This window comes from Dipteris shenzhenensis, chromosome 19 (assembly GCF_047967505.1).
Source record: "Dipteris shenzhenensis isolate YYH24624 ecotype China chromosome 19, Dip_SZ_1.0, whole genome shotgun sequence".
Classification (NCBI taxonomy): Eukaryota; Viridiplantae; Streptophyta; class Polypodiopsida; order Gleicheniales; family Dipteridaceae; genus Dipteris; species Dipteris shenzhenensis.
The window spans coordinates 27,345,376-27,417,464 of NC_141614.1; the positions used below are offsets into that span (position 1 = coordinate 27,345,376).

Sequence of the window (72,089 nt, forward strand, 5' to 3'; positions counted from 1 at the left end):
AACCCCTTATGTATGTATATTTTTTGTAACTCCATACAGGTATAAAACCCCCTCGGGCCTTCATTGATCGCATGCGCTATCTTACATATTTCTTATTAGTGACCCCCCGAGAGGCAAATTCCATATTGTTGTGCTTGAGAGAAGCTTTGAAAAAGTGATTCTGGACAAAGAGCCTGACATAGCAATAAATCCAAATCATCTGCCTCCAAAATTGGTTCTTCACACAGCCGTCAAAGCAAATCCCATTGCAAGGATGAAGTAGAAGAGCCGGCGAGATCAATCTTAATTGCTTTGTAAGGCTGAGTGGATTTCATGGAGAAGGAAACCCGTTTCTTTCTTATAGAGGTAGAGAAAGGAATAGGAGTAGCATGATGCGATTGAAATATAAAAAAATTGTGAAGACTCGATGAAATAGAGGTAACTTTTGATGATACGTGGGAAACGACACAATTGTTTGGTGAACCATGAGAAGCCGAACCATCTGATGCCTGTTGCAACATGAAACGTGCATGAAACAGAGGTAGGCTGGCATGGAAATGGAGATGGCCAAAGTTGACATGGGCAATGAAGGAGCTAAAGCATCAACATTTGGACCTTATCACACCCACACACACACACACACACACACACACACACAGAGTACTTTCTACTTTCAAATAATGAAATAATAATACTTGGAGACATTAACATCTAGACATGATGATAGAAACACTGACATTTGGGATTACGTTCACGTTTTCACATTTGCATTAATGGGTTATTAGCATTCATTAATTACGATTTAAAGTAGTGTGAAAACAACGTTATCATGTTGCATACCAAAAAAAATCACTGGGAAACTAGGTAAAACTACCGCCCTTAGTATTCACATAACTGGCGGTAATATGTGTATATTATCGACTGTAATATAACTACTATTGGTGGTTACTAATATTGCTGGTATTATAATCGATGATAATACTATATTATCGATGGTGTTTTTCATATTACCATTGGTAGTAGCTTAAGTACCAATGGTATTGTGGGTTGCAGATTCACAATTTTGTGCATAGACTGGCACTATATATTGGTGGAAAGGGCAATAGATACTCGCCATTCAATTCGGATGTGGTTCATATCCTGATAAACCCTTTGGTAAGTTGGGAAACAAAGTGAACCACAATTTGGATCTGAATAGTGGTAAGGCTGATTGGGGGAGGGTGAGTCATCATTCATTATACTTGTGGGTGTGGTTTGCTACTCCGATTCCTTGCATTTTGGGGAAATTGTAGAACACGAACACGAACACGAACACGAACACGAACACGAACACGAACACGAACACGAACACGAACACGAACATGAACACGACGGCTAGTGGATGCAAGTGTTTGTTGTGTGTTATTGAGGATGGTATATACTTCGACTCCTTGCGTTTTGGGGAACTTATGGACCACAATCATGAGTGGTAATGAATGCAATTTTTAGTGAGGAGTCTCAAGCTAAGGCATGGAGAGAAGGGGGAGACAAGATGGCGATGATTTGAGCAAAAATACAGCACGTGTTGTGACTATGAATGCACAATCAAAAATGCCTAAAACTAGAAATGCTCATCCATAATCTTCAAGATGAGTTGTGACTAGGCAAATTGTGGAGGCATTGAGTCATGCCCATGCTAGAATTCATATGCTTGATAATGTTCTTGAGGTTGAATAAGGAGTTGCAAAAGAGGATCTCAATGCCAAAATGGGCACTACCCCAATGTTTGATCCACACTCTGAGGTTGTTAACCAAGAGGGAGAGGATTTATGCGAGTGTCACAATCCTCTCAAAGAGGTATTCCACGTGCATAGGGGGGAAAACGTAAGTCAATGGTCTAGAATGGGACTTTGTCATTAATTTTTGTGACTACAATGAGTGGAAACTCAAGTATTGTGGAATACAAAAATCAGGGGGAGCACCTCCATAAGGGGTCACTTGCTTGGTGACTCAAGAAAGAGCATTCAGTGTTGTGTGCCCCAAGGAGTTGCTGCAGGCAGCCCACACATTGACAATCTTCTGGAAAAATTCAAAGAAGATCAATTTGGGAAAGTCAATGTGTAAGTGGAGTAGTGTTTGTAAGCACAAAGGTGACGGAAGTACAAGTGTTGCAGGCTCCCATGCCAGAACTCATTGTGTGGACACTAACATACAAGATATCTCCACCTATGTTCATGAAACTAGATCGACAACTGTGCGACTCCTAATTTCAGGAAACCTAGGATAGTTGAGAGCATCCGGATTCAAGATTTGGAGATTTCATTGTATGTACTTGGTAAATTAATCTTGCGGTTAGGATATCCATTGAGTATGGTTGATAACAATGATATAATAGCTGCACGGAATTGCATTGCTAACTATGGAATGGGATTCAAGCCCCCTTCATACCACATATTGTGTACAACATTGTTAGATAAGGCATATGCAGAAGAGAAAGATCACATAAATCATAGCATTTTCGAGCAGCTGCATAAAATTGGATGCACAATTGTCTCAAATGGGTGGACAAGCATAAAACACAATGTTTTATTGAATGTGATGGTTGTATCACCGCATGGGGAGGCCTTCCACACTTCAATTGATGTCTTACATGTAAAGAAGTTGGGGACATATATAGCTACTGTATTATCAAAGCTTATAAGAGAGTTAGGCCTTGAAAAGGTTGTGCAAGTTGTCATGGAATGTCAAGAGTTGTAAAAAGGTGGATAGAATATTGAAAAGGGAGTACACCAATCTATATGCATCTACGTGTTGTACACATACTTTTAATCTTGCATTGAAAGATTGGTATAAATAAGTGCCATGGTTCAAAGTAATTGTTTGTGAGGCTCGAGACATCGTGAAGCTAATACGCTCGAAGCACTCAAAGCAATCTTTATGTCTCGTGATGGTTCTACCATGTTGCAATTTCCAGCCAACCACGAGATTCGCCACGTACTTCTACATTTTGCAATCCTTGGTGAAGAATAGGAGTAGTTTATTTATAAAATTGAGTCAAAATTCCTCTGTTAATATGGTAAAGACCTTTGCTAGTTTCGCCTTTTGTGAGACATTTCATTGTGATGCATTTGAGCGATGTATGTTAGAGTTGACCGATAGGGCAACAAAGGAGAAAATGCATGACTTGAAAGAAACATTGGAATTTAGTATCCCCTACATTATTGAAATGGTTTGAGGATGCTGCTAATGTTATGCAACCTGTATTATATGTGCTTAGGGATTTGGACTCAAAGGCTCCAACAATCAAAAAAGCATGGATGGACTTTTGGAGTATTGAGCAAGCTCTTATTGCAAGGAATCCCCTTACTCGTGCAGGCCAAGAGAATGAGAGAAGACCATTTAATGCTTGAAAACACAAGGAATTGTGGCAATTGTTTAGGCCTTGATGGGAGCAAGCTCATAATCCCTTGCATAGTGTTGGGTACCTTTTAGACCTCGAGTGGTGGAATATGAAGCCCAAAGAGATCCCAATTGTTATGCATGACTTTCATAAGGTTTTGCAACAATATTATCCCCAAAACCATGAGTTTGCAACGTGTTGTAATGAGTTAGCCAAGTATCGATGCAAGGAAGGGTCATTTTCATTGAGCGATGTTGCATTGGCAGAAACAACATCTGCTTGGAAATGGTGGATGATGAATGGTGGCACGTGTGAGCTTCTATGCCCAATTGCAATGAGTGTTATTTCTCATACACGTCAAAACTTAGGCTAAAAAAGAAACTGAAGTCATTATAAGTACTTTCATAGTACTTTACCAAATAGGCTTCTAGAGGATTCGGCTGAGAAGCTATTGTACATCTATGCCAATCATAAAGTTTTGGAAACATTAGGAGATGTGGGATATGAGGAGAAAGTTCTAAAATGGACCTATGATATCCCACCTGATGCTATTCAACCTGAAGCAATCCCATCATTGCAGATCCCAGAACCCCAAGAAGACGATGAGAAAGGGACTGATGGTGTGACATGTGAGGAGGATAGTGATGGGATGAATCGGATGAAGATGAAGGAAATAATATTCATCTTCCACATGGGTCTGAAGATGAGGACATTGATGACAAACATGATGAGGATAGTGACTCGTTAATTGTGGCAATGATGACAATAGTGGGCTTTGAATGTCTCATTGTATTCTAACTATGTTCTTATTTTTTGATTGTAGGCCATAGGTTCAAGGTGGGATACAAATTTTTCACTGTATGGTATTGTCTCGTCAATGGGTGGCCATATGGTATTGTCTCATCGTGCATTGTAAAATGTCTTGTGTTTAGGGTTTGGGCTTTGAAGATTTGATTCTTCTATGTCATCATCGCATAGGCCTCTGGGTGCTAATGCCAATTGTAGTGCTCTTGTCCAGGTTCATTTGATCAAGAGTACGCCAACTTGCATACCACTCACCATCATATGCAATAGAAGCCTATGAGATGACGTGTGAAAGAAGCATATGCAAAGTGATATTTCTTGCCTTTGGTAACATTGCTTTTAGCTGACTTTCGAGATAATTTTTAATTGAGAGAGAGAGAGAGAGAGAGAGAGAGAGAGAGAGAGAGAGCTTGTTATGAAAGTGCATATAATTATCCATGACTGGGTCAAATCTTTAATTTTTATGGAAACTTTTATGAAAAATACTTTATTCTTTACTCTTAAATTCATATTTCAATGGCAAATAGAAACTTTTCATTTAGGTTTGAGCATTTTCATGTGAAATAGACACCTACATATTGTTTTAGGATTGCTAACTTTTGCCAATACGGATGGAATGCACATGTATGGATTTCACTTGTTTAATAAACTTTAATTGTAAATGCTAAATGATTTTCCATTTAGTTGTGCATTTTGATTTATAATTGCAACCTAATTTATTCTATAAATTTTAATTACTTTATTCATTTATAATTGCAACCATATAAACTTGAAAGAGCATATAACTTGAAACAAAGTCATATATTTCCATCATAGAGAATGTATACATTGTAAAGAGGTGAAAATCATGGTCATGGATATAGCTGTTCTAAGCCCAACACCATGTATAATGCCATTGATAGTTGGGCTTTGCAAAGTGGACAAATAGGTCTAGTCGGCAAGTAATCTACTAGACAATAAATATGAAATTTATGGCCACAAGGCAAAGCATAATAGCCAGTTGAGTTTATCAAACAAAAACTGGCATATTGGGCTCAAATAGTTCTCTGGGCTATTAAAGGGAAGTGGCTGCATGGCAATGGTTGAGAAGATGGATACTGACACGCTCGCATCTCCAATCAGTGTTGCACATGCATTGTGGGCCTCTTGTCGCAGTCGTGTGTTGAGGTCCTCCAAGCTCTTTAGCTGGGCACGTAGATCTATAATCTCATTCTATATCTCCGGCTGGGTTTGTGGTCTTTCAGTTTCTAGGCATTGGACTTGCTCGAACCGGGCTACGTTCTTGTAAAAGTGAGTGGGATAGAATAGATGCATCATGGCACAAAGAGAGAGAGCTCAAGTGAGGCAAAATCCATTGTATTAGAATGAAGGAACATCCTCCATTATATAGAGTGAGAGGTAGGTGTAGGCACCTCCCCTATATCAGTGGCAATGAGCCCCTACATCAGTGGGACTGGCTAAATCAAAGGAACCTCCCATGTGGGGGCCTTTGTGCTTACATCATCACTTAGGTCACACACTAGATACCCCATAGCACTAGGTGTGCTTCTAACACACACACACACACACACACACACACACACACACACACACACACACACACACATGTGACTCCCCTAGATGCACACATGCACCTTAGAGCAAACCCTTGATCACACTTATCCCAACATACCCCCCCTCAAGGGTTTGCGTCTTGCTATGTCAAGGATACATCTAGTCACATAGTTTCTCATGCCATCTCATGGTGGTCAAGGATAAATCTATGGCTAGGATCTCATCCTAGCAAAGGTGCCCAAGGGTCAAGGTTTACAAAAATGGGATAGACCAAACACACATATCACATGGCCTATATCATATGGTGACCAGAGGTGATTTACAAAAGACAAGACACATAGTATTCTTTTTGGAGTACTATTCCAGGTAGAGAACCTCAAATTTGACCAAGTGAAGATTAAAAAAATTCAAAGACAAATTGCTCAAAAGGCAAAGTCCTTGTCTTATACCACAAAGTTTGATACTTCATTTGTTGATGGAGTTCTTTCTTCAACCAGATTTGTCATGCTCCTCTTTTTCTCATTGCAAAACTTCTCTGAGTGATTGTTCTTGCCACAATAAGAGCAAGGGTTGATTTTATAACAATCCTTCTCAAGATGATTGTTTTTCCCACAATGTTTGCATGCCTTGTACCTGCTCTTTGAAAACTTTATTGCAAGTGCTTCTGTGTGCATTTTGCCCATTCTTGAAGTGTTCTTTCTTTCCTCTTCTTGTAAGGCACTGATGATGCCCTCTAGTGTGGGTTGAGGAAGATTCTTCAAAGTAGTAACCACATAGTCAAAGTCTTGAGGCATACTCTTCAAGAGCATAGCCATAGCATCATCCTGAGTGACAAGAGAGTTAATTGAGGCTAGTTGTGTCATAAGACTCCTCATAGTATTGACATGAGCACCAACATTGTCTCCCTCCATTTTAAGTTCAAAGAACTTAATTTTCAAATTTAATTTGGAAGTATGAGAGCTAGCACCAAATAATATGTCTAACTTATGCCATGCTTCAAAAGGGGATTCCAAATATGAAATGTACATAATCATCTCCCAAACCTAATGCAATTATTGCATAGGCTTTCTCTATCCTTTTTGCATCTACAGGTGTAGAAGTAGAGTCAGTGGCCTTCCCTTTACTTTTGGTTGTAGTTGATTCACCTTCTTGAGAGATTGAGTTCCTGCCTTAACTAAGTCCCATAATTTTTCTTTCATAAGCATAAACTTTATCTTCATTTGCCAAGTATGAAAGCCTTGGCCATTGAACTTGTCAATTTTATAGGTAGCCATGAGAGAGTCTTACCTTTTTCAGGTAGCGTCTACTCTCTTACAAAACATGACTAATCTTGTTGAACAAAGAAATCTCCCTCACCATACAAATGTAGATTGCTAGAGATAAACTTAGAAAATCCTAGTTGTTTAGCATAATCATACAACACACCATTAAAAACTTTTGGACTTTCTCTCCTGGTTTGGACTTTTTTTGGAGCATATCCTCTCCACTCAACTTCACTTAGTGAGCTCAAAAATTGAGTTTTTTAGAGCACTAAATGGGTCACTTATATACAAATATGGCCTTATTAAGCTAAAAAATCAAGTGGTGACCTCTAATTAAAAAAAAAAAGGCTCAATGAAGCTATAATTCCCAAACTTGTGCATGGTGCCCCCATCCAATAACTATAATAATAATAATAGTAGTCTCCTAACTCTAGTTCAATTTTAACACTATGAAGTGAAAATATGACACCATATGAAAAGAGTTTGTTGAATTCAATATATAAGTGGTGTATAGATACACCATTTTTTTGAAAAAAAAGAGTTTGTTGGATTCAATATATATTAAGTGGTGTATAGATACACCCTTTTTTTGAAAAATAAACCATACAATACATTATCTTATTGGTGGTGTATAGATACACCATTTGTATGGAAAAAAGCATACAAAACATTATCTTATGCATTTGAATCTCGTTCAGAGTCATCAGATTCATGTAATGTATTTGCGCTTGATGGGTCAAGTCTTGCCAAATGATGTTTAATATGGACACGACTTGGATCAGGGATTGTGATACATTTTTCAACATTGTATCCATGCTTCTTTTTAAAACTTTGTGTCCTCGATTTCCAGCAATGAATAATGCTACTGACTTCCACCTCTATTAATTCCTCATTATTTAGAACCCATTCACATTTCTTTTGCAAGCATCCCTCATAGAGTTGTTTTATTGTATATCTTCTCGGGAGATTTTTCAATGGCTTTGGTTCATACCATAAAGCTGTGAATGTTATAGGAGTTCCCTTGTCATCCCTTTCTATCTTAGCAACCTTTGCAACCCAAATTGGGCCACCTTGGTCATCCAACTCTGAACCTGGATGAGATGCCCAAACTGCAACAAATAGACTCTCACTCATCATACGAGAAGGAGGCCCGCGGCAGCAAGAAGTAGTAGTACAGCACGTCATAGGAAAAGGTAAGGCTAAAGAGGTGGAAGCACTTCCCTTACACAAGTCCAAAAATTTTGAATAGTGTGTTATACCCAATTGGCTTCTCCCAAAGTTTCTTGGCCTTTTCTTTACTTTGAACTTTGTCCTTCTTGTAGTCTTCTTCAAGTGCTTAACATTGGAAGAACCTTCAGAGCTTGGCATCTTCACAAGAGATTAGTCCCAACTGAACTTCAATATGAAATTTCATTCTCTGATGTGTACCTTAGCATCACTTCATTTCTCAAACATTTACTCTAGCATCAAATTTCCAAAAACTATAAAAAATGCTTGCAAGGAAACAGAGTATCTTGGAGACTTGAATTCTCACTCCAGATATCTTCAGATTTGGGGCTTTGTAGGCTGAAATGAAACCTTTATACCAGAGAGAGTAAGCACAGCAGAGAAGAGGCGAAATGGTGCGCCACATGGCCTGGGAGAGCTTCACCAAAGTCGATTGTCTTTTTGTTGATTTCTCTGCAACCAGTGGACTATCTGAGCATAGATTTCACCAGCAGCAAGCTCTAGGCATAGCCTAACTTGTGCTTGAAGGAATCTAGCAATGGGTGAGCACAGATGTAGAATTGCACAATCAATCGTTGTCAGCCTGTGTTTGGATCAGCGTGGGTGATAGAGACTATCTCTAGAGGAATGCTCTGAGCCAGAGGTGCGCCCCATAGGGTAGAATCGTCAACTAAGAGGGCGTGGCAAAAGATGCAAGGGATGGAGAGAACAGAGCTTAGCCATTTTTGAGGAGGAAGGAAGAAGAAAGCTTCAAAAAGGAGGTGATGGAGAAGAAGATGAGGTGGCACTACCAAAGTGAGTTCTCTAAAGCCTACCAGCTCTGATACCAAATGTAGAAGTGAGTGGGATAGAATAGATGCATCATGGCACAAAGAGAGAGAGAGCTCAAGTGAGGCAAAATCCATTGTATTAGAATGAAGGAACATCCTCCATTATATAGAGTGAGAGGTAGGTGTAGGCACCTCCCCTATATCAGTGGAAATCAACCCCTACATCAGTGGAACTGGCTAAATCAAAGGAACCTCCCATGTGGGGGGCTTTATGCTTACATCAGCACTTAGGTCACACACTAGACACCTTATAGCACTAGGTGTGCTTCTACAACACACACACACACACACACACACACATGTGTCTCCCCTAGATGCACACATGCACCTTAGAGCAAGCCCTTGATCACACTTATCCTAATAGTTCTCTTCATGGAACTTTGCCACTTATTTCTCCAGTGGTCCACATGCACCCTCCAATGTCCCTCCAATTGTCACTTTAGTATGACCACGTGTATGCTTGTCCTTATAAGATGAGAAGTCCACCTGGATATCCTTTATGAAGTGCGTGTACATGAATTTTGTAAATTACATCGCCACTAAATTATGGTGTGGCGTGTTCCCATATACCTCGATATATATCTACTTGGCATTTCGCCTAATCTGTTCATCTTGGAAATTTGTTATATTCATCTCCAGTGCTGGTCCAAAGCTTAGGTTGGGGGCTGCTTCCACCTCCCTCTGTTGTTCTTCTACGTCTCCTCGCTTGGCTTCCTGAGGCCATTGCATGCCTACAAAACCAACGCCCATGGTGTTGTTTGCTAGTCCGTATGTGATAATTATTGAAAAAGTCCTAAGAAATGATACATCTGATATTAAAAGTGTGCAAAAATTGAAATAGTAAACATACAGACCTCCAAGTTGAGCATAAACAGATGTACATGCAATAGTGTTTGGCACATCCTCGGGCGCTGTGCTGGAAACCCTGCATAGCCACTCAAACTGCAAGCATTGATGCTCGACATGTCAAGCCTAATATTCAGCCTCCTCTTGCATCAATGGGCGCTTGCCTACTCTTTTGGAACATTCTGGTTCCTTGGGCAGAGGAGGAGTATCCTCTCCTTGTGAATTCTCATAGGTAAGTATTTCTTATTACAGAGACTGAATGCAGATGAATGCTCGGTGTGCAATAGTATGTAAGGTCTGCATGCATCAAATTCAACATTTGTGAGGCACCGATTTGTGACATAGGATGCAAGAAGCAAATGTCACATGCAATATGCTCGATGCAAGATGAAGATGTTACATTTACCATTCAAGATGCAAACTGTACAACATATGCTATGCAAAATAAGTTATAACAAAATTACATTAATTTAACAAAATGTACATGTTGCAATCTTTATTTACTTCGAATGGTACAAATTAAATTTTATTTTTGAACAACGATTTCATTACAATAAGTTTGGCACATGGGGTCCCAAAAGTATTACAAGACAAAAAAGGTGGCTTATGTTGCAAGCCTAAGTACAAGGCTCATCTCTTCCATTAGACTCAAGCCAATTCTCCTTCACATTCTACTCTCTTTAAGATATAATTGGTCTCTCGAGCTGGCTTTCTCTGATCGGCCATGCAATGCATCATTTATTCTTTTGCATGATGCTTAATGGCATTAATGACATGAGAAGGAGACATTTTACGAGCATCCTCGAGGCATCCTCAAGGTAACTCCAGGCATCTTCAAAAAATTGAATCATCTCAACAACAATCCATCCCAATGCATACGTACCTGCATGGCATGTATATCTACCTCTTAACACTACTTCATGTACCTTGGGTGCAAGCCATTTTTTCTGCCCATGCTCTTCCTCTTTCTTGCAAACTCGCTCAGCAAAGTCGGCATCTGTCTCCAAATACTACGTCTTTAGATGCTTGAATGCCTTTCGACTCTCTGAGAAGTTCATGGCCATCCCCCATTCTATGATGCCTACTTGACATCTATACTTTCCAACAAAATACAACAAGATATTTTCAGAGTGTAGGTCTATGTGCATCCACCTTCTAGCGTGCAGCCTTGCTAAACCATCCACAAGTATATGGATGATGGGGAGGAGATTCTCACAAAAGACATTGATTCAGGCAATATCTTCCTTATCCAATGTAGCTTGGACTCCCCTAGTTGCTATGGCCGTCAGATCCGCTCCTCCCCTTAGAACATGGTGGAAGTGGTGTGTGAACTTGCCCTGGTCCATTGGCAGAGTATGAGGGAAGTGCAATAGGCTACTGCCATTAAAGTATGGTGTGATGATCCAAAGTGGCTCTTCTCAAGTTGCTGCGATCATACATACAAGGACTGGGTGTAAAATCTGCCTGAGTTGTTCTCTCCATGCTTCTCATATTTATCCATCCCAATATTTCCCTTGTACTTCTATTCAACGTGATATGGCAACCCTATAGCTCCTACCAAACACACTTTAAATATAGTGCAATAGGTGCCTAAGTCAATTTTCTTGCCAACTTGTATCTCCCTCTCTATGACATGCCAAGTGTGACACTCTGTCTATGTTACTAGCCAAGTGTTGTGCCCTTTGTGTTAGAGCTATATATAGCTTTTAATAACTCAGCCGAGTCCTCAACTATATATACGTCTATGATCTATGAATAGATTCACTCCCTTAGGAGCAACTCTTGTGTCCATCTCTCGCCTCTTTCTCTTCTTCTCAACATGGTATCAAATCCTGGCTACACTGTCGCGTGACTGTGAGAAGAAAGCAACATGATTTTCATCGATCTAACAACGAAATCATTCACATAACATTCTTTCTAGTCATTTCAACTAATTGATTGCTAGGTTTTGAGTTGATATGAAAAAGTTATCAAAGATGCGTTGCAAATTAGCATCGTGATCATGATTGATGGAAACTGCTCATGTAGGCTTGTTCAAAGCATATGCGCCAATTATTTTGACTAGCTAGATCATTATATTCTGATTTTAGGTAAGAAAGTTGTGGTTATTTCTTTTTGCTGCATGCTGTAAACTAGTAGAAGAGTGTTTGGATAGGAAGATGAACACCCATAACCAGAGAGAACTTGATCTAGGACATGAGGATGGAAAAGATTCATACTTTTATAGAATCAACAATATTTGAAGAAAAATCAAAAGCAATGAAAAATTAGACTTAATGATAAGAAGCTTCCTGTTCAATCTCCACTAGTTGATCACACCATCTTGCACTTAGTATTTGCGTTCCCTTGGATTTAGCACACTAGCATATCATGCTATCATGTTCCCACATGGAGAAATAAGAGGCTCAATCACATAAAACAAACTTCTTTAGCTACATGAATCCACAAAAATTTAGATGTAGAGGAGACCCAATGCCCACCGATCATATCCATAAAATCCAAGAGCGTAGGATCATTGTTGCAAGCGTAGTCAATCTTTAGGAATGAAGATATTATCTAATTAATGCCAAGTAGTGTCTCAATATTGTTCTTAAGAGTAAGGCAACCCAATCTACATGCTTTTGTAGTGATAATTATATGCGTTCAACAGACTAGAAAGTTGATTGGAAAAATCACTTGGAGAAAAGGTTATCTCCCATATGAAAGCAATTTTTTCTTTCTATTAGGTCATCAGTGAAAACAAGAGTTTAGCGCTTCAGCACTTGTTTTTTCATGCTACTTTTGCAAAAGTAAAAGCCAATGTTGCTTCACACATATTAAGCTAGTTTTGATTTAGCACATCCTTTACTGACCAACTTCTTATTTAGTACATCGCTTGCTGAGTCTTTGTGTAAGTGGTTTGCTACTCAACATTTATAGAATGTCCTTCAACCAAAGATCTCTGTCAATATCTATACTCGGGTATCTCACAAAACTTGATTGCTTTTCAGCGAGACGGCGATGGTTAATTTTAAGATCACTAATCACTATGACATACATCTATGTGTTGGAGCTTTTCTTTGCTTGTTGGTATAGAGATAAACCAACTTTCTTTAATGTTGTCCATGATTGGGGACCATGATATCATCGTAGTTTAGTACAATGCTTTGTCCTTGATATTCCACTTGAAAGGTTATGTTATTTGTATTCCACTACATTCATATGCTTGATGATTTATTCACAATGATAATGCGTTACTTCATATATGCGAAGGCGCTTCCCACATGTTTCCTTGTCGTTTTCAAGGCACTCATTTGTTTCCAAGCTGAGCTCATATGTTCTCTTTCATCACACTCAATTGTGTCTCCGAGTACATATAGGTTTCAACAGGCACTAAATTCACATTGCATACCTACAGGATGATGTTAACATCCACAGAGTACAGTCACCGAATGCAGGGTAATCAGTGATTAGAGGTGATTAGGCTTCATGATTTACTTCAATGATTACAGCCATGGAAGGAGTACAGTACAAGCTCAGGGATTTTGAGCCCCAAATACCCCAAGTCCAAAGATTGCAGGCAACGTGCACAAATCATATGTTCCAACTACCAAGTTATAGGTTCCAGCTACCAGGTTGTATGCTCCAGCTGCTGCTCCAAGCTATGGTTAAGTGTCTCGTGGGAGTTAAGCGTCGCCACTCTAGGTTTTGAGCCTTCTACATGGGGTTTGAGCTTAAGGCTTGAGGGCTTAGGGAGTTTGAGCCACAAATAGCCTAAGCCTTAGAGGCGCGAGGCTAACACTAGTGCTATTTGGGGGTCAGTTAGGAACACCTCCTAATGTCGGCTTTATCCCAAGTGCTCTTATATGGTTAACACAAGTGCTATTTCCGCTAGTAGGGAGAGATGGAAAGAATAGCAATATGCCTTGGCACCCTATGGGCCTAAGAGCCTTTTATTTGAAAGAGAGGGAGAGTGCTAAAAGGAAAAGGGTTGGCCCTCCCTTCAAAAGGTGTTTTCCTTGTACTCCCCAAGGGTTTTTTTTCATCCGTAGCTAGAGGGCCTAGTTTGAGTGGGAGTGTTAGAGCTATATATAGCTTGCCCTAACTCAGTCTAGTCCTCAACTATATATATGCCTATGATCTATGAATAGATTCACTTCCTTGGGAGCAGCTCTTGTGTCCATCTCTCCCTCTTTCTCTTCCTCTCATCATAGCTCTAACACTTTGAACCTCATCACCACTCAATGGTTGGTGGGAGTATGTAGAGGCACTACAAGGCATAGGCTGTATTTCAACGAAAATAACCACCTTTTTCACACTAAAAAGTTTTTTTTAAACGGGCGCAAAAGTTGTTATTTGCATCGCTATTAATGTCGAAAAAGATATGTCGCTATATAAGCATCACTATATAGCGACTTTGGTAAAGGTCGCTATATAGCGACACTGGTAAAGCATCGCTATATAGCAACCCTTAACATAACTTTAAAAAAACATTAGTGGGGCTAAACAGGGCTATAACAAGCCCTATTTTGCCCCACTAATGTTTTTTTTTTTGCATTACAAAAGAATGTTTACAAGCACACAGGCGAGATAAAACTCTCAAACCTTGTTTGTTACAAAATTTCCCTTGTGAAAGGGGTGATACAAAATTGCACAAACGAGCCGAGAGACAGAAGCATATACATGCCGAAGTAAATACAACCTTGTTTGTTGCAAAATTTCCCTTTCGAAAAGGGTGATACAAAATCGCTCAAACGAGCCGACATACAAAAGCATATACATGCCGAAGTATATACAAACTACTACTACTACTACTACTACTACTACTACTGCTCATCCGAATCATCATCGTCGTCGTTGTCACGTTGGCTTGATCCCTGGCCCTCGTGAGCTATGCCTGATCCCTGGCCCTCGTCGAAGCCATGTAAGCCAAATCCCTCGAGACCTGCCTCCTTGTCATCACTGCTCACCTCCACTAATGGGACATTTGTATAGAAATTGTAGATTCAGTGTGTCCGTTGTTTTCACACCTGTTCGTAATTGTTTTGTTTTGTTTGATTTAATTATTAATTGTATTATTTAATATTTCAATACTCTCCCTTAATGCTATTAATCTATCTAATTAAATCTAACCTTCTAAGTCCTAAACAGGTGCAACAAGACTCATGCTTTTGAGTGGGTAGCGGCTTCATGAGGAAATTCGCCCACATCAAATCCGTTGGTGTATGGTCCAGTTGTAGCTTCTTGTCTTCAATCATTTCTCGGATGAAATGATACTTCAGATCAACATGCTTTGTCTTCTCCGAATGCTTAGGATTGCTTGTGAGATATATACAAGACATATTATCGTAATACAATTGTAATGGTAACTTCGGAAGTAGCTTTAGTTCTTCTAGTAGCATCTGCATCCATAAACCTTCTTTAGTTGCTAATGCTACTGCAACAAACTCAGCTTTTGTAGAAGATAATGTCACTAAAGTTTGTTTCTTTGATTGCCACTTAACTCCTCCTGCAATCAGAAAAGTAAATCCAGCACTAGACCGTCGTGGAGGTAGGGGGTGTGGGACTTTGGATCACACGTTGTAATTGGTTGGTCAAAGGTGTGCACGATGTCGAGACGGGATTGGTGGCTGCAATAGATTGAACTGTGCACCATGGTGGATGCGTGGTCTGCGACACGTGTTGTGCATGAGGTGGGTGGTTGCATTTAGGACTGAGGCTATGACTTGGTTGCGCATTTAGACGTTCGTTACGATTTTGGTCATTTGTGTCGTCTTGGTGACCAAGCGACACTGGTTGCGATTGTGCCCTTCTGTGAGCGTTCGTCACTGGGGTTTGCGGAGCCTGGAGTACGTTGTGTGCAGGTTGAGGTGCTTGTAGAACTATATTTGCAGGCGGAGGCGCTTGCGGTGGTGGAAGTGGTGCTGGAGGCCCAGGATCGAGAGGAGCCCGCCATTTGACGGAGTTATTTCTGTGCATCATTTCGTTTGGTTGTGCTTGTGTAGTCGAATTTGTGAGAAGCAGTTGTGGTGTGTGTGAGGTGGATGCTTCTGTGCTGGGTTCTAACGGTGGCCCGTTGGTGTCTGCAGGAAAGGAGATGAGGGAGTCCTCATTGATGATGACGGAGCGAGAGTACAAGAATCGGCGATGAAGGGGATCATACAAGTGATATCCCTTTACGCCATGGGGTTTGCCATAGTCCACCAGTATAGTCTTGAGGGCGCGATCACTCAGCTTGTTACGATGATTGTCGTATACGTAGGCATAGGCAACTGAGCCGAATATACGTAGATTTGAGTAGTTGGGCAGTTTTTCAAACCATAATGTGTAAGGTATTGCATCAACACTGCGATGAAATATCCTATTTTGTATATAACAGGATGTGGAGACTGCCTCTTCCCAATAAGAATTTGGGAGGCCTGCAACCTTACTCCTAGCCATGTTTAGGAAGGTTCGGTTTTTTCCTTTATGCTATGTAATTTTGTTGGGGCGTGTTTGGAACTGTTAATCGTTGGCGGATGCCATTTTCTAGGCAATACACACGAAACTATTGTGAGATATACCCACTGTCGTTGTCAGTGTGTAGATTTTAATTGTATGAGAGAGTTGATTTTCAACTAGGTTTTTGTAAGCTTTGAATGACTGCAGGACTGTGTGGAAGTCTTTATGTTTCAGAAAGGAGACGACTGTGAATTGTGTGAAGTCGTCGATAAAGGTAATGTAATACCTATTGTGGCTTAAGGAACGACAGGGTAGTTGGCAGAGATTGGAGTGAATGATTTCCAACGGTTTGGTAGTCTTAGTGCTTCCTTTGGGAAACTTTGTGCTTGCTAGTTTTTCGTAAATACATCCCTCACAAAGAGTAAGGTAGCTATTAGAGGATAGATGGTAATTGGCTGCTAGGCGTTGTTTGGAAATTTGAAGCATTGTGGGATGATTTAGGTGGCCCAGGCAATAATGCCAGAGTAGAGTTCGGTAGGGATGTGGATTTGAGTGAGTCCTCAGCGGGATGTGTTGTGCGACCCCATCCATACTTCCGGCAAGCTACTACATAAGTGTCAAAATAGGATTTAATCTTGCTTGGTTAGACATTCCTTAATCATAGCTTTCCTCTTCTCAATGCTTTAGCCAAATCTTCTTCTTGGTGGGTCGATTTCATAATAGTAAGTCAATCTTTCAATAGTTTGAGCTCTCTCTCTCCAAGAGTCAAACATCCTCCAACTGCCTCTTGATTTTTCCTGCAGGTTGGAACAATTCCGTATAGCCTTATGATTCTGCTATAAGAACTCCATCATGAAGCCAAAATGCCCATGGACGTCATTTTCTGCTTCAAACTCTTCATTAATGCATTAAGCATATTCTTGAAAGTTTTAAAGTGATGCTTTACTTCCAAATGATCTGATCTGAAGTGCTTTCAGCGCTTTGATCCATAGATTTTGCATATGCGCCATTTGTGCCTGGCTTGAACGTCATGGCTGTTGTGTCATGCTGAGAGATTAAACGACATTAAAAGTTACAAATTCAAAGAAGTTGCTTTGCCTTTTCCGCTTGAGTCTTCTTGGTCATTGAAGTTTCTTGAGAAGATCGATGATGACTAGTCCTGTAGTGCAATGGTAAGAAAGGGTCTGCTTTGTTGTATAGTACTTGGGCCGACCAATTTGTGGTGGCGAGGTCGAGAACATCCTTCAACAATTCAGCGCAGAGGAATAGAGATTTTGCAGCAATTTACACTCTTAGCCATGATCGTGAAGCAATCAACGCGCTTCCTCAAATTCGGGTGGAAGGATGCCTCCATGTTTCAAGATTGATTAACGTAAAACCTTATGCCAGATTTGTGGATCTCATTGATATAGATCTCGGATTCAAAGTAACATAGAACGGATTGCAAGGCTCACACCTTTTGGAAGTGCCCCAACGACCAAATGGATTATGGAGTGCTGGAAAGATGATTCATGTTGCCATATTTCCTCAACTTTGGCTCCTCTGACCCATTCTCCCGATCATTCGCGACGGGTTGTTCGCTTCATGTTTACGGGCTGATTAAACTTTTAGCCTGTGCGCTCGATCTCAATCTCTTTTCAAAATAAAAAACAAAATAAAAAATAGCTTTGACCACTTACCTCAACGTCTTTTCTACACAGCAGATCGTTGCCTCATTTATGCCCGGGAACCTTTTGCAAATCCTTACTGATATGACAACTTCTGCTGGACTTATAATGTGAAATCAAGGAAATTTACCACCGTCCTCCTTCTGCTCTTGAGCTAGCTTACAAGATCAACAAGAAGATCTCGTAGATAGATTGGTGATTCCTTGGTGACCTAGTCGGCTTCTACACTGGAATCGTATTCCTTTACAATCCCGAATCTTGATAGTTCAGGACTTGAAACTGACGCTGGACATGACAGATCGCATTGAAATCATCTTAGCTGCAAATAATGGCAAAAATCATCTATGCATCGCCTTTGATCTCGTGTACCCTTTTTGCGATATGAAGAACCATTGAAGTTCTACTCATTAACTATTGGATTCATGCCAAGCCTGCTGCCTCGAAATCTCGGCTACAAGAACTGTTAAGTATTAACAAGCTTGAATTCAAGCAATCATCTTTGCCACAATGAATCAAGGAAAGCAATCACATATCAATCTATTTCAACCGCCTTGCTCTGTTTTCCCAGAAGCAGATTTTCCCCACTGTTATGTGCCAATCTTGAAGCAATTGATCTCATAAAGAGTGTTGGAGGTGTAGAGAATGTCGAACGGCATTTGGTGTGAAGAAAAAATCAAGAGTAGCTAGCATTTAAAGCTTGGAAGCAGAATATGCACGAGACAGCAAGGACTCTTACACCAAGCTCAGAATCTCCGTTTTGCTTTCGTGGCAGGAGATCAATGAAACAGCAAAAGAATGCAATAAAACTATTGCTCCAGCTTCGGTGTGCCTTGCCCATATCAAATGGATCGTCCAGTAAGCACTCTTGCTTTGCCCGATGCTGCTACTCCACTCCCACCCAATTTTAACAATCTGCCTGGACCGTGAATTTCACCTTCTTTGTTTCTGCCATAAACTGCATCCAGTTGTTCCCAGCCGCTCCTTGAAAGGACCATGGCGGATGAAATTATAGAGTACTCTATGGCCCGATTGCAAATAGAGAAAAACTCAGAGATTGGTATGTGAGACAACGACTCTGGCATGAGGGCACGATGAGACTGCGTGATCTGCTCTATCCATTAGAGCTCAGGAGGAAACATCGCAAGGCTATGGAAATTGGAGTTTTTACTTTTGCACAATGTACGCAACGGGCCAAACCCAATAAGCAATGATCTTTCGGCCAGTGGGTACGCAAAGACGCTCAAAGCTCCTCTTGTTTACAGATTCCATCACTATTAGTGGCCTTATTCGTCTGTTGCTACCCAACATGTACGTTCGACGTCCTTATCGCGATTTCTTTTCAACAAAATATTTGATTGTTGCTTTCATCCTTTGGAGCTGTTTCTCTTGGAGGTCGATCGGGTTGCTTACTGTGCCTTTTTCAGCTATAGCTCCTTTGTCTGCTACCTTTATGCCTTCTTTATGCCTTCCACCTTCTGCTAAGGCCTGAACCGAGCTCATCTCTTACATGATCTGCAACACCTTCTTCTATTGAACAAACATGAATCATTTCTCTGTCCTTTCACCTTAATGCCAAGCTATTCTGAGGAACGAACCAACTGCAGGATCGCCAAATGTGTTCAGCGTACATTCAGCCCTGAACATTTTAGAACTTCACCTTTCCAACCATTAACATGAAGCAAAGAATACAGAGTCGGATCATGGTCGGATCATAGTCAAAAGACAAAGAGCAATCCAAATATAGTTTTTCATCAAAGGACAACATTCAACATTGGAATAGAAGCAAAAGCTACATCTTTTCCCTTCTAGAACATGGACAAATGTCCTCTAGATCAACATATGCAGGCTGAATGCAATTAGACAGCAGTCTACTATTACATATCAAGAACCGTTACAAAGAAGATCCCAAAAGGAGTTATAACTGCCCACTATGGTTCTTTGTAACTGCCACTCATGTATATGACTTGTGACCTTCCAACTTCCACATGACTTTGACTTAGCCTAGGTGCCTAAATACCCCTCAACACTGGTCCTCGTGAGCTACGCCTGATCCCTAGCCCTCGTCGAAGCCGTGTAAGTCAAATCCCTCGTCATCACCACTCACCTCCACTGATGGGACGTTCGAGCTTGTACCCTAAGAGTGAAACCATATGAATTGGAAATTAGATTGGAACTTAAAGAATAAAATAATTAAAAAAGTGAGATTACAAGTAGGAGTAGACTTATACCGTGCGAGCAGCCACCTCAACCCAATTGACTGTCGCTCCCAGCGCCTCTTGCTCGATAAACCATGTCTTCGCTCCTATGCGGAATGCACATCTTGCCTCTTTGTCTGTGGGAAGGCGACCCATTGTAGCTTACTGTGGGTCCAAATTACGAGAGTTAGATAAAGTGCATGCAATATGTAATAAAACAAAGAGAACAATAAATTAAATAAGACGAAGTAGACTTACCACCCATGCCTCGAACGCCAACCATCTCCCACTGCCGAGGTGCAAAGCACCTACGGTGTCCAACCGTCTCCTCGCATATGCTCATGCATAAGCATAAGCAAAGGCAAATGGATACGCTTATGAAAAGAGAGAAAAGAGAAAGAGGATGAAAGAGAGAAAGAGAGAAGAAAAAAGAGAGGGGAAAAGAAGAAAAGAGAGGAGAAAAGAGAGAAGAGAGGATGAAAGAGTGGAACGAAAAGAGATGAGAAAAGAGAAGGAAAAGAGAAGGGAAAAAAGAGTGGGAGGAAAAGAGAGAAAAAGAGAGGGAGAAAAGAGAAGAGAGAAAGCATAAGCATAAGCATACGCAAAAGAGAGGAAGGGAAAGAGAGAAATAAGCATACGCATAAGAAAGGGGAGGAAGAAGAGGAAATAAGAGAGAGAGGGAAAGAGGGGGAAAAGAGGGAGGAAAAGAGGAAAAGAGGGGAAGAAGAGGGAATAAGAGAAGAGAGGGAAAGAGAGGGTTCCTATGCCCATCACTACAGCCAGAGCTTAAGGCATTAGTTGCGGGCCAATGCAAATAACGGAAATGAAAAAAGGAAAAAAAAGAAAGCACTTTCTTACCTGAAAAAGTCATGTTCGGTGTTTCGTGGACTGGCCCTACAAAAGAGAGGAAACATACCATTTTTCAAATAACTAGTTAAAGGAAAGAGGAGTTTAGAGAAGCAACTTTCCAAAGGGATTGGATTGACGGGACAAGCATAAGCCTACAAACAAGGAGAAGCATAAAATGAAGGAAAGAGGAAGAAGAAAAATACCAAAAAGAGAAGAGGTGAGTCTTCTTTCTTTCACCAAATCTCGTTTTTTGTCCTTAATCTTTGAAAATCAAGCATGAAAATTAGCACATAGGCTTAGCAATGCAAGGAGAAACATGCTTCAACACTCACAAAATGAAATCTCACAAAAAATGAACCTACATTGCTTAAAGAGACACATCTTCTTGAAAAACTTCCTTTCACATGAGCAGAGAGGGAGAAGGGTGGTGGAGAGGGAGCACAAGTGTTGGGAGAGGGGCTGGGTAGGGGTGAGGAGTGTGAGGAATAGAGAGGAAGAAAGCAAGGTCACTGAATATAAGGTGAGAGGAGTGATTTTTTCTTTTCTCGCAATAGAGTTATGAAAGATGGCATTGCGCAGGGTTTTGGGTTTTAGCCCCAGGCATCGCTATATAGCGACACTGGTCAGTCGCTATATAGCGACACTTAATATACTAAAAGCGTCATTATATAGCAACAGAACAGGGTAAAGCATCACTATATAGTGATAGTTCAGGGCATTGAACCTAAGGAGAGAGGAAAGAAGCTCATGGGTGACTATTTTTTGGATCTTAATGGATTTCCTTACACCTCATGTTGTGATTTTAGAGGTGTGCAGATGGAAGGGACGAGTGGAAGCTCGTCAGATGATGTGCCAATGTCCGGGAGTGCAAAGTGGCTTACGGAGAGGTTGTATTGTCATTGCACTCATTGCAAGCGAGAAGTATGACATCAACGCCGTATTGTCATGCGCCACTTGCCATTTAACATAAGGAGAGAGGAAAGGAGCTCATGGGTGACTATTTTTTGGATCTTAATGGATTTCCTTACACCTCATGTTGTGATTTTGGAGGTGTGCAGATGGAAGGGACGAGTGGAAGCTCATCATATGATGTGCCAATGCCTGGGAGTGCAAAGTGGCTTACGGAGAGGTTGTATTGTCATTGCACTCATTGCAAGCGAAAGTATGACATCAACGCCGTATCGTCATGCACCACTTGCGGATATATGGGGAGGAGTCCGAACCCGTACCTTGGGTCGATTTGAGCAGTGCCTTTATTCTCATTGCCACATCCTTGTAGATTTGAAATCAACCCAAGGTGGATTTGAAATCCCTATCTATGTGTGTATCGATGTCAATGTGTGGGGCTGTGTTTCTTATCTAGTGCTCTTCACATCATTGGAAATCCCTAGATCACATGGTCAAAGTTTTAAAATCAACCCAAGGTCGATTGTTCCTCTTCCACCGTTGGTGGTGCACATGGTGATGGATCATCTCAGTAAGTCAATGCTATTTGAGTTCGTGTGATTAATATTGCATGCGTACACGACACAAAACCTTGAGATAAGATCTTATATTTACACGAAATCTTGAGATAAGATGAGGAGGGTGGTAAGGGTGCACGTATACCTTCACACTTTGAGTAGGACTATAGTCTCCCGGATGTGCACAATAATGACGAGGGTATCATGGACATGATGGATTCTATTTTTAGGGGCATTACATCACATGTACACGTGATGTCCGAGTTTGAGGTCAATATGTGAGAGTTGCAATCAACACAGTTGTACGAGGGTGCTAGGATGTCTAAACTATGGGCTTGTCTCAATATTGAATCTGCAAGCAAAGTATGGGTGATGGGATACAAGTCTCTCGGCCTTAATGAGGTTAGCTCCCGCATTAATTTGTCTCATTATTTGAATATTGTTTGTTTTGAAAATTATAATGTATGTTTGAGAATCATCATTATTCGAAGCCTATGTATGTTTGAATTGCGATAGGTTGCTCCAAAAGATGTTGCCTGTACCAAATACCATGCCCGCGTCAAGAGATGAAGTAATGCTAACAAGGATCGCTATGGATTATGATACCATCCATGCTTGCCATAATAATTGTATTCTCTTTCGTCGTGAGCATGGAGATTTGGTTAGTTGTCCGGAGTGTGGGAAACAATGATATAGAGATGAATTGCAGGATGAGCAAATCTCACTAAAGGTCTTGAGACACTTTTCCATCATTGCTAGAATACAGCACATGTTCTGATGCAAATCCATAGCGGAGTTGATGACTTGGCATGCATCTCATCGGTCCACTAATGACACATTGAGGATTCCCGCAGACTATGTAGCTTGAAAGCACATAGACAATCAGTGTCCGAACTTTGCGAGGGAGTCACACAATTTACATCTTGGGCTCACCATGGACAGTGTGAACCCTTTCGGGTTATGCTCGACATCTTGGTCGACATGGCCCATAGTCTTAGTGAATTACAATATCCCACCATGGCTAACAATAAAGAAGAGACACCTCATGCTTGCAGTGCTTGTGTCAGGGAAAGTGCAAGGCAAAAGTTATGGACGTGTACACGGCACTTTTGATAGAGGAGTTACAGATCTTATGGAGAGGAGTGTGGGTCTTTGATATTTCCAAAGGTCCTAGACATACGAATGACATTTTGGTGAGGGGAATCTTGATGTGGACCATGCATGACTATGTAGGATATGGAGAGTGCACAGGTACGTGGTTGTGTCTTTACATGTATAATATATAAGTGGGTACTATGCTTTTCCTGTTTGTGGACCGAAAACCACTTGCACGATACTCCAAACATATGAGGAAAAATGTTTATGAAGGTCATGCTCGATACCTTCCACTGGACCATCTCGCACGTGGAGGCCAGCCATGGATGATTTTTTCAAGTTAGTTTCGTTAGGAAGCTAAAATTTTATATTGGTGTCGAAATTTTGTATGCCCTAATAAAAATAAATGTTTGAAAGATTCACCAGGATTTGAAATTTTTATGCAAAGAAATGTGAAGTTTCGCCAGGATTTATAATTTTTACTTCAATTTTCAAAAGGAAAAATATAAAAATGTACTACATCCTATCAATATTGTGAAACTAAAAAAATGAGCTCAATAAACTTTCGCCAAGATTTTATATTAATATATAAGCATAGCTTCGATAAAAACAACAATGAGGCTAGCATTATCCACCACAACCACATTTGAAGGCAAGTGACTAGATTCAGGATTGGAGGGCGAATGGAGAGAAGCCTCCTCATGGTATGAAGAGGCTATCCATCTCTCATGAGCTTCCTTATTGGGGTTAGTTACGAATCAATCATCTCTTGGATCCCATGCATATCTTCAAGAATGTGGGGTCTACTATTTGGGCACACTTAGTTGGTTCCAAAGACTCAAGAGGACTACGAGAAGACTTGTACTCTATGAATAGGATGCCTTGTTTGTGGCCCCAAGTGCGTGCTCGTAAAGTTATCCTCTTGAAAGCAACATGGATCCTCTTTAAGGGAGAGGAGGCAGCGGTCAAGGCGAACATTGCCTCTTTTCGAACACCGACAGGGTACATGCATTGCTTTAAAGGGGTATTTTTAAAGGACAATAAGCTTAGTGGGCTCAAGTCCCATGATTGGCACAAGGTCTTACATGTATTCTAAGCAATAGGATTAGTGTACCGATAATCGTGATGCGTTAGTGTAGTTATGATTATGTTATATTGTTGACATGACTTCTTTGTTGCTTGGATAGTTCAATCTCCCAATTACAGTGAAAGGGTGCTTACAAAAAGAAATGCTATATTTGAGGTTAGTGGTATTGTGAGGTATGCTTACTATCAAATCGCATTGATTGCATTTTTTTCAATTTAAGTTGAATAATCTGTAGACTGATTATGAAAATATCTTACATGGGCATGTGAAATAGGTGGATATCTCAAAAAGAGATCTCCATATCGAGCATCAAGAAGGCTAGGGTGGACTCTATCAAAGCCATATTCTTGCTTGAGAAGCACTTTCCCTCGAGCATTATGACAACTCAAGTGCACTTGCTTGTGCACATAGTTGATGAGATGGCCATTGTAGGTACCGTTCATAGTCGGTGGATGTTTTTTCTCGAGCGGTTTATGAAAACTTTGAAGGGATTTGTAAGGCAAAGAGCAAGATTGGAAGCAAGCATGGCAGAGGGATGGCTTGTGCAAGAGTCATTTAGTATATATCACGGGGTTTCTTGCATCCATGGATCCTGATATGCCGCAGGCTTGGCATAATAAGGATGATGATTGCATCATTGGCGAGGTTCCCAAAGGAAAAGGGATTGGAAGAAAGATGAGCAAAGAGCAAATGGAGAAATTCAATAAGTTTTGTATCCTCAATAGTAAGGAGATGCAGAAGTGGATTGAGAGATATGAAGTGGCCAAAGCAAAAATAATAAATGCAAGGAGGAGATTCAGAGTAATGTACAGGCGATCGCAACCATAGCCAAGGGGTCTCGAAAGTAACTCTCACCTTCAAAACAACATAAAATATTTAGGAAATAAAAAGTTAATGATAAGATAATCGAAAAAAATCTAGCCTTCAAAACAACACAAAATATTTTAGAAGCTCCTTTGAATCAATCAGCTCATGCTGAAAGTAAAGCTTGATATAAAATATTTGGCAAGTCTATTTAACTGAGATTCATGGAAACTTGAAGCTGCAGATAAACTTGTTAGCAAAACATAATAATACATGTATTATCATTGTGAATAAAACACCAAGCATATGAATGTAGTAAATAACAGAACCTTTCAAGTGGAATATCAAGAACAAAGCATTGTACTGAATTACAATAATAGGCAAAGAAAAGCTCTAGCACATAGATGTATATCATAGTGATTGCTAGAAAAAGAAAAACAATCAAGTTTTGTGAGGCACCCGAGTATAGATATTGACAGTGCTCTTTGGTTGAAGGGAGTTCTATAAATGTTGAGTAGCAAAGAACTTACATAAAGATTCAGAAAGCGATGAACTAAATAAGAAGCTAGTCAGTAAAGGATGCACTATATAAAAACTAGCTTAATATATGTGAAGCATCATTGGCTTTTACTTTTGCAAAAGCAGCATGAAACCACAAGTGTTGAAGCGCTAAAATCTTGTTTTCACTGATGACCTGATAGAAATAAAAAATTGCTTTCATATGGTAGATAAGCCTTGTTTTCACTGGTGACCTAATAGAAATACAAAATTGCTTTCATATGGTAGATAATCTTTTGTCCAAGTGGTTTTCTCAATCAACTTTCTGGTCTGTTGAATGTATATAATTATCACTGCAAAAGCATATAGATTGGGCTGCTGCCTTACTCTTAACGACAAGATTGAGACTCTACTTGGCATCGATTAGATAAGATATTGATCCCTAAAGATTGACCACGCTTACAACAATGATCATGCGCTCTTGGTTTTTATGGATAGGACCAATGGGTGTTGGGTCTCCTCTTCATCTAAATTTTTTGTGGAGTTCTATAGCTAAAGAAGTTTGCTTTATGTGATTGAGCATCTTATCTCTCCATGTGGGAACGTAAAAGCATGACATCCAGTGTGTTAAATCCAAGGGAATGCAAATACTGAGTGCAAGATGATGTGATCAACTGGTGGAGACTGAAAGCAGAAGGGTGACACCATATTAGAAAGCTTCTTATCATTAAGTCTATTTTTTCATTGCTTTTGCTTTTGCTTCAAATATTATTGATTCTATAAAAGTTTGAACCTTTTCCATCCTCAAGTCCCCTTTGGTTATGGGTGTTCATCTTCCTGTCCAAACACTCTTCTACTAGTTTATTGATAGCACGCAGCAAAAAGAAATAACCATAACTTTCTTACTTGAAATCAGAATATAGTGATCCAACCAGTCAAAATAACCGGCGCATACGCTTTGAACAAGCCATCGTGGACCGTTTTCATCAATCATGACCACAATGCTAATTTGCAATGCATCTTTGATAACTTTTGCATACGCAACAACACAAAGTAACTATAGGCACGTTTCATAGACGTGCAAAATAGCGGACGCGTCTATAGGCACTGTTCAAATAGAGAAATTACGAGCGCATCTAATAGCACATCTGTTAACGTGTCTATTAGCGCATCTATTAGTGCGTCTAATAGCGCATCTATTAGCACGTTTATTAGCGCGTCTACTAGCACGTCTGCACTGTGAATTGGATGCGGATTTAGATGCAAAACAGAGAATACAGAAAGTGAGATTTTGGGGCAGCCTGATAAATGTACATCACTACTTTCCAAACATTGCCTATGATTACCAAAGCATGTAATTTTAACAAAAATATCAATGCTTTTTTGCAAACCCATGCCACATATACAAAAACTGAGGTGAGGACAATGAAACAATATGTAAAATAGTTTTGCCAATATCAATGATGGGTTCAATCTCATCCTCAATGAGATCAACCCTTGCCAAACTATCTACTTCAAAATCCAAACTAGTGTTGAGACCTACAAATAGATTCAACCCAGTACTACTTGTGGTACTCATGTGCTCATCGAAATCAGCATCACCAATGGTAGGCTCGTCCTCATGGGTAATGGTCTCAATATCTGTATCTTCTATCTCATGATCATCCTCCTCTCTCGTATCACGATCATCATCACCTCCATGGCCATGATCATCCTCCATATTAATGTACTATGTACATCACTTTGGAATGTGGTGTAATAGGTATGACATGCCACCATCTATTATTATCCACCATTGGTTGATAGACAACCTAATTCAAACACAAATATAATCATGTTATTTTCCTTGCATTGAAGGTATCAAATATTTAAAAGTTAATATTTTTATATGTGTGTACAATACCTATTCACATTGTTATGGTAGTACTAGTGTGTCCTTCTTACTTTGCCAAAACTTTGTGGAGTCAATAGTTACAAATCCACTTGCATGGCATTTGATTGTTGCATTAGGGCCTCTTTTCACCACATCCTTAAACCACTTTACATCCAAAACATACACAAAGAAGCATCAAAAATCAAGCTTAATAATATCTTGGATTATGTCACAATAATCATCCATGGCTCCATTGGCTCCCTCAAAGCTAGCAATGATGCCGCAATCTTGTGTGTTTCTCTTATCATCAATCCGTTGTGTTCGAAAATGCTTGCCCTCACACCATATAGCATTGAACATAGTACACTACACCAAGACAAAATCAATTAAATAAGCAATCTAAATCATTGAAAGCTCCTAACTTATGCATAACATTCTATATACCGACCTTGCTCATGCATCCCCTAGCATACTCCCATTCTTCCATTGTGATATGCATCCCCTCGTCTCTCTCTGCTCCTTCCATTTTGTCAAGTAGCCAATCCACATGAATATCCTTTGGAAGTGCTCTTAGATACTCAGGGTATGGCACACGAGATCCGTGGTGTGTACGAAAGAGGGCCCTTTCTTCTTGTCTTCTTGCCTTTGCATCCTCGTATCTTGTCACCCATCTTTTCATCACATCACTATTAAGCATGCAATAGAGGTTGATATTATTAAGCAACTCTGTGTCTATTACTTTGCTACATCCTTTGCCTTGAGGCACAATAGCAGTCATCCTTAGGTCTTCATCATCTTTCCATAGTCGTGGGAGAGAGCTATCCACATCAACAAGAAACTCAAAAATATATACAAGTGATTCTTGTACCAACCAACCCTTGGCCATGCTACCTTCGGGTCTTGAATTTTGTCTCATGAAACCCTTCAAGGTCTTCATGAAGCGCTTGAGGAAGAACAACCATCGTGCATGTACAGTACCGCTTATAGCAATCTCATCCACCAAATGCACTATGAGATGTAGTTGGCTTGTGAGAATAGAACGTGGAAATGTCTCTTCCACTAAACAAACCACCTCGACTGACATAACTCGAGAATTCTCAAGCGTGGTGGGATCTATTTCCTTTGCGCTCACATACCTAGAAAGAAAAAAGTACGCAATATTAGCAATATGAACACCTTGCATCCTGTAAAGTACCTCACATGCTCGCCCATCTTGTAAATACAATATTCACATTTTGTATCCTATAAAGTACCTCACAAGCTTGCCCATCTTGTAAATATAATCCTTCACGTCCTTTGATGCACTGCGAGAAATGCTATTAGGTAGTATAAATTGAACACACGAGGAATGGTTGATTAGTTGCTTCTAATTCACTCACAAATTTGAAAGGAAAAATATATTATGCACATAAAATACCTACTTGGAGCATCTTGTGCCAATCATGAGATTTCAAGCCATATAATTGTTCTACACCTCTTTTCTTGCTCTTTGTGAAGGCCCCCTTCAAGCGCCTCATGCATCCAGTGGAAGTACGAATGGTAGTGATAGCACGCTTCACCGCCACCATCTCTAGAACCTCCACGATGCACGAGGTAAAAACACATACCCATTTGGTCTCCCTTGTGGCCAAGCTTCACGCATCCTCCCTATGGTAAATAGATCCTCCCTTATGCCTGCGAAATCTCATGTCTCATTCAAATATTCCCAAATGGTAGATGCCACATTCTTGAAGATATGCATGGGATCAAGCAAGTGATTGATCTTGAGGTGGGACCAATATGGTAAACGATAAAAGATGGAGTATCTAAATAAAAGAAAGTGCTAGCAGGCAATCTTTATTTCTAGCCAATATAGCACACAATAGTTACAAACCCTTACCGGCTCATGCCAAGTGGCGCAGTCGTGGAACCATCCCAAATTCTCATCCAATCTCCCATAGTGAGTGATTGTGGGGGGACTTCATTCCAAGGAGCGACATATCTAGGATGATCAGGTGGGAGAAATTGATGGTGATTCTCATAGATGACCTTATTTAATGCGTTTCCCCGTGAGGCAACTAGCGAAAGACCACAAACATGACATGCATGGTAACCTAATGTAGTGAGACCTGAACAATAGACGCAATTAAGAGTTGAAGGTGGGTTTACGATGCCACATCAATTGCCTACTCATAATTAAAAGTGCAATGCTTACTTGAACACTCGCCATAGCTTGGGAAGTCATGCATCGTCCACATCAAGACTGCTTTGCAATTGAAGTCTCGTGACGAGGGAGGCTTGCTCACATCATGTACCTCGATACCTCTCCAAAGTATCTCTAGCTCGTCAATCAAAGGATCCAAATAAACATCAGGATTTTTGACTTTATGTTTCCCTGGAATTAGAAGGGATAACATAACATGTCCTTTCTTAATAGCCATAGAGGGTGGAAGATTATAATTCACCAATATCACTGGCCATACACTGTAAGAGGTGCTTTTGAGACCAAATGGGTTCACAGTGTCCATACCCAATCCAAGTCTCAAGCTCCTAGGTGTGAAGATAGTGGGAGAGGGAAGGAGTCTCACTTGAGGCTTTCTCACAATCACAATGGGGGAATACACACAAAGGTGGAGGCTGAAAAACAGTTTTTCTCTTCTTAGTTGTGAAAGCCAAAAGAACTCTAGTACAAAGAAAATAGAAGAACCCTATATGTGGGTCTCAAAACCAAACTCAACTAACTAAAGTGGCATACTAACTGAGCCACAAACTAGAGTAGATAAGGATAGCTGTCATCCAGCTATTATTCATGTGGGCGGTGTACCAACCGCATCTCCAGCTAACAAGTCGGTGACATAAATACACAACGGTCACCCTGGCATATCGTGAGTGGAGCTCGATATCTCAACACTCCCCCTCGAGCTCAATCCCAATTCCTGCACACCAAGCAGGTCTCTGAACTTGCGCAGCTTCTCTGTGCCCAATGCTTTCGTGAATATGTCAGCTACCTGATCCTCTGTGCTGACATAAACTAGATCAATAAGACCTAGTAAAACCTTCTCCCGCACATAGTGATAATGCACCTCAATGTGCTTTGTTCTAGCATGAAAGGCTGGGTTCTTTGCCAAGTGTATGCTGCTCATGTTGTCACAATAAATGACAACTGGCCCATCTGTAGACTGATGCATATCATAGAGTAGCTTATGCAACCAAGCTACCTCACATGCAGCCATTGCTGCACCCCTGTACTCAGCCTCTGTGCTCGACAAGGCAACTGTAGGCTGTTTCTTGCTGCTCCAAGTGACTGCAGCACTCCCAAAAGAGAACACATATCCACTGGTAGATCGTCTATCAGAAATACTACCAGCCCAATCAGCATCAGTGTATCCATGCAACTGTATCTGAACCCCAGCCTCATAAAATAGTCCATACTGCAATGTGGACTTCACATACCTGAGTATGCGTCTAGCCGCATCCAAATGGGGTTTCCTTGGAGCCTGCATAAACTGACTTACCAACCCAACAGCATAGCTCAAATCTGGCCTAGTAATAGTCATGTAAATCAAACTTCCTACTATGCGTCTGTACATAGTAGGGTCTTCCAGAAGCTCACCTGCATATGCGCTCAGCTTCACATTCTGCTCCAAAGGAACTGAAATAGGCTTACAGCCTGTCATCCCATATTTGGATAGCATGTCCAATCCATACTGCCTCTGCAAGAGCTGTATCCCACTTGGTGATCTAATCACCTCAATGCCCAAGAAATAACGCAGCTCTCCCAAATCCTTCATCTCAAACTTCTGCCTCAATAGCATTTTCACATGAAGGATATCTTCATCACTATCACCTGTGATGATCAAATCATCAACATAAATGACAAGCAGCATAATCCCTTTCTCTGTTTTTCTCACATAGAGTGAGAAATCTGCCTTGGAAATCTGAAAGCCAATAGTGACAAGATACTGTCCTATCTTGTCAGACCATGCTCTAGGTGCTTGCTTCAAGCCATACAAGGCTTTCTTCAACCTGCAAACAAACTCAGGATGTATAGTATGAACATAACCTGTTGGCTGCTCCATAAAGACCTCTTCTTGCAAATCACCATGCAAGAAGGCATTCTTTACATCCATCTGATGTAAAGACCATCCCTTTGATGTAGCCATAGCAATGGCTGCTCTTACGGTTGCCATCCTTGCAACCGGGCTAAAAGTTTCTTCATAATCAATGCCATATGTCTGTGCGTACCCCTTGACAACTAATCTTGCCTTGTATCTATTCACAGAACCATCTGCATTATGCTTCATCTTATAAACCCACTTACAGCCAATTGCATTCTTGTCTTTAGGCAAAGGCACCAATTCCCATGTAGCATTAGCATCCAAGGCATCCATTTCTTCGTCCATGGCTTTCTCCCATTTTCATTTCCCATGGCTTGCTCAAAAGAAGTGGGTTCTGGTTCCTGTATCACTTTGACCATATAGGCATAGTGAATGGCTGTAAATCCATCATATTTCAGCCTATCCACAGGATACCTAACCCTAGTAGACCTGCGCAAAATAGGCTCACTTCCAGGTGCTCTCAAAACATCCCTAGTCTTCCTCACTCCAGGTGTAACAACAGAAGGAATACCCAACTCATCATCAATGCTCTGTTCTGAGCCACTGGATTCACCATCCACACAAGAGTGACCTGCATTCACATCAAACATGGGCTGATCTACCTTCTCTTTTCCTTTTCGTGATACCTGCATACCACTATCTGCATTGGTTTGAGGAGATTCTCCTGATCTCAATCTACCTGTCCATGGCGAAGTATGTGAACCACTGCTAGAGGACACTGCAGGTCCACTGATATTTTGTGATTGCTGCTGTGAATTCTGTGTAGCATTACCATTTTGTGCATCTACATCAATCATCACATTTACTGGTTTATACCAGCTGCTCATCTCATAAAAAACAACATCTCTGCTCACTGTAAACTTACGAGTAGAAGGGTTATAGCATCTATACCCTTTCTGCTGCAGAGAATAACCAATAAAGATGCACTTCTCAGCTTTTGGATCCAACTTGGACCTCAACTCATCTGGCACATGGACATAGGCAATGCAACCAAAAATTTTCAAATGAGAAATATCCGGTTTCCTACCAGTATACATCTCCTCTGGCGTCATGCCATGTATTGCTGCAGTGGGAGTCCTGTTCATTATATAAATTGCTGTAACAACTACTTCAGCCCAATAATAATCTGGTAGATCTTTTTCATTTAGCATAGCCCGAGATACCTCTCCAATATGCCTGTTTTTCCTTTCTGCAATTCCATTTTGCTGTGGGGTATGACTGCATGAATATTGCTGCTTTATACCATGCTTTATGAGAGGTACTCTCCCCCTCCATCTGACCTTAGGCATTTTATTTGCAGGCCTGTTTCTTTTTCAACCATAGCTTTGAAAGCTTTGAAGTGCCCAAACACTTCACTTTTCTTTTTCATAAAATACACCCAAAGTTTTCCACTGTAGTCATCAATAAATGTGACAAAATAGTGACAGCCACCAATAGATGCAGCTTTAGTAGTCCACACATCAGAGTGGATTAATTCCAATGGCTTTTGACTCTCTTGAACATGCCTAGGAAAAGGTTTCCTTGCCTATTTCCCAAATTGACAGGCTTCACAAACCTTGTGCATTTCTGCAACCTTGAATTTAGGCAATCCTGCAACAATATTTTGGGCTTGCATTGATTTAAGTCATTGTATATTAACATGACCAATGCGTTTGTGCCAGATATCAATATCTGCAACTACACCGGTCCCATGTGCAAACATTGCTGCACTCAATTCAGGCATGTCTGCATCCAACGTAAACATCCTGCCCTTCTTCTTTCCTTTTGCTATCAAGCGACCATTATTTTTCATATCCTCAACAAAGCATCCATGAGGATTAAATCTGACCTGCAAGCCCTGCTCAACCATCTGACCAACAGAAACCAGGTTCTTGGTGATGTTCGGGACATGAAATACATTAGACAAGTATTTCTTTTTCCCATCTTGCATAGACAAAGGAATTTTGTCAATCTGCACAATAGGATGTGCAGTATCATCACCAATCTCCACAAATCCTGGTTTTTCCATTTTCCTTGCATCCTGCATCCATTCAGCATGACCTGTCATGTGGTTTGACGCACCTGAGTCAACATACCACACATCATTGCTTTCTTTTGCACTTGTCACAGAATTTGTCATATGCTGTACCATAAACAAATGCTCATTTCTGTCATCACCCTGTCTACTAGAGGATGCATAATTGCCTTGCTGCAATTTTCCATTCATAATGTCATTCTGCTTTTTGTAGCAGTCTTTAGCCATATGCCCCATTTTACCACAGTAGTAGCATTCAACATTGCTGTTTGCATTTTGGCCTCTCTGCCATCCACCACGACCTCTTTGGCTCCCCCTGCCTCTAGAGTTACCACGTCCTCCTGCATAGGACTGGTTTTCTTGCATTTGCTGCATATTCTGATTTCTACCACGGCCTGCAGATCGGCCTCCTCTACCTCTGCCTCTACCTCTGCCAGCATTTGAGTAGAAGACAATTTCTTTTGAAGTTCCTGCTGAAGAAGATGCACCCCCATTTCTCTGCTCTTCAGAAATTAGAAGAGCAATCAACTCCTCAAAATCAGGAAAATTTTCATGGATGGCAATGGATGTCCGGAACTGTGCTCAATCCTTTCCTAGACCATTCAAGGTCACAGAAACTAAATCGTCATCATCCACTGGTGACCCAATGGAAGCAAGTGCATCCGCAATTTTCTTCACCTTCATGTGGTAGTCATTGATACTCATATTTTCTCTCTGCACATTGTGCAGCTCCTACTTGTGCTGCATTTTCCTGGCTTGCGTATTTGTGCTGTACATTTTTGCCAAAGTATCCCATGCCTCCTTTGGCGTACTTGCATCCTGAATATGCACAATCATGGAGTCCAAAATTCAACTTCCATGCCTGGAAGTTGTTCTTGTCAAGCTTTTCAGTGACAATCTGTGAAAGAGAATCAGATGCCATTACAGAACACTGCAAAATATTCTGTCACTACAAAAAACACAGCTTTTGCCTCACACGGGCAGATCTGCAAAACTGACGAAAGTGGTGTTTCATCACACAGTCACTTCCTAGTGATGATTTTGCATCAACAGGCAACAATCATGAATCTGCAACTCCCAATGTCTCTGCGCACAGGCATACGATGCAATTTCTGCGGTAACTTTTCACCGACCTGCAAAACAGTGGTCGCACAGCAAAAACAGGGCCTTTTTTTGAGTGCCTGCGGAGAACTTCCGCCTCCAAAACGGGCCCCAAAATGACCTCGAATCAGAAAAATAATGCCCTCTCGCCACACCGCGAAGGTGTCTCAATCTGAGACAGTGCACTCTTGCACTTCCGGCTGTGCTACCTGTAGAGATTTGCTCCCAAACTCGAAAAAGGAAAGCAACACTGGTCCTCTTACCAGGACATTACGAACTTGGTTTGCTTTCTTGAGCTCCTTACCACGAACAAGGCTCTGATACCATGTGAAGATAGTGGGAGAGAGGGAAGGAGTCTCACTTGAGGCTTTCTCACAATCACAATGGGGGAATACACACAAAGGTGGAGGCTGAAAAACAGTTTTTCTCTTCTTAGTTGTGAAAGCCAAAAGAACTCTAGTACAAAGAAAATAGAAGAACCCTATATGTGGGTCTCAAAACCAAACTCAACTAACTAAAGTGGCATACTAACTGAGCCACAAACTAGAGTAGATAAGGATAGCTGTCATCCAGCTATTATTCATGGGTGGTGTACCAACCGCATCTCCAGCTAACAAGTCGGTGACATAAATACACAATGGTCACCCTGGCATATCGCGAGTGGAGCTCGATATCTCAACACTAGGTTCTTCCTTGAATCTTGGCCATGTGTCTTCAATATGCTTCCACGCAGGAGTGTTTGCGGGAGTTCTCCACTTGCCATCAGTTGATCGATGGGAGGAATGCCATGACATGAGCTCTGCAATGGATTTGCACTTGAATATATGTTGGATGCAAGGGATTATGGGAAATGTTGTAGAACCTTACGAGGCACATCCAAAGTTTTGAGATCTGCTCTAGGACACTCTCTTGCATCCTTATGTGGTCCACAAAACAGAACGCAATCGTTGATGCATGCATGGATGCACTTGTAATCTAATCCTCCAACATAGGTCACATGTTGCCTTGCCATATCTCTTGAGGTCAGTAATTTATTCTCCCTTGGAAGCATTTTACACAATAGCTTGCATGTGAAGACCATAAATGAGGAAAAGCATTCGAGTAATTGACCCACTAGCATAATTCACCATGTTTACAAAATAGACTTTAAAGCTTACTTGAGTAATGCATTCAAATTTGCATTGCTCCATCCATAGATGGTCTGCAAGTTTAGTAACTCACGGGAGGCACATAGAACAAAGAATGTGCACCCCTCAAACAATGGAGTCGATGCTGCGGTAAAAAGATCGTCTTGCTCCATGCTTTCATCCCTCCCTTCGAATTGATGGACATATAAATCCCACACCATATCATCAAACACCTCCTCCTCCACAGCCTCATGAGGTAATGGCGGAGGGCTACTATCATCATCACTCCATGCATCCGTAACAGTCCCTCCTGAAGATCCCACCTCATGTCTCCGATGCTTCACCTCCTCACGACAAGCATAGGACAACATATGCAGGTGTGGCATTTCATCTTGTATCAAATTAAAACGGGATCATAACTCAAACACATGAACACCCATAAGTATCTCAATCAACCTTAACTCTTTAACACTTACCATATTTACGGTTGCATCCCATTCTCCATACTTTGAGATGTGATTGAGTGTAATTCTACATGCACGATACATGTTTCCTTGACATCGATCACACATACATTTGATTTTTTGCTCCAACCATATTTTGTGATGGTGGATACAGAGGGATTCATCCTTATTGGAGCTACTTGTTGAAGATGAAGATATCCTACAAATAAACAACCCAAAAAATTTGCTCTTGCATGAGTTGTAAATGTTTAAAACTCTGTGGTGCATCTAAAAGCACGTCTATATTGTGGTGCGCATCTATAGGCGCATTTAAAACGTATTGTAGATGCGCTATTAGATGCGCTTTTGGATGTGCAGACTACAAGCAAATTTTTGAACCTACTTTTAGTGCGCTTGCTTTTCTTCACATACTTTTAATGTCGCGCGGCTTGCTTTGCTATTCACAGACACAGCTTCAGGCATCCACATTTATCTCCAAGCACCCACACTCATCTCCAAGCTTACACAATCATCCCCAAGCACACAAGAGAAGAGGCTGAACAAGGAAGAGAAGAAAGAGAAGCAGAGGGTGAACAAAGAAGAGAAGAAAGAGAAGCAGCTTTGAAGAAGGACAAGAAGCTTCCATACCTCTATCCACCAAGGTAAGTCTCTTGATGGTTGATCTTCTTTGGAAGTTGCTCTCTTTGGATTCGTCCTTTGTTGTATGCAAGGAATGAATGTTTTTGGTACTAGTGTTGTTTTTTTGTGTCGGGCACATGTCCTTTTCTGGTTTTAAAAAAAGTTTGTCTATCAGAGTACGTCTATAGATGCATCTAAGAGCGCATCTATAGACGTGTATGTATTTGGAAACAGACAGTCGCGCCTATAGATGCATTGTTAGATGCGGATATAGACGCATTCTGATAGTCTTAGATTTCTTTGTTTTCCTTCCCTTCCTCTTCTCCTTCCACTTCCAAGAAAAGGATTGCATATTGAATGATGGAAATAAGTGATTGCATGAATGAAGAAAAGTGATTCTCTCTTATCTCCTCTCTTTCCTTCTCTTTTCGTCTCTTTTCTCATCTCTTTCCTTCTCTCTTTTTTTCTCTTTCCCTCCTCTCTTTTCTCCTCTCTTTCCTTCTCTTTTTCTCTCTTTTTCCTCTCTCTTTTATCCTCTCTTTCCTTCTCTTTGTAATTTTCCTCTCTTATCTCCTCTCTTTTTCTCTCTTTTTTTCCTCTCTTTTCCTCTCCTTTCTCCTCTCTTTCTTTCTCTCTTTTTCTCTCTTTTATTCTCACCTTTCCTCTCTTTTTCCTTCTCTCTTTCCTTCTTTTTTCGTGGTAATTTTCCTCTCTTATCTCCTCTCTTTTTCTCTCTTTTTTTCTCCTCTCTTTTTTTTGCCTCTATTTTCCTCTCTTTTCTCCTCTCTTTCCTTCTCACCTTTTCTCTCTTTTTCCTTCTCTCTTTTATCCTCTCTTTCCTTCTCTTTTCGTGGTAATTTTCCTCTCTTATCTCCTCTCTTATCTCCTCTCTTTTTTTCCTCTCTTTTCCTCTCCTTTCTCCTCTCTTTCTTTCTCTCTTTTTCTCTCTTTTACCCTCACCTTTTCTCTCTTTTTCCATCTCTCTTTCTTTCTCTTTTCGTGGTAATTTTCCTCTCTTATCTCCTCTCTTTTTCTCTCTTTTTTTCCTCTCTTTTCCTCTCCTTTCTCCTCTCTTTCTTTCTCTCTTTTTCTCTCTTTTATCCTCACCTTTTCTCTTTTTTTCCTTCTCTCTTTCCTTCTCTTTTCGTGGTAATTTTCCTCTCTTATCTCCTCCCTTTTTCTCTCTTTTTTTCTCCTCTGTTTTTCTCTCTTTTCTCCTCTCTTTTCTTCTCTCTTTTTCTCTCTTTTATCCCCACTTTTTCTCTCTTTTTTTCCTCTCTTTTCCTCTCCTTTCTCCTCTCTTTTATCCCCAATTTTTCTCTCTTTTTTTCTCCTCTCTTTTCCTCTCTTTCTCTTAGCCAACCTTTTTGGATGGTCTTTGTAGTGAATAAAGCAATCTCTGTAGTTGTTAGCAATTACAGAGCGCATGAAGGCCATGATGTTTTTCCCCTATGTATCCATCAAGATGCCTCCTGTCTGAGTGATGTTATAGTAGATCGTACCGTCACCCTCTAGCACGTCTGCATCATCTGAATCATTCCCCTCCCCACCACTACTCCTCCCAAGTCACTATGCCATGCATCCCCCACCGCTCTCCCTGCTACTACACCTGCTACCATGTCGTGTCGAGCTAGTACGCTGGCCACTCGTATTTGGAGAAGCGACTCTCAACTGCACGAGACTACGCTGACCACTCGTAGCTGGAGAACCGATTCTCGACTACAGGGGAGTATGCTAATGGCTCTACGATTTGTAACGACATTTTCTATGGAAAGAGAGCCTGTGCTAGCAGCAAATCGATCAACGTGTATAACAACAAAAAATCCATCGCAGCATTTCACAGGAGTTTTGAATGGGCATTTCGTATTCTCTTCTGGACAACATGTCGTCAATGAAGTTGAATCGTACACATCTGAGGAAATGATGATCAACACTGCGCTCATTACCTGCGTGAGCTCCATGAGACTATGGGTTGCAATATACCTGGGATGAAACCAGCGAGCGACCAATGCAGGTACCAGCAGAGCACAGGACAGAGAATGCTCAAAGGAAGGAACAGAGATCAAAGTGCCAGAAGAGGGTGATGGTGGGAGGTGGGTGAGGGAATAACGTGGGAATATCTGGCAGGTACAAAATGATTGGTCTTTTGCAAAGCGCCAGGGAGTTGGGCGTGGGTGCCAAGCCGGAAGGACTCCAACTAATGGTAATGAAATTTACGAATTTTTATTGGAAGGGGGGACATCAGGCCTGTTTCCACGGGTGCAGGAGCGGTCACTCATGACAGTTCACGTGAGGAAAGGTCAGGCGAGTGAGTTCATGCCAGCACTGATTCTAAGACAAATCATTCAAAATTCGTATGACGCTTTTCGCCACCTAGGTGTGAGTTTGGCCACCACACCTGAGTGCATGGAAAAGGCCCATAGTGTCACATTGTTCTCTTCAATCTCTCTCTCCACCAGCCATGTGTCGTGACTCCTGAGTCCTGATCTCTCCCCCTTTACATAAAAACTCTCTCTCTCCCCCCCCCAACACTCACATTTGATACTTTCTACTTTTCAAAAAATGAAAATGAAATAGGTAAAGTACTTACTAGTTTCATCAGGCTGCAAGTTACGGAATGCATAAGTACAAACAGCACTCACAGGGCCAGGCGTACGTAGCGACTCCCAGTTGGTTCCTAGAGGCTAGTGGTGCCTGGTGGCTAGTTTGGCTGGACCATGGCACAATGCAGTAGGCAAGGCCTACGATGGTCATGAGACATCCACGCTGTTTGTAGTAAAGCACTCGTGTGTAGCGACTGTTGTGGTTTGGTTTTACCCCTGGCGTGTCGAGACTCGAGACTCGAGAGTCGAGAGCCCAGGACCACGACCGCCTCGGGACATCACGGTCGAGTTATCAGACTGTATCTCTAGAGTCTGTAATCAACTAGAGCGCAAGCAGACAGGAGTTGGGTACCGAGTAGAGTCGAGGCTCCGGTACCCGATTGCTGGCTCGTTTGAATCTCTGTGCTTGGTGATTCCTTCTCTTTATGTATGTTTGCAACTTCGAGTTGCGACAGGCCATATGTTGTGGGTTCTTCGAAGTTCGGCTTATCATCACCACGGAGAGAAGATGCTCCTTCCGGAATCTCCGGAATGGTCATTTTGTTCATTTTGGCCATCCGGCACACTAATCTAGGTAAGAATTCGGAGTCCATCAGAGGTAGGGACTCGGGAGGGTGATAAACTCTGGATCAAATCCAGCTTGGTGTTCTGTCTCTGAATCTATTTAGCACGATGCATCCGTACAATCAGGACCTTTCCTTCAACCCCGAGGCGGTTCCAGCAACAGGAAGTGCAACTGGACTTTCATTGGACACAGCTATTACGCGCAACCAAGAATTTCTTCTCTCCATGCAGTACCCCGAAGGCTACTGGTGGGCAGAGCTGGAGAGCAACGTCATATCCTTTGAAGAAAGTGGAGAAATACATCCGAGAAAGGCAGCGAGGCAATGGTAGTTGGGAACTATGCTACGGAGATGGTGGTGAGTTGAGCATCACCATAGACCATAGAGACGTACTTAGCGCTTCATCTGATGAATGTTCCGACATCTGATCCAGCCCTCGAGAGAGCACGTAGTTTCATACTCCAGCATGGTGGTATCACCAAAGCCCGCGTTTTCACTCAACAATAAGTAGCACACAATGAAGTGGGCAAGGAAGCTATGGATGTCTTTACATATGTCAACTAGCGTGAACGTTGATGGAAGACATAAAGCAGAAGGTACAGAAGGGCATGGAGAATTGGTGGAAAGCAAAGGCTGAAAGATAACCGTGGCTTGCCACGGGTTTCCCACTAGTATATATATATTTATATATAAATTACACACACACGTGCACACACACACAAACACGTTAATTTTGCTCAAATAATTTAGCACGCACACACACACACACTCTCTCTCTCTCTCTCTCACACACACACACAAAGTAATTTTCTACATTTTTAATTTAATTTTCCCTATAATTTTTACGCTCACTCTATTCTTTGTTATGAGAATAGTCCCACAATTAAGTGAATAATTGTATGTGATTTAACCCCCCTCTTTTTAATCATTCCTTTTTCTAATTTAGTTACTAATAATTATTAACATTTTTTAAATTTTATTAATGTCCCCCCTTTTTTTTCTAATTTGATTAGGGGTAGTCCCTTGCCCTCAATCCTATTTTTAAATGTTTTTAATCTAATGCCTTAGATTAATTACTTTTTTTCTAGTAAAGCTATTGCCCCCCTTCCCTTTCTACACTCTCATTTATGAGCTTATTATTTTTACCCTCCTTGGGAATATTATGATGCTGTAACATGGCTTACAGCAAACCTCTCCACAGGCGCGCATTCAACATACAGTAAACAAAGCCGTAAGAATACTATAGTACGCAGAGTGTTCCATCAAGTGAAAGTGGATGAAGTGTAAAGGAGAAGCCACACGATTGCAAGAAAATTAAATGAGTTCGTGGTTTGCAGAGCATATGGGGCTTTTCAAACAACCAACTAATTAAAACGAGAAAACTTTCTTATTTCTGCAGTGCGTGCATCATAGGGGATCATGACAATTGTGAGAACATTGCAACTGTGAAGATATGGGACCAACTTCAAGTTTTCCCTCTACGTTCAGATGGAGTGACAAACAATGGAGAGACAAATGACTTGCCATAGTTTGGGGAGAGTTTCGATGACCTCATGAACTGTTTGGAAGAGGGGGATAACTTTGCAACAATTGCTGTAGATTCTAGGGAGAATGAGGAAGATGAGCCATACTTTCTATTGCAGTGCACAAAACCTAAGTACAAGGTTGAGTAAACATTTAAGGATAATTGGGGAACAACTTATGAGAAGTAGGATATAGTAGTCAGAGCTTTTTGGTACAAAAGAACATCCAAGAGAGGCCACAATTACAAACTGCTACATAAGAGTCCACAAACATGTGTGTACTCTCATCTAGTAAGAGCTATTAAGTTCCAGATGCAACCTGTGCCACTAGGGAAGAAGGGCAAGAGTGTCTTCCAAGTTGGATTTAGACATGCATGAGCACATCTTAGGGTGTCTTGGAGCGGTGGACAAGGATGACTGACATAGTACTAAGAAAATGTATGTAGTCTCATTGTAGGGAAACAATATGTCCACTTGTCCTACAAAATGGAATTTGTATTGAGACTACTTTTTAATATATCCCAAACAACCACCGTGCTCGTTTTATTAAATTGTTTTTATAAATCCCAAACGGTAAAACCCATTCTTGTTTTTAGTATATCCCAACAACCACCACGTTGGTTTTCCATAATGAATCCACACATCCTACAAATCCATTCATCTTGTAATAATAGAAGCAAACCACCATAATGGTGGCTGTTAATATCCTAGTGCAAGCCCACCACCATGCTACTAGCAATAACTTATCTTGCACTACTACCATGCTATCCTGCACTGTAAGATTTCATCCCATGCTTGCTTTTAGTATATCCCAACAACCACTGCCGCGCTGGTTTCCCATAACGAATCCATATATCTTGTAATAATAGAAGAAAACCACTGCGTTGGTGGCTGTTCATATCCTAGTGCAACCAATCACCGTGCTAGCAATAACGTATCCTATACCACTATCGTGCTATCCCTACACTACTACCATGCTATCCTAAAATTTGTTGCATAGTGCTAGTACCCTTTAGACAAGTTATAGTTAACCATCAAATTTCAACCATCGAGCTACTTTAAACATTTAAGTACTAACATGGAAGCACATCGATACAAAATTAGGTATTATTAGCACCATGAGAATATCCACAAGTTCAAGAAATGTCTGCAAGATTTTTATTATTTCAAAACACAATGACATTTGCTTCTTTAAGGAAATTCCATACTCCCAACTATCTTATCAACCTTTCTATAGCAAGCATATCCTAGCTCTTGAGGCAGTCTGGCTGACAATGGTAGACCTCTTCACACACTCTGATTACACCCTGCTTGCTTGACTCTGTCGACTTATACGCCCATGGTAACTCCTCCTTTTATTGGGGATCCTCTTCATCCTACTCTTTGTGCTCTATACATCTTTGAGCTGTCCTGCCAAAAGAAACCTACATCATGAGCTTGACAAGTACCTTAAAGGAGCAGGGAAAGCAATAGTCAGGGAAATTAATATTCACTGTTTGTGCCGACTCCAAGTAATACACCCACCACTGAAGAATTTCCTCCTTGTAGATATTTTCCTCCTTCTCTGGGTCTGCTGTTTCTGTGAGGATGCCATCCAACATTGTTTTCAAATAGAACAAAAGCATTCCAAAGTCTTTGCAATAGGTGAATCGGTGTACAGAGTTTTGGAGCTAGATTTTGTAATGGGCTTTTAGTTGTGTATGCACTGCACTTAAATAGGGAGAGAGTTCATTGAGACCGACCTTCTCATTCTTCAGTCTCATGTTAGTTGTCTAATCACAATCTTTCGTCTCACATTAGTTGTCTAATCAAAATCTTTTGTCTCACATTAGTTCACTAATCAAAATCTTTCAGTCTCACATTAGTGATTTAATCAAAATATTTCATCTCACATTACTTGTCAAATTGAAATCTTTCGTCTCATTATTATCACCGCATTGGCATGGATCAAAGGACACTATCTAGTCTCATAGCTGAAAAACAATGCCCAATTAAACTTTGGAGAAGATTAACAATTCAATAGATTACACAAAGATGACATAGATTACAATCTCAAAGACTCCTTGTTGAGCTCCCTGATTGTAGGCTCGGCCCTCCTTGCTCCTTTCCAGAATGGGGCTGGTTCCTTCTCCTTGATTTGAGCTTCTTGGTTGCAGGCTCGGCCCTTCTTGCTTCTTTCCTGAAGGGGGCTGGTTCCTCCCTTTAGGCTTCTTTTCCTCGCAGTCAGGCTTGGTCTTGGCCTTCTTCGATTTGACCTCCTTGTCTTTAAGATCTTTTGCCCAAATGGCAAATTGAGCTACACCATCTACTTTCTCATCGTAGATAGCTATAGCAGGCATGCACATTTGATCTGTCCATGACTTGGGTAATGGCAATTGCCATTCTCTACATAGCGATTTTATATGCACAAACACTCCAAAGCAAAAAACGTGCACAGGGTGATAGCATGCAAGCCATCGCGTACTGCAATCATCTATGATGGGGGTATGGTAGACCATGCATTTCGGACCCTGTTGCATAGCAAGATAGGCATCCGATTTAACTATTGCGGCCATCAATACCACAGTCTTGCTCTCTACATGACGAAGTTTCTTATTGATTCCTTCCTCCCTCATCCTAAGGTTGCTTCTTCTCTTCTATGCCTTTCCATGTCGACCAATTCTGTAGCAGCCTCAAACTTGCTCTTGTGCCTGCAAGGCCCTCGCTTGTGCCTCCTCTACCTTGGCTTTTGCACCTTCCCTAAGGCTTTTTTCAAGTTGCGCTGCCTTTGCTGCATCGGTGGCATTCTCTTGTAGAAAATTCACCTTTTGAGACATTTGCTTATCGTATTGCTCAAATATCCCTTTGAGGGTAGATGCCATCAGGTGCATTGCAACTCTAGCGGATTGAGTTGACAATTGGGATTTGCCATCCACACAATTCTTTAGGTTGGTTAACATGGTCTTGGAGATCTTCCTTGAGAAAGATACATCACGTCCTTTCAGTTGCTCTACTACTGCTTAAACCTGCCAGAACTTGTAGGTTCCTCTCGTATCAGGAAAGAAGTGAATGGTCTTCTTTAGCACATCTTGGAGGTCTATTGACAAGCTCGAAATCTTGACTCCACCATCTTTACTAATGTGAGCGTTGGGGTATACATCTAGAATATCCTGTCTCTTCCATTTCTTCTCAAAAAAGTATGCTTGCAAACTGCCTCTAGAAATTCCTAGAGCATTTACAATCACGCTGTCATTGATGGTAATTTTGTGACCTTGATAGACTAGTTGCCCCTCCTTCACATTCACATCTTGTACCAACCAGGTGAAGTTTTGGAGAGCATCCAAATTGGCTTTTGAAGAGCAAGAGAGGAGCTACCATATTTCACGATCTCAAGATCAAGAGAGGAGGAGCTCTCGCACTTTGCTGCAGAGGGGGAGGAAAGATTGTGTGAGGAGCTCCCAGACTATGCAAGGTCCATTATGAGAGGGGATAGAAGTTGCAGGAAGAGTGCAAGGGAGATAGAAATGGTCGAGAGGGATACAAGATGAAACAGTGAAGGAAATGGAATAGTGGAGGCTTGAGTTTGTAGTCGGATTGCAAGGGAGAAAGCAATGGTCGAGAGGGATAGAAGATGAAGCAGTGAAGGAAATGGAATAGTGGAGGCTTGAGATTGCAAGGGAGAATGAAACGTTCGAGAGGGATAGAAGACGAAATGGTTAAGGAAATGGAATAGCAATTTGTAGCCCGACTACACTATCAATGTGAGAGCCACCGCAGTGGTTGGCTTGAATTTTGAATAATTCAAGGCGGCAGTACTGACTTGCATGGTAATGAATGATTAGAGCTGGTGGCATCTAAGATGCCCACCATGTTTATGGTGGTGGCTAAGACCCATCGGGTTTGCAGTTAATTACTAGCCACCGCAGTGGCCTGCAATTACTCAGATTCCAGTTACCACCACCGGGCTTGCATGCATGATTACTACTCTAGTGCACTAAATTACCAGTCACCGGGCTTGCATTCTCAGGAGAGTACTAGAGTGCATGGTAATGTGGGATTAGAGGTGATTAGGCTTCATGATTTATTTTTGTGGGAATTATTGCTCGATGACTGTTATCAGCCACGTTTGTCATGGCTATGATTCCACCATGCCACCGCTCACCCACCACCGTGCTTTAGCATGCATGATCACTATGAGTGCAGTCAATGGGCTCGCATGCTCAGTAGAGGATCTTCATGATTTACCTTTTGGGAACTACTACCCGGTGGTGGTGGCTCTCATCAGTCACATCTATCATGCTGGATAAGATTCCACCGGGCTGGCAGTTAATTACCAGCCACCAGAGTGGCACCACATGGCTTCTTCTTCATGATTACTAGCTTGTCTAGGGGATTCTGCCATGGTGGCTTGTAATTAATATGGATGGAACCTCGGGCTCCAGCCACCACGGTGACTCGAACATTATAATATATATAAGATCCGTGGCATTTGGCATTTTACTACGTTGCTCTGATCCACCCATGCTTTGCTACTTTTCTCCACGCTCTCCTACTTTGCTCCACAACCCTCCTCTAGCTCTTTTCTACCCCTACTCTACTTTGCTCCATGCTCCCTCGTCCAACTCTTGTCACTCATCTACTCCCCTACTCATCTGCTACTCACCCACTCATATTTAGCATGCCTACTACCACCCCCCCTCGATGCTTTATGATTCCAATGTTATCTGCCTTCTCATATAAGGTGATTGCATTGCACTCGCTTGGAGTAGAAATGCAGGCACTAGTGGACACCTTGCATTCCCACGGTTGATTCCCCCCATATCTACATGTCACCACCTTAGAAGACATGCTCACCTCTAGCCTCTTTATGGTTGTTAAATATGGGTTCCCCCTAGATGTTGACAAAAGCCTCAGTATTTTCAGAGTAGAGTACTCTCGACTTGCTGGGGGGGGCATAATCTGAGTCCTGGCAATGTGCATGGTCTTCGGCCTCTCCATCATATGCTCCCTAAAAAATTTTAATGCCACAATCTAGACTGGCAGAAAACTGAGTTGTACAAATTCTCTCTTGCTCAAACGAGGCTCTCAGCAATGGCTAGATGTAATCTTTTGGGCTCTCAATGATCTTTTGGCTCACTGGATGTAATGTTTTGGTCTCTAAGGCATTTATGTAATCTCTTTTTGTTCAATTTGAGGCTCTCAATATGCACTGTTGTTAACTTTAATGGTTATGGCTGTTACCTATAATCTTTTGGCCTTTAAGGCTCTCAATAATTTTTGAGTTTTTATAAATGTAAGATCCTCTATTCAATTTTTGCTCGGTATAAGTTGATAATTTATATATAACCTGTTATTGGACGTAGATGTACATTGTAATCTCTTTTGCTCAATTTTCACTCGATTAATTGTACTTTTGTCCTCATTTATATTTATTGCAATAAGGACTAAAATACCAAGAAAGGAGGACTCCAATTTCCTTGGTTTATGACCAAAATACCACTAAAATAGCTCCAACGACCCCACCATTGTGGTTGCATGGAGATACATCTAGAAAAATACAATTAAACTTTTAGAAAATGCAATTTATGATATGTCCCTTGAGGGGGCAAGGGCCATATCGACGTGCATTATACAATATCCAGGATGCCATTGGACAAAAATGGCATGTCGATATGGTCCTTATCCCTAAAGGGGACCCCTCAAGGGCCATATCGTCAATTGCATTTTGCTTGGTTGCACAATGGAATACATTTTCCTTGGTACACAAATATATAACTCAAAGAACCAATGTGGTGGCTTTCAAAGATCTTCTTCTATTTTCCTAGTGCGTTGGTCATCATAGACCTCCTCCTATAATATGTAAAAAGAGGTAACGGAGCTATAACTCCAAGAACCAGCGGGTGGTCTCTCCAAGACAACCTTGAATTTTGGATGATGACAGGTCATCTGTGTTGAGGCAATGATCAGAATGATAGATTGTGTCTCATTATTATGCCAAAAACTAGCGCGGTGGTCTCTCCAAGCCAACCTATGGTTTACACGGGCTGTGGGCAAATATGCGACAAAAGGCTGCACGATGACTGGTGGTTAGGCCAGAGACTGCATTGCGGCGGTGTTCAGAATGATAGATTGCATCTAATTATTACACCAAGAACCAGCATAGTGGTCTCTCCAATCTAACATTCAATTTTAATGTTTTGCATGGGTACATTCCCAGTGACAAGTGGCAAAGCTGTAGCAAAAGGTTGCGCAATGATAAGTGATCAAGCCGTGTAGGCCAGAGACTACGTTGCATGAAGCAGTGCAGAGATGCCATGTGTCGAGTTATGCAGTGTTCTAAACTAATAGATTGCATCTCATTATTACGCTAGTGTGTCTTTATAACATTGAGAAAATTTTCGGCGAGAGCATGGGTCCATGCAAAATTCAAATATTCACCCAGGAGCGCATTGCATCGCAGCCCCAAAATGGACTCGAAAATAGTTCCACGATTAGCTACATATAGGCAAATGTTGACCTAGAGGCAATTTCTATGCAAAACCACAGGTAGAATGGTAGAGAATGGTAGAGAAGGGAGGCAAGGCCAAGTAGTGTAGCGAAGGTATGTGGATAAATGTAGTGCTATGCAATGTTCAATTCTTGAAATCATGTAGTTGGCAACTCACCAGAGCTCAAAGGATAGAAAGTGCGAGGAAGAAAGGCTCTACAGTAGAGCTGGGAAAACCAAAAAGCAAAAGGAGAAGGTATGAAGGAAAACCAAAGAGAGAAGAACGGCCAATACACGAGTTTTGAGTGGAAGACAAAGAAAGAGAATCCATCGTGATTACAAGGGGAGAAGTTCCCAAAGTCAATATTATGAAGGGGATGTAAAGGGCTGGCTGTGAAGCTCATAAGGAGAAGCAACATGGCGACAAGAGATATAAGAGGAAAAAAGGGAGCAGTGCCTAGAAGGAAAGGAGGGAAAAAGAGATTGAAAGAGGGGGAAAAAGAAGAGGGAAAAAGAGATTGAAAGAGGGGAAAAAGAAGAGGGAAAAAGAAGAGACGGAAGAGGAGAGAAGAGGGAAAGAAGAGGGAAGAGAGGGGAAGAGAGGGTTCCTATGCCCATCACTGCAGCTAGTGCATAAGGCGCTAGCTGCAGGCCAATGCAAATAAGAAAAATAACAAAAGGAAAAATGAGGAAGCACTTTCTTACCTGGAATAGTATGTCCCGCTCGGTGTTTTGTGGACTAGCCCTACAAAAGAGAGGAAACATATCATTTCAAATAACTAGTTAGAGGAAGGAGGAGTTTAAAGAAGCAACTTCTCAAAGAGATTGGATTGAGGAGACAAGGAGAAAGCGAAGGAAGAGAAATACAAAAAAGACTAGAAGAGGTGAGTCTTCTTTCTTTCACAAAATCTCGTTTTTTGTCTTCAATCCTTTGAAATCAAGCATGAAAACTAGCACGTAGCCTTAGCAATACAAGGAGAAACATGCTTCAACACTCACAAAACAAAATCTCACAAAAAAAGAACCTACATTGTTCAAAGAGACACCTTCTTGAAAAACTTCTTTTCAAGAAAACAAAGAGGGAGAAGGGTGGAGAGGGAGCACAAGTGTTAAGAGAGGGGTGAGTAGAGGTAAGGAATGGAGAATAGAGTGGTGAGTAGAGGTCGTCAGATATAGGTGGGAGGAGAGAGAGATTGCAGCTCTTCTTACAATAGAGATTGCTAAAGAAAGCGCCACGCGTCGCGAGGTTCAGGTTTTAATCCACAGCGTCGCTATATAGCAACACTGGTCAGTCGCTATACAACATTGCTTTTAAATAAAAGTGTCGCTATATAGTGACGGAACAAAGCAAATCATCACTATATAGCAACGGAACAGGTCAAAACGTCGCTATATAGCGACGCTTCAGGACACCTTATGTTTAAAGTTAAAAAAGAAGCTCATAGATGCTATTTTATAACTGTTAATATATTTCCTTGCAACTTATGTTGTGATTTTATAAGTGCAGATGGAAGGGACGAGTGGAAGCTTGTCCGATGATGCGCCAATGCCCAGGAACACAAAGTGGCTTACGGAGAGGTTATATTGTCATTGCACTCATTGCAAGCGAGAAGTACGACATCAACATCGTATTATCATGCGCCACTTGCGGATGTATGGGGAGGAGCCTGAACCAATATCCACCGTTGGTGTTGCATGTGTTGATGGATTATCGGTAAGTCAAAGCTATTTAAGTTCGCAGTTAATATTGGATACCATTATGGTACGAAACCTTGAGACAAGATCTTATATTTACACGAAATCTTAAAACAAGATGAGGAGGCTGATGAGGGTACGCATATACCTTCACACTTTGAGCAAGACTATAGTCTCCTGGATGATGACGAGGGTATGGTCGACATGATGGATTCTATTTTTAGGGGCACTACATCCCATGTACACGTGATGTCAGAGTCTGAGGTCAAAATGCGAGAGTTGCAATCAACACAATTGTACGAGGGTGCTAGGATGTCTAAACTACATGCTTATCTCTCAATCTTGAATCTGTAAGTAAAGTATGGGTGGTCGGATACAAGTGTCTCAGCCTTAATGAGGTTAGCTCTTGCATAAACTTGACTCATTATTTGGATATTGTTTGTTTTTAGAATCATCATGTATGGATTAGTGTACCGAATCATCATTATTTGAAGCCTATGTATGTTTGAATTGTGATAGGTTGCTCCAGAAGATGTTGCCTGCACCAAATACCATGCCCGCATCAAGAGATGAAGCGAAAGAGATGCTAACAATGGTGGGTATGGATTATGATACCATCCATGCTTGCCGTAATGATTGTATTCTCTTTCATCGTGAGCATGGAGATTTGGCTAGTTGTCCGAAGTGTGGGGAACAACGATATAGAGATGACTTGCAGGGTGAGCAGATACTGTAGAGGTCTTGAGACACTTTCCCATCATTGCAAGAATATAGCACATGTTCCGATGCAAATTCATAGTGGAGTTGATGACATGGCATGCATATCATCAGTCCCAGCCATGCAACTTACATCTTGGGCTCGCCATGGACGACGTGAATCCTTTCGGATTACGCTCGACATGGACCATAGTCATGGTGAATTACAATATCCCACCATGGTTAACAATAAAAAAGGGACACCTCATGCTTGCACTACTTGTGCCAGGGAAGTACAAGGCAAAAAATATGGACGTCTATATGGCACCTTTGATAGAGGAGTTACAGATATTATGGAGAGGAGTGCGGGTCTTTGATATTTCCAGAGCTCCTAGACATACCGATGATATTTTGGTCAGGGGTATCTTGATGTGGACCATGCATGACTACCCAGGATATGGAGAGTGCGCAAGTACGTGGTTGTGTCTCTACAAGTATAATATAAGATTATGCTTTTATGATTCTCTTTTGCACGCATGTCTTATACTAACACATTCATGCACGCGTGCAAGACTTGTTACAAGTGGGTACCATGTTTGTCCTATTTGTGGACCGGGTTTGAAATCACTTGCACGATACTCCAAACATATGAGGAAAAATGTTTATGAAGGTCATGCTCGATACCTTCCGCTGGACCACATCTCAGACGTGGAGGTTAGCTTGATCCACCACCATCATATTTGAAGGCAAGTGACTGGATTCAAGCTTGGAGGGCGAATGGAGAGGAACGTCCTCCTGGTATGAAGAGGCTATCGATCTTTCATGAGCTTTCTTATTGGGGTCAGTTACAAATCAATCATCTCTTGGATCCCATGCATATCTTCAAGAATGTGGGGTCTACTATTTGGGCACACTTGGTTGGTTCTAAAGACTCGAGACGAGTGCAAGAAGACTTGTGTGCTATGAATAGGATGTCTCGTTTGTGGCCCCAAGTGCATGCTTCGGGAAAAGTTGTCCTCCCGAAGGCAACGTGGATCCTCTCTACGAGGGAGGAGGCAGCAGTCAAGGCGGACATTGCCTATTTTCAAACATCGATAGGGTACATGTGTTGCTTGAAAGGAGCATTTTCAAAGGACAATAAGCTTAGTGGGCTCAAGTCCCATGATTGGCACAAGGTCTTACAGGTATTCTAAGCTGTAGAATTAGTGTACCAATAATCGTGATGCGTTAGCGTAATTATGATTATGTTATATTGTTGACATGACTTCTTTGTTGCCTTGATAGTTCATCCTCCCAATTACAATAAAAGGGTGCTTACAAGAAGATGTTAGAAATGCTATATTTAAGATCAGTGGTATTGTGAGGCATGCTTGCTATCAAATCGCATTGATTGCATTTTCTTCAATTTAAGCTGATTAATCTGTAGATTGATTATGAAAATATCTTACATGGACATGTGAAATAGGTGGATATCTCAAAAAGCGATCTCCATATCGAGCATCGAGAAGGCTAGGGTGGAATCCATCAAAGCCGTATGCTTGCTTGAGAAGCACTTTCCCTCAAGCATTATGACAACTCAAGTCCACTTGCTTGTGCACATAGTTGATGAGGTGGCTATTGTAGGTACCGTTCATAGTCGATGGATGTTTTTTCTTGAGCAGTTTATGAAAACTTTGAAGGGATTTGTAAGACAAAGAGCAAGACCAGAAGCAAGCATGGCAGAGGGATGGCTTGTGCAAGAGTCATTAGTATATATCACGGAGTTTCTTGCATCCACGGATCCCGATATGCTGCAAGCTTGGCATAACAAGGATGATGATCGCATCGTTGGCGAGGTTCCCCAAGGAAAAGGGATTGAAAGAAAGATGAACGAAGAGCAAATGGAGAAATTCAATAAGTTTTGTATCCTCAATAGCCCTGAGATGCAAAAGTGGATTGAGAGATATGAAGTGGCCAAAGCATAAAGAATAAATGCAAGGACGAGATTCAAAGTAATGTACAGGCGATCACAACCATATCCATGGGATCTGGCTCTTCCCCCCCACTCACATGTCACTTGATTGGCTACAACTGGCTCTACGTGAAGCCGAATGCGATGGAGAGACAATAAACGAGTGCGAGCGAGAGTTATCATCTGGATGTATGATGCATGTAAGTTTCTTACCTCTTGACATAATTAAGTAATTATTTGTGGCAATATACACTATAAAATAGATGCATCTTCATTGTTTTAATGATGCTCTTATACAATACAAAAAGTACAGTGCATTATGGTCATATTGATGACATTTTCACGTGGAATGCATCGATTCAAAGAGAGTCACGTATGATTGTGGATTCATGGCTAACTTTACACAAGATAGCCAAGCAAGTGCTTCGGATACCAATCTTCTCGCCTCACAGTTGGATTATTGTGGAACCATACGCGAAATCTATGAAGTTGATTTCAGACGATTTAGTATTTTTATTCTTGATGTAAAATGGTTAAGAACTATTTACAACGGTCCCCGTGCGATAGTGAGAAAAGATAGCAGCAGTTTCTTTGCAATAGACTCCACCAAACATTGGACCGATGAAAGTGATACTTTTGTTCTTCCCGAGCACTGTGAGTAGGTGCATACTTATGATTTAATTAATCGGAGCTTTCAAATGTGGGAACTCATTTGGCATCTTCTCTGCCCCCTCCTGCTCTTGTCCACTGTGTTTCTCCCTCTCCAGCACCTCCTGTAGCAGCTGCTCATTCTCTCTCCATTCCTAGCTACAACACCTCCTACAGTAGCAGCTGCTCATCCCCCTCTGCCCCTTCTTCCTCCATTCCTAGCTACAGTACCTCTTGTAATGGCTGCTCATCCCCCTCTACTCTTTCTCCCTCCATTCCTAGCTACAACACCTCCTGAAGCAGTTGCTCATCCCCCTCTACTCTTTGTCCCTCCATTCCTAGCTACAACACCTCTTGGAGCTTCTTTGAACCTTCAATTGCACCCTCTATACCTTGTCCCTCTCTCTCCCTCTATCGGAGCTACTTTCTCCCTCCAAGCTGCACTTTCTACTCCACTATTGCTGTTGTGACCTCTGTACAAGCATGGTGAGGAGACCATACATGTACTCTGTGTCCCACAGGAGCAAAAATGTACTGGGTGAATGGGTGCCTTGCACCTACAGCTTGAATGATTGGATAGTCATGAGAGGATCTGCCAAGGGTCCACATAAGCTTCCCAAGAGAGTGATCTTTTGCATGAATGGAAGGGCCGCATCATGAAGTTCAAGCTTGGGAAGAAAGGATTGCTTGCAAAGGTGCAACACATCTACATGGGGAAGGACATGCACCTTCCTCCGTCAAGCAATCAATCGACAATACCATCGCATTGTAAGTCTACATTTTGTGTAAGATTTTAAAGTGTAGTGAGTCAGCTTGAAATTGTATTTTGAAATAGAACTAGTGTAATGAGTCAGTTTGAAATTGTATTTTGAAATAGCACTTGTGCATAGCAGATGTATTTCCTTCAGACTTTGAGGAGTGGGAACCAGTCGAGTGCTTCTTAGGTAAGTTTACTGCCATTCATGAGGATTTAGGAAGGCAAATGCATGCTAGAGAGAAGTCCTTTGCTTTGAAACAGAGAAATATCTATTGGTATAATGTCAAGTACATTACTCCAAGGACGGCATCAGGCTATGGCCATCTTCAATGCATTGCAACACCACAACTTGAAGACATGGATTGCAGCATGGTGGACACAAGAACAATGCAATCATACAAGGAAAATATTGCAAAGGATGTGGGCATGGCCATGAAGTTTACATTTGGCTCTAAATGGGTAAGGTTGTCTTGGTTTATGCCTCTGCACATTTTTGCTTGTTTTCAGAATATCCAGATGCACAAAACAAAAACCATGTGGTCATGCAAGTGCCTACATGAGAATGCCCTTAAGGAATTGCTTGGGGTGAATTGGGGAAGCAGGTCAGGTGAACAAAAGGGTGATCTGTTTGAATGCCATGTATGTAAGGACAATGTGGTTGTCAAGACCACATCTCTTGCCAAATGTTATATTTTGCTTTCCAATATAGGCACTGGAAGAAAACAGGTGGCAATTAGCTCCCCCTTGACTCTAACGATGGACAATACAGGGGTAAGTTTATGTCTCGGGGGGTCCATCTTACATAAGCTAGCTATACAACGTGCGTTCAAAAGGTATTTAAAAAACCCCTCTTCTATAACCACATTTTATATATTTTATATACCCCTGTTGTGAATTTTTGGATCAATAATTATATCCCTTCAATAAATTTAACATTTGAGAAGCCTATATTTTTTGCCCTCCTCTTGTACATTTCAGTGTAAGTTGAAACAGATGCTACTTATGAGAAATTGTATTGTATAATTGAATAAAACCCTTTAATTTGTATGTCGTGGAGATGCATGCTTTACACCCATACTAATACCTAATAGAATGTATTTTCAACTTTTGATCTTTTCAATTTTCAAAATCTCAGTAACGTGAATTGAACTATGAACAAAATGGCACAGACTTATAAGAAGATGACCCAAACTTTAACCTTATGTTGATCTAATGGGAGTTTTTATATCAAATATGATGCATGTAGTAGCATTATGTTGATTTAGTGTAAGTATTAATATTCAATATGATGCATGCACTAGCATCATGTTGCCTATATGCCACTTTCTATATTAGGAAAAGATAGTGCGTATCATCTCATCATAAAGGCATCCAACTTAATCATGTTAAGTGCACAAAGTTATTAAGATTATTATCACTCAATCCATACCTTTTTCTCAATTTATGTTGCTTTACTTTTCTTTAATTTATATATTTATGTATTTGCATCACTTTTTTAAAATTTTTAGAATATCCTAAATTTCAAACCATATGGTAGATGCATATGATATAAAAGAAAAATTTATGGAACGATGAAATATTATAGCTTCTTTATTGAATTCAAATCTTAATTATTAATGCATCTAACAATTTTTTAGTTTGAAAAGCACCCTTTATTCCATTTTTACTATATTTCAATTCAAACTTTTGAAAGACCCATGCTTCCCCTCACAATTTTAGAACGATGAAATATTATAGCCTCTTTATTGAATTCAGATCTTAATTCTTAATGCATCTGACAATTTTTCAGTTTGGAAAGCACCCTTTATTCCATTTCTACTATATTTCAATTCAAACTTTTGAAGGACCCATGCTTCCCCTCACAATTTTGAGACCATATGTAAAAATAATAATGAGCTATTTTGACATATCTAATTGAAATGGGTGGATCTTTAAAGAAAGCCATACACCACCTGTACATTGAATGCATAGTTTCTTGGATATAGTCTATTCTTCCTTTAGTAGTCCTTTAGAGTTTTACAATCCATCTTTTGCTGCACAATATGAAATTTCACACGAAGGTTTAGTTAGAGATTTGAGATGTTTCAAGCTTCGATGAGATCCATATCACTTGCACTGATTGCACAATTTGGTAGATAAACTATATTTTGTAGATGCTCAATTTAATATCAGAGGAATGAAGGCAAATCCCTAGGTCTTGATTCTTGTATGGTTTGATTCTTGTGAGCATTCTACCAGGGGAATTACAGACCGTGTAAAGAGACCGGAGTGCTCCAAAGGCTAGATTGCTTACATAATATGCATTGCACGACTTGATTCTTGTGAGCATTCTTCTAGGGAAATTGCAGATCGTGTCAAGAGACCGGAGTTCTCTTGAGGCTACAAGATTACATACGTAACTTAATTGTATCAGCATTCTGCCAAGGGAATTGCAGACCATGTCAAGAGACCGGAGTGCTCCCGAGGCTAGGTTGCTTGCATACTATACGTTGCATGACTTGATTCTTATGAGCATTCTACCAAGGAAATTGCAGACCGTGTCAAGGGACCGGAGTGCTCCCGAGACTAGATTACTTACATACTATACATTGCATAACTTGATTCTCTAAGCATTCTGCCAGAGGAATTGCAGACCGTGTCAAGAGATCGGAGTGCTCCCGAGGCTAGATTGCTTACATACTATACATTGCACAACTTGATTCTCTAAGCATTCTACCAAGGAAATTGCAGACCGTGTCAAGAGACCGGAGTGCTCCTGAGGCTAGATTGCTTACATACTATACATTGCATGACTTAATTCTATAAGCATTCTACCAAGAAAATTGAAGACCGTGTCAAGAGACCAGAGTGCTCCCGAGGCTAGATTGCTTAATACTATACATTACACAACTTGATTCTCTAAACATTCTACCAGGGAAATTACAGACTGTGTTAAGAGACCAGAGTGCTCCCGAGGCTAGATTACTTACATACGTAACTTGATTGTCTAAGCATTCTGCTAGGGGTATTACAAATCGTGTCAAAAGACCGGAGTGCTCCCGAGGCCAAATTGCTTACATACTAAGACTGGATTCTCAAAGTTATGGATTTCAAAGTTATGAGCTAAGACAACAAAGGAGTAAAATTCAAATACAATTTCTTACAGTGTTTAAATAGTTATTCAAACATAACAGATATGCATAATCATAAAGTAAATATGAACTTAGACCTTCTCATTTAAATAATGACTTTGCAATTACAAACCAATAAATATTTGACTAGAAAGACATTCAAGGACTTATACCGACTCAACTTAGCTCTTAAATTTTGACCTATAAGGCTATATCATTTTCAATAAAAATGTCAAATCCTCTTAAACAATAAAAATATTATATGTGGGTGTATGTGTATGTGTACACTCACACATACTTTTTTTTAAATGAAACCACAATATTTATATTAGAAAAAAGATTTTAAAATGAGAATAGTCTCAACAAAACACTAAAGCACTGGGAGAACACCTCTAGAGAAGAGACATCCAAGTCATTCTCATGACAAGCAACACACACACACTCACACACGAGAATAAAACCGAACGACTCAAATAGATAATTAATGATGGGAAAGAACATGCTAGCTACATGTCCATGTGACAACACTTAGAAGAATATAGAAGAAGCATATAGAAACATAGGCATAGAGATCCAAAAATGTAGAAGTAGAATGGCATAGAAGCATAAACCTAGGCAAACATAGCATGAGCATAGCATTAACATACTCATTAACATAAGCATAATGACATAGAAGCATAAATTAAATTTTTAAAGTTATGAGAGAGAGAGAGAGAGAGAGAAACATAGAATCATGAACATAAATAGGCATAAACATAGAATCATAAACATACATAGGCATATATATAGGCATAAACATAGAAATAGGCATATAGGCATATATAGGCATGAATCATAAACATAGACATACATATGGTTATATGAATAGGCATAAACATAGAATCATAAACATAAATAGGCATATATATAGGAATAAACATAGACTCATAAACATAAATAGGCATATAGGCATATATAGGCATGAATCATACAAAGTGGAATATCATACCATAAGTGAATGAAAGAAATACATAAAAGTGAAACTGCCATACCATAAGCAAATAAAAGAAATACTGAGGAAATACTGCCATACCATATAGACAAGGCTATTCCAATGTTTCTTTATGTCTAGCTTTGAGAGAGAAATGAGGTACTTCCAATTTAAATACATCTTAAACCCAATGAAGCATAGAAGCATAAACAATGGCATTCACATAGGTATAGACTAAAGAAACATAGGCACAAAGAAGCACATGCATAATTTCCATAGAAGCATAAAGATATGGAAGCATATAGATATGGAAGCATAAAGATATGAAAGCATATAGATATGGAACATAAAGCATAAATAGCATAGAAGCATATAGAAACATAGGCAAGCATAAACATAGGCATTCATCAATGGCATACAAGCATAATTTCCTACGAAGCATAGACTAACCACAATGTAGTTCTACACAAACCAAGCTAGACTTTGTGATAGGCTCCCACTGATTCAGGCTTCCTCATTAAGATGGAACTGATGTCCATAACAAACAGGACAAATTAGTAGATTGTAGGGACAGGGGCCCATTAAATTTTCTCTAAAGAGCGACAAGAAAATCAACATTTTTTTAAAGATCACATGTTCCATTTATCTAAACCAGCTTGGCCACTGAGCGATTCACAAAAGCAGAAGAGAGCCAGAGGCATAGTCCAACAAGTCACTGACAAAATGTTTCTTAATGTGCTCCCTACCCACTGTGCAACTGCAAACATAGGCTGGTGCTGACTTGCATATTGATACCAGCCTAAGATAAACCTTGGATAAGCTCACAATCACATACACTAGGGTCAAGCCCAACATGTAGTCACACATGGCTGCCTTGTCACAGCAGGTTGTAGGCATAGCAAGAAAATCAAAGCACCTAGGGATACTTTCAAGGAGGTTTATGGGGCCAACCAGTGCAGAAGGGTGCACGATAGTAGCAAGGTAATCAATAGGAATAAACAGAGCCCAGGAGTTGGAGCACTAGGTTGGCTGACCTGGCTGCTAGTTAGCTGCGTACAGACTCGGTCGGCCGACCCTGGTCTGTGAGGCCTACAGACTAGGAAATCAGCCAGGTTTTTGAGGGGCATACAGTCCTATAAATAGCCTTGTGGGGGCCAGTTTACAACACTAAATATAGGAGTAGAACTCCAAGCAATCTAGAGTACACCTAGGTGCATACCTACACCTGAAGCAGAGCATAAGAAGGTGCACAAGAGCGAGCTCTATCAGTAGTGAACTCAAGAGCAGAACTTTGCAGGAGAGCTGTACCTTTGAGCAGCTACTAAAGCCTACCACAAAGGCATGTGGCGTGAATTCCCCATTCATCATCACAAAGATGTCAAGTTGACTAATTCTCCAACTTGGGATGGTAGAAATCTGGTGATTCCCATGGCAAGAAGGGCCTGCAAATCCCAAAAAAAGGTCATTCAGCCTGCAATAATGTTTATGTACTATAATAGGGAGGGAATAGGGAGGAGATGAAACCTGAGTAATGCAACTCAAACTATTCTTGACATTCAATAATGGCCATTGCAACCTAATAAGCATACGCTTGGTATGGAGATATGGCGATGCTTGAACCATGAGAAGCTATAGTAGCTTGAACTGTGAGCATACAGACCTAGCTTAGTTGAACTGTGAGTGTACAAAGTTGGTGCAATAGCTTAGAACTTGATGCAGGCACACAGAGCCAGCTTAACTTGAACTTCGGGGAAAGCCCTAGAGAAGAAGCCAAGCTTCTATAGGTTAAACACAACTCTTACAACCTCTTATAACAGTGCTTGCATTGATCAACTTACTGTGCCCACTAACCTATAAGCTCGGCAAAGTATTTAAATCACTTCAAAGAGAGCCCATTCGGATATGTCTCTCAGCTAATTGGAAGCTTTTGGAAATTGATCTAAAATCCAAGAGAGTGTTGGAAAGGTCACCTCCCCATCTGTAAGCCCCCAAATGAGGAGAGTGTGGGGGAGGGAGACCTAGGGCAAGATGTGCCCAAGAGAGTAAAGGGAGAGATTACCTGGATGTGTGGATCTGGGACAGATCTGGAGCATTCATGGTTGGTGGGGTATCCCAAGGATGAAAGGCTGCATCAGGAGTAGCTCATGTGCAGGAAGATGGCAGGGACACAGTGTCTTGGATCAGGCCTGGCATGAGGCACTCAGTGGACTGTAGTAGAACCCTATGAAAGGCGCGCTGACATCAGCATGTGTACGGAGCAGGGTACAAAGCTGTACGGATCTGTACGGGCTGCTGCAGGGCAGTGTACGGAAGAGTGTACGGAAGAGGTACGGCCAGGACAAGGCACCGGCAAAAGGCTGCAGCAAGGCGCAGTATAGTGGGGGTCTATGGGCAGGTCTATGGCTTGCAAGCAGGGCTGGCAGGTGGCAGGACAGCAGCAAAGGAGCTGGACCCTGCATGGAACAAAGGGCCAGGAAAGGGCCCTTATATAGGGCTGGTTGGGCTGAGCCAACCAGGTCGGTTGGGCCAGCCAACCTAGTTTGTCCAGTCGACCCAGTCAGGGCAGACTGGTCGGTATTTTTGCCAGGCCTTAGGGCCTATAAAAGGAGAGGCTCAGGCCTCATTTCATTATCCAGCAGAGCAGCTTTGGAGGAGCAGACAGGAGCAGCAAATAGGGCTTCCTTGGGACTTTTCCTAGGAGGTGAAGGAGACCTAAAGAGTGCTGTAGACTTAGCTCCAGGGAGAGGCTGAACCTAGACTTTGGAGCAGCCTTTGAGGTGCAGAAAGGAGCAGCACCAGTAGCAACAGTTGGACCTCATCCTGGAGGTGAACTTGGTTGGAGACCTGCAGACTTAGCTCACTCATTGGCAGCTCACCTATGCTGGCTTGGAGATAGCAAGGTAGAAGAGATCTAGATGGAGAGTCTACATACATCTAAACCTCCCCATTCATTATGTCTTCTCATCAATTGTCTTAGGTCCTTTAATTGCATCAGTAAATAAAATCCTCAGGTCTGATGCCAAAACCATAATTTCTATCACATCATTGCATATTCTAGTTCCAGTCTAACTCGTAAGAGGGACAGACTTTATATGTTTACTTTACCATGGACACTGTGATCATGAGTTCTAGAAATTTTCTCCACCAGTAAACCATCTAAGACTGGATAGACAAGAAACCGACATATCTCTTGTGCAGCTTTGTTAAGGAAATGTGCTACAACAGGAGATGACATCAGTTTGGACTGCTTCAATTGTTTTGTGGACTCCAATTGATCAAAAACCCCCCCCTCAAAAGCAAGCACTAGAAGTATAACTTGTGGTGATTATATGCTAGTTTTGCAAGCTTAGTTATGATATACTTGGCATTGAGTGCAAATTGTATTTCCGAAGTACCCAAGTTTTGCATCAATTTCTCCTTAGCTTCTAGGATCAACCAACAAGCTACCATTTTGTTTGACTCTGACAAACTACCAGAGACTGATCCCACCCCTTCTTTAGCAAAAGATATACAATCTTCAAATCTCCAAGGTGGATAAGCTTGGACAATCTGACCTAAAATAGCTTGGACAATCTAGCCCAAATCCTTTTGATGATCCTTTTCCACCCAACCTTCGTCCTGGGAAGCTTGCTGCATCTGCGTGTGTGGTCGCAAAGACACCTAGTCTCCCTCTACTTCAGAAGGGTACTGTTAAGTGTTTAATATTTCCAAGTTGTCCTAATCTGGAAGAGTGCTGAGGGGATGTTGTACATGAGCATCTAATATGTCAGTCGAAAATTATTTTATGCCACGTTGCTCTTGCATAACACTTAGCCTCGGCTGCTACTTTAGGGGAATTACTGTAAAGCTTGGGCTTTGAACTAAAGCACCGCCATGAAATATAAGGCAAGTTGAGGAAGAGAATGCTATGCCATTAACCCTTGCTATTTAAAGAACACACTAGGGACAGGGAACTGCATTATTTGTACAATAGTTTCTATCAAAGAACCCTTAGAATCATCTGGTTATTTCTACAGCACCCACAAAGCAAAAAAAAGGCACCCTTTCACATTCCAAAGAAAAAGGCACAAGGGAAAAGAAAGATAACACTTGGCTCTTATCTCGTTCTAAACACAGCTTTACTTTTCCAAAGGTGTGTGAAGGTACTCTAGTGAATGATGACTCAAAACGAGTAATTGTCAAATTTGTAGACCTACCACAATTTACTTGCTAGTTGTCATTGCACTACAAGACAAACATGAACAGACTCTAAATACCATAATATGAGAAATTTTATTCAAGTAAATGGTCCCAATATCATCGCTCAATAGTGAGATGCTATGAAACAAAGGGAGAACTTACAGGATGCAAAATACCATTATTTGCCTTTACAATAGTGACGAATATCAGCAGAAACATGAAGAATAGAATATGAATTGTTGGAAAGTGTAGTAGACTATAGATCAAGACAATTCCAGACATGTTTAGAGCTCTTTTAGTTCCTATACTCATAGATCTATCTCATAATAGCTAAGTAGTGCTATACGCAAGCTGCTTGGATCACTTGAGCAGCTTATCTCATTGAACTTTTCTAGTAATAATCTATTGGGAGGCATTCCGTCCACTCTTAGCAATTGTGTTGAGTTATTAAGGGACATAAAAATTGCCCTATATTTCATCGTATGAACATCAGTGCTTGGTCAAGAACATACTAACCGTCTAGACCAGTGAGTCGTAGTGGAGTTGAGGCGTGACATCGGCTAGTGCTAGCTTTAATTTGTGCTCACTGCTTTTTCCTGCTCTAGAGTTTGGATTCATGTGCACTGAGGCAAAAATCACTGCAGTAATTCAAATCTTGTTCTTTCCAAAATTGACTAGATTGGTTTGCTTCAACTGTTGCTCTTTGTTGTAGAAGCACAACACGTCGCTCACTTTGTAATGATAAAACCCTGCACCCGTGGCATATCCCATTATCTTGTTCAATACAGTGCGATCTATCAAAGGGTAAGTGGATCCCTGACAACAAAGGTCCTCCCTACACAAAAGCGACTTATCCATGGATACAAGATGATCAGAACTGCATGGAAATATTCAGTATGCTTGATGGCTGTGAGAGACGATGATGGGCAAAGTGCTCACCTATGTAGGCGATTTGAGTGCTCAAAGACACTCCTCTATCTGCTTGCTTAGGTACACAAACAGTTTTGTAGTTGGCTATTCTGAAGCACACCTCCTCTTTCACAAGTCTTCAACATCCACGCCGCTCCTCTAAAGTGTCACTATTGTTTGATCGAGATTCCTCGAGCTGTCAAGTTTGTGGCAACAGGGATCACAGAAGATCCATGGGCAACGCCCAAGCAACAGCATGCATAGAAACTTGAGTTGCACAAGAGTTCATCCTAGGGCAGGGCAACAGTAAGAATATCCAAGTTATGGAAGACGGGGGGGAATTGATTTTGCCCCAAAAAGCCATTTCCTCCAAAACATCTCAAAACTGACTCCCCCTTCCCGCCAAACAGCCTCTTGTATTATTAATAAACCCTCTAGTCTTTTGGCCTGCCGCTAAAGAGAGAAATTTGAATATTGTGTGACATGTACTAGAAATGTAGAGCTAAGAATTCAAAGATTAGTATATATTTTTATGGGAAAGCTTACAATATTGCATTATTGTATTGATTATCATAGAGAAAAATCTATTGATTCTTACTTTCTTAAAATTTTAAATATGCTTTAGACTATAGATGGAGCAAGTTATGAATTCAAGCTTTGGCTTCGAGTCATTCAAAATAGACTCTCAAGATTGGACTCCCAAACTCAAAATAAAATCATACGAATGAAAGCTATGTGTGTGTGTATATCAACAAAAAGGCCATAGCCCATTCTAGGAATAATGAAAAGAGCCAATATTAAGATGTATCCAGAGCTATCTAAAGGGATTTGATCAATCATATCAATTCAAAGAAACCCCATTGTACAAAGCCTCACAGAAATAGTTAAAAGGCCAATCTATATTAACAAAAGCTTCACATTGTATATTAACAAAAAGGCAATAGGAATAATTAAAAGAGCCACTATTTAGATGTCTCACGAGGTATCTAAAGGGGTTTAGAAGCCATAGACTAATGAATATATTTATAATTTTACCATAGACTTAAAACACAAATTTAGATACATTAAGATAGTCTAATAAGGTAAGGGCATAAGTCACAAACTTGAGTGAAATATGAAAAAAGCATATCTAACTTTCAACTGAGGATTCTAATTCTTTCTATGTTTGGAAATGAGCACAATGACACACACCCATTGGAAATGACTATATAAAACCATTGTCCTAATCTTTGAGTCTCTCACCCTAGACACATTGGAAAAATGAATCTAAGTGCAATCTCCTTGAAGTATTCTTAAATTGATGGCATGGAATTATCATGCCACCAAAAACATTATCTATTGGCAAGCATCGATTCTAAATGCATTCATAAACATGTAAATCACCAAGAATTTTTCACTACAACCCTAGAAATTATAAGCTACAAAACTTTTGATACATTAACCACCAAGGTAAGCTTATTGGTTTATAATACAAAATATAGAAAGTAAATATGTTTGCATGTGGATGCTACATATGTGAAGGAAACATGTGCAATGGATGCCAACATCCATATGTCCCACCGTCAGATTAGTGCCAAAGTTTGTAAGGACCTTAAGTGTTTCTAATGTCCCTACAAATCTCCACATGAATGCCCCAATCAAGATGTGGATCATACATATGTGGAGGAAAAATACAAAAAGAGTCAGAGTCGACACAAAAAGATCAAGCATTGCTAGTAATGGCTTCTGCAACTCAAAATAGTGAGGGGATGCTTCATGTTCAAATGCTTGCTATGTTGTAGCAAGGAATGCTATTATCAAGGTGATTCAATGGTTTTTCTCACTTTGTGCTTTTAGCTTCTTTCTTTACTTTTTTTGCATAAGAGATTTTTCCCTACAAAATCGAGCTTCTTTGCTATGGCATGCTCCTCTCCCTGACATAGTGGATTGCTCATCCGTTTAAAGTTCCTTTGGGACCATAAAACCTACATTCTTTCACTTTGTGCAAAATCCAATTCATTTGCACTAATATCATCTTCAAATAGCACCATTGCAATTCAAGGTCCTTTAAAGTACCTTGCAGATTTGAGTACAACACGTAATTTTCTCTAGGAGGCCACAAATACATTCTTCATGTCTCTTCTAATGCAAAAATCTAGAAGTAACTTGCAAGCATAAAACATAACACACCTGTAATTCCAGATCCTTCAAAGTACCTTGCACATATAATATTTTTATTGTTTAAGAGGATTTGACATTTTTATTGAAAATGATATAGCCTTATAGGTCAAAATTTAAGAGCTAAGTTGAGTCGGTATAAGTCCTTGAATGTCTTTCTAGTCAAATATTTATTGGTTTGTAATTGCAAAGTCATTATTTAAATGAGAAGGTCTAAGTTCATATTTACTTTATGATTATGCATATCTGTTATGTTTGAATAACTATTTAAACACTGTAAGAAATTGTATTTGAATTTTACTCCTTTGTTGTCTTAGCTCATAACTTTGAAATCCATAACTTTGAGAATCCAGTCTTAGTATGTAAGCAATTTGGCCTCGGGAGCACTCCGATCTTTTGACACGATTTGTAATACCCCTAGCAGAATGCTTAGACAATCAAGTTACGTATGTAAGTAATCTAGCCTCGGGAGCACTCTGGTCTCTTAACACAGTCTGTAATTTCCCTGGTAGAATGTTTAGAGAATCAAGTCGTGTAATGTATAGTATTAAGCAATCTAGCCTCGGGAGCACTCTGGTCTCTTGACACGGTCTTCAATTTTCTTGGTAGAATGCTTATAGAATTAAGTCGTGCAATGTATAGTATGTAAGCAATCTAGCCTCAGGAGCACTCCGGTCTCTTGACACGGTCTGCAATTTCCTTGGTAGAATGCTTAGAGAATCAAGTTGTGCAATGTATAGTATGTAAGCAATCTAGCCTCGGGAGCACTCCGATCTCTTGACACGGTCTGCAATTCCTCTGGCAGAATGCTTAGAGAATCAAGTTATGCAATGTATAGTATGTAAGTAATCTAGCCTCGGGAGCACTCCGGTCCCTTGACACGGTCTGCAATTTCCTTGGCAGAATGCTCACAAGAATCAAGTCATGCAACGTATAGTATGCAAGCAACCTAGCCTCGGGAGCACTCCGGTCTCTTGACATGGTCTACAATTCCCTTGGCAGAATGCTGATACAATTAAGTTACGTATGTAATCTTGTAGCCTCAAGAGAACTCCGGTCTCTTGACACGATCTGCAATTTCCCTAGAAGAATGCTCACAAGAATCAAGTCGTGCAATGCATATTATGTAAGCAATCTAGCCTTTGGAGCACTCCGGTCTCTTTACACGGTCTGTAATTCCCCTGGTAGAATGCTCACAAGAATCAAACCATACAAGAATCAAGACCTAGGGATTTGCCTTCATTCCTCTGATATTAAATTGAGCATCTACAAAATATAGTTTATCTACCAAATTGTGCAATCAGTGCAAGTGATATGGATCTCATCGAAGCTTGAAACATCTCAAATCTCTAACTAAACCTTCGTGTGAAATTTCATATTGTGCAGCAAAAGATGGATTGTAAAACTCTAAAGGACTACTAAAGGAAGAATAGACTATATCCAAGAAACTATGCATTCAATGTACAGGTGGTGTATGGCTTTCTTTAAAGATCCACCCATTTCAATTAGATATGTCAAAATAGCTCATTATTATTTTTACATATGGTCTCAAAATTGTGAGGGGAAGCATGGGTCCTTCAAAAGTTTGAATTGAAATATAGTAGAAATGGAATAAAGGGTGCTTTCCAAACTGAAAAATTGTCAGATGCATTAAGAATTAAGATCTGAATTCAATAAAGAGGCTATAATATTTCATCGTTCTAAAATTGTGAGGGGAAGCATGGGTCTTTCAAAAGTTTGAATTGAAATATAGTAAAAATGGAATAAAGGGTGCTTTTCAAACTAAAAAATTGTTAGATGCATTAATAATTAAGATCTAAATTCAATAAAGAAGCTATAATATTTCATCGTTCCATAAATTTTTCTTTTATATCATATGCATCTACCATATGGTTTGAAATTTAGGATATTCTAAAAATTTTAAAAAAGTGATGCAAATACATAAATATATAAATTAAAGAAAAGTAAAGCAACATAAATTGAGAAAAAGGTATGGATTGAGTGATAATAAGCTTAATAACTTTGTGCACTTAACATGATTAAGTTGGATGCCTTTATGATGAGATGATACGCACTATCTTTTCCTAATATAGAAAGTGGCATATAGGCAACATGATGCTAGTGCATGCATCATATTGAATATTAATACTTACACTAAATCAACATAATGCTACTACATGCATCATATTTGATATAAAAACTCCCATTAGATCAACATAAGGTTAAAGTTTGGGTCATCTTCTTATAAGTCTGTGCCATTTTGTTCATAGTTCAATTCACGTTACTTCATGCAAATCTCTAATAGCTAGTGACAGTTTGGGAGCGTGCAAGGGAAACAAAATTAGATAAGGTGGAGTAAATATATGAGATTTTGAAAATTGAAAAGATCAAAAGTTGAAAATACATTCTATTAGGTATTAGTATGGGTGTAAAGCATGCATCTCCATGACATACAAATTAAAGGGTTTTATTCAATTATACAATACAATTTCTCATAAGTAGCATCTGTTTCAACTTACACTGAAATGTACAAGAGGAGGGCAAAAAATATAGGCTTCTCAAATGTTAAATTTATTGAAGGGATATAATTATTGATCCAAAAATTCACAACAGGGGTATATAAAATATATAAAATGTGGTTATAGAGGGGTTTTTTAAATACCTTTTGAACGCACGTTGTATAGCTAGCTTATGTAAGATGGACCCCCCGAGTTAGAAGGGGAGGGAATGAATAGGGAGACTATGGCACAAGGGGAAAGGGAGAGGGGGAAGAGAAGCATGTACATGATGGGAGGAGGAATGTAAAGATGGAGACATCAAGGGAAGAGGACCATGCTTTATTTGGAAGAAAAGCATGAGAGGGAAATATCAAAGTACTAGCTAGGTGGCTTCACAAGAATGAGTGTGTCACATCAAGTAATAGCCCCTTCCTTTTATAGCCAAGAGAGGGGGTCTCTCCCAATAAATGCCTCCTCCCACATGCGTGGTGTGTGTGGAAAAGTCTCCCATGTGGGCTAGGCAGTTACGCACTCTCAATTGTGTGCGACAACCCTTTGCCTCATTTTTCCACATAAATCAAGCCCCATATCTCAAGTCTATGATACTCCCTTGGTCACTTCCCAATTTTATAATATGTTCAAACCTCTAGGAGGACAAGTGGAGGGTTGGCACAAGGAATCTTGCCACCTCATCCTACTTTCCCCATTATTTAACTTGCTCTCTTGGACCTTCTATACCTCCCCCATATGGGCCTATCCTATATGGAGGGAATAACCCAATATAATATCCATCTCCACCTATTTTATATTACTTCTCCCATAGACTTTCAGCCATATCTCACTAAATGCAGCCTAGGTGGAGGGGTGGCACATGGAGGAGCCATGCCACCTTACATTTTATAATATTACCACCATGGATTATGTGCATCACACCTTATGGGTCCTCTTACGTGGAAGGGTGGCACATGGTCACGCCCTGCCACCTCAACCCTGGGCCCTATGCACACCATATTTTATTATACTATTGCCACACATACAAACACACACACATATTAATGCCTTTTTCCTTAGACAAATTTATCCATAAGAGCACATGCACATGCACATGCACACCCACCCACCCACACACACACAAAAACACACACACACACACACACACACACACACACACACACACACACACACACACACACACACACACACATGCATGCATGCATGCACACGCACATGCACACGCACACACACATGCACACCCACCCACACACACATACACAAACACACACACACACACACACACACACACACACACACACACACACACACACACACACACACACACACTATTATGGATAAATATGTCTAAGAAAAAAGGCATAAATATGTGTAAGTGTTTGTATGTGTGGCAATAGTATAATAAAATATGGTGTGCATAGGGCCAAGGGTTGAGGTGGGAGGGCATGACAATGTGCCACCCTTCCACGTAAGATGACCCATAAGGTGTGATGTACATAATCCATGGTAGTAATATTATAAAATGTAAGGTGGCATGGTTCCTCCATGTGCCTCCCCTCCACCTAGGTAGTCCCATGCTTGCATTTAGGGAGATATGGCCTAAAGTCCATGAGAGAAGTAATATAAAATAGGTGGAGATGGATATTATATTGGATTATTCCCTCCATGTAGATAGGCCCATGTAGGAGGGGGTATAGATAGTCCAAGGATGCAAGTTAAATAATGGGGAAAATAGGACGAGGTGGCAAGATTCCTTGTGCCAACCCTCCACTTGTCCTCCTAGAGGTTTGAACGTATTATAAAATTGGGAAGAGACCAAGGGAGTATCATAGACTTGTGATATGGGGCTTGATTTATGTGGAAAAATGAGGCAAAGGGTTGTCACACACAATTGAGAGTGTGTAATCACCTAGCCCACATGGGAGACTTTTCCACACACACCATGCATGTGGGAGGATCCCTCTCTTGGCTATAAAAGGAGGGGGCTATTCCTTGATGGGACACGCTCATTCTTGTAAAGCCACCTAGCTAGTACTTTGATTTCCCCCTTCCCTTCCTCTCAAATAAAGCATGGCCCTCTTCCCTTGATGTCTCCATCTTTACATTCCTCCTCCCATCATGTACATGCTTCTCTTTCCCCTCTCCCTTTCCCCTTATGCCATAGTCTCCCTCTTCATTCCCTCCCCTTCTAATCCCTTTTCCCCACCCATGATAACGTTTCACCCTCACGTTCTCCTTTCCTCTATGGCCCTTGAGCATCGCCATGCTTAGTGTCTAGCCTCTTATCTTGATTTCTTTTCTAGGTAACAAAATTGGTGTGGCTGCTGGGATCGAAATCTCCACGGTTAGTGGCGTAAAATTCATTTCTCCTATGACTGGGTGTGATTCTGCGACACCTTCCATCTGTGGTTCTCAGCTTCTGCACCTCCAATCTGCCTCTGGTCATAGTTTTTTGCGCATCTGCGCATCCCTGCTTCTGTGCCTCTAGTCTGCTTGCAGTTCCGATGCATCTTTTGGTTGGACAATCTTTTGGTTGTACCAGTCGCATCTGCAAAATTGTAACATTTGCGCTTCCTCTGGGGTCTTGTGTGCGCATTCGCACGTCTCTTCGGTGCACCTGCACCTCTTTGTCATGAATGGCGCATTCGCGTGTGTGTCGCACATCTTCTGGCCGTGGACAGATCACGTCTTTTGGTTGCGATAGATTTTTTGAGCTGCGTCTTCTGGTTGCGACTGATTTTCTGAGCTTCTGCAAAACTGTAACAGATCCTCACATCGCGCCCCTCTCCTCTATCTCTATCTTCTTCTCTTTCTCTTTCTCTTCTCTTCTCCTCTCCTTTTATTAAGGAGTGGGAATTGAACCCAAGACCTCCCCATTCACAAAAGAAAGACTTATCAATGGGCCAACAAATAGGAAGTGATGAAAATGTAATGATTTTGCTTATATATTGAAATCTCGGGAACTGTAACTCTCGAACCGTGGGGAGTTTCCTCTTGCTGTAAAAAGCAAAACTATTTCATTTCATGTGCTCTATTCACATCTCCTACTAGATTGCCGATTCGAAACTTTTTCAAGTTCACTCCTTGGATGCACGCCACACGAGGATGGTGGATATTTATGCCACTTCTCGATGAGTTCAAGGATTTGGTGCTTGGTCCTCCGCTCATTACAGCTACCAATTGGCGAGATCTCTTTCTTGATCTTCATGTTGATCTTCAACAACTGATTGTACAATGCATTGTTCAAGGAGACGATGGGTGGAATGATACACTGTGGTTGATTCAAGGTGAAGAACTGGTGATATATTGGGAGGACTTTGATTTCACTTCTACTCATTGTGCGGTGATCGAACTACTTGCTGCATTAGAGGTAATTAAAAGGGTGACATTCTTTGAAGGGTGGGATGTCTCCCAAGCTCGGGGGGAGATTTGGCGCATCTGCTTATTAATTCTAGTGGATAAGCTCATCTGAAATGATTTCTTTTCAATCTCGCTACAAAGGTTTCTAGGGCTTGGCTATTGTTGGTAATGTTTCGACCGAGGAACCCCTTTGTACCTAATCAACCCTTTGTGCCTCATTTTGAGCTTCAAGTTGTAGTTCTTTTTGATCTAAAGATAAACTATCAACAAAGGATTGCAAGTTTATTTGGTGCTGAATGTCTTGCTCAAGTGTTGAATTCTCCCCACCCTCTCCTTCTACCTATCTTGGATTACCGAGAAACTTGGGATGTTCAGATTTTGGTCTTGGTGTGATGACATTTTGGCTCCTCCAATTTGACGGCGCATACAAACCTTCAACCAAGGTTGTTGGTGTGGGTGTGAAGCTCACTTCACCAGGGGGTGAGGTGTATTGTTATAGCAAGTCTACACCACCAAGTACTTGCAACCAAGCTGAGTACTCGGCACTCATTTTTGGGCTACAAAAGGCGCAAGAACATCGCATCAAGCAACTTGAGGTGCAAGGAGATTCTCAACACGTGTGTGAACAAGTTAGTGGAAGGTGCGGTGCGAAGGTTTGGTTCCATGACATCAACAAGCATTGGAACTGTGCCAACAATTTGAAGAGGTAAAAATTCGGCATATCCCTCGAGCTCAAAAT

General features: G+C 40.8%; 1 pseudogene; it reads right to left on the reverse strand.

Moving 5' to 3' along the window:
• Window positions 1–17,243: 17,243 nt before the first annotated feature.
• Window positions 17,244–28,078, reverse strand: LOC147890296 (uncharacterized; annotated as a pseudogene).
• Between the last annotated feature and the right edge of the window lie 44,011 nt (window positions 28,079–72,089).